General features: G+C 45.2%; 1 long non-coding RNA gene across 1 annotated transcript; it reads left to right on the plus strand.

Moving 5' to 3' along the window:
* The first annotated feature begins 26,224 nt into the window (after window positions 1-26,224).
* LOC132022779 (uncharacterized) lies at window positions 26,225-51,895 on the plus strand. Its single transcript, XR_009405706.1, has 3 exons — window positions 26,225-26,319; window positions 50,895-50,962; window positions 51,531-51,895. It is a non-coding gene; the product is annotated as an uncharacterized LOC132022779 (long non-coding RNA).
* The last annotated feature ends 20,194 nt before the right edge of the window (window positions 51,896-72,089 follow it).

Here is a 72,089-nt window from a genome sequence, read left to right on the forward strand (position 1 = left end):
GTAAGCACAAAAGTAGGGAGCGGCTCCTATTTTCTTTTCCTCTGATTTCCCATCCAGGAGTAGCCTCGGCTCCCATCCCCTTCTCTACCCCACACCATCTCTTGGTCTCCCGTCTCCACCCTTGCTCCCGCTCTGATGTCTTCTACCCAGCAATTCAGGGGATCTGAAAAATCCGCTCATGCCTGACCCTTACCTCACATTTTTTTTTTTTTTAATCGGTTTCCTATAACAACCAGAATAAAATCCAAACTCTTTTCCAGGGGCTTCAAGATCCTCCATGATCTTCCCCGGGCCTCTGATCGCATCTCATGCATTCTCTGCCTCCTTCGTTATTATACCCTGGCCAGTCTAGTCATAGACCCCTTCCCGTGCTTCTCAAATAAAGATTTCCTTCCAAAGGTATTTTGTGTGAGAGGCTTTCTCCAGGATCTTCACTTGGTCAGCTCCTTCTAATCCTCAGTTTAAAATGTTACCTTCTTGGGGCGCCTGGGAGGCTCAGTGGGTTAAAGCCTCTGCCTTCAGCTCAGGTCATGATCCCAGGATCCTGCGATCAAGCCCAGCATCCGGCTCCCTGCCTGCTTCCTCCTCTCTCTCTGCCTGCCTCTGCCTACCTGTGATCTCTGTCAAATAAATAAATGCAATCTTTAAAAAAAAATGATAAAAAAAAATGTTACCTCCTTCAGAGGCCTGCCCATTCTGAAATGGCCTCCCAGCAGGACACTTTCTTGGAAACATGGCTTCCTGTTCACCTTGCCACACATACCATGATCTGTCTCTACTAGTCCTCATTAGTCTCTGTCACCTGGATTCTGGGCTTAACCCCAGCTCTTGCCTTCCACTGAATCAATGAGCTCCTCCATAGCCTACGGACACATTCCTTCTTTGCACAATTTAGCCAAAGGTGGTTTTCACCCTTTGCAACAAAAAAATCCTAAGGGTGGTGTGCCTGGCTGGTTCAGTTGGTAAAGAGAGTTATTTCTGATCTTGGGGTTGTGAGTTCCAGCCCCATGTTGGGTGTAGAGAAAACTTAAGAAAAAAAAAAAAACAAAAAACTGGAAGAAAGGGAGGTAGGGAAGGAAGAAAGGAAAGAACGAACCTAAGGGTTAAAACCTCCATTATCAAGGAACCAAGAGAATTCGCTGAACTATATTTGAATAATGCTTTAGGTCAATAAAGTAACAATAATTGGAAAGAGAGCAACAATAACACTAAATTAATAACACTTACTAAGGGGGCGCCTGGGTGACTCAGTCTTTAAGCCCCGCCTTTGGCTCGGGTCATGATCCCAGGGTCTCGCGATGGAGCCCCGCCTTGGGCTACCTGTTCCGCCAGGAGCCTGCTTCTCCCTCTCCCCCAGCTGTGTTCCGTCTCCCATTGTGCCTGTCTCTGTCAAATAAATTTAAATCAAAAAATAAATAAAATAGCACTTATTGAGGCCTGTATTAGTATGCAGGGTCATAGAGAGCCGTACAAAGACCATAGAGCATAGTGGAGTTTCATTTCTTACTTAATTGTTCATATATAAAAGGGGCCAAGGGGGGCCCGACTTGTTGCTGAGTATCCTCCGCTTGTGGCCTCCACCTTAAGGGCCAAGACAGCGGCCTCTGCCCTGGGCTCTCAGGGGGATGCTCTCCCTCTCCTCCAAGGTCCCAATCCAGGAGGGCGCCGGCCCTATATGTACTCCCGTCCCATTGGCCAGAACCTTGTCACGTGGCCACGGTTGGCTGCCAGAAAAGCTGGCAAATGTCACCTTTAATTGGGCAGCCCTGGGCCACCTTGTAGGCACATCAGGCAAAGATAACACTCTCGATTGCCAGCCATGTAAGCATACATTTTACATTTATACACCTAGTCTGGCGTCAGAGGGTCCCTTGGGCTATTTTGTCACTCCCTTTCCCAGATTCTTTCGTGTCTCTGTGAACAACGAGCCATGCCTCCTACTGGCTTCCCCGGCCTGCGCGCATCCGGCATATTTAACGCACGCACCTCCCCCTGCGATGGGCGCCCATTGCCATCTCCGTCTCCACAATGGCCCATCTCAATCCACGTGACTCAGAGGAGCGTGACGTTACTCTCCCACTTCCGGGTTTGAGCATGTGACTGAGCACTGACCAATCAGCGCCGCACAGCGCCCAGTCCGGCAAGCGAAGGCACCGCGGAAGCTTGGCCAAATCAGAGCCAGCTCCGCGGAAAGAGGGCTAAATTGTGATGCTGGTGCATGTGTCCCTGGAACCAGCCGTGGCTGAAGCGGATGTGGGGCTCGTAGTGACATAAGCCAATAAATTCATTTTCTGTTTTTAAAATTTATTTATGAATTTTAATTTTTTAAAAAGTAGGCTCCACATCCAGTGTGGGGCTTGAACTTAGGACCCTGGGCTCAAGAGCCGTGCTCCATCAGCGGAGCCAGCCAAGAGCCCCTCACTCTCCCTCCTTTTTTTTTTTTTTTTTTTTTTAAGATTTATTTTTATTTATTTGACAGGGATCACAAGTAGGTAGAGAGGCAGGCAGAGAGAGAAGAAGGGAAGCAGGCTCCCTATTGAGCAGAGAGCCCGATGCGGGGCTTGATCCCAGGACCTTGAGATCATGACCTGAGCCAAAGGCAGAGGCTTCACCCGCTGAGCCACCCAGGTGCCCCGAGCCCCTCACTCTCTCTCTCTCTTTTAAGATTTTTATTGATTTATTTGACAGAGATCACAAGTAGAGAGGCAGGCAGAGAGAGAGCAGGGGAAGGAGGCTCCCCGCTGAGCAGAGAGCCCCACACAGGACTCGAACCCAGAACCCTGGGATCATGACCTGAGCGGAAGGCAGAGGATTAACCCACTGAGCCACCCAGGCACCCCACCCTCACTCTCTTTAGAGGCGGATTAAATGATTTGGGCTTAGGAAAGCCACAACGGAAAGAATTCAGACTTACTAACTGCCCTTGCCTCCTCCCTCCTGCTGCCAAGCACATAGTAAGTCACAGAACGAATGTTTGTTGAATGAATGAGTGAGTGCACGCGCGGGAATAAGTGAGACAAGAGACATGAGAAGTAGTCACCCGGTGATCAAAACTCCTACGATTTCTCCAGGAGTTCCGATGAAATAGTACTGGGAAGGCTCATAAATAAGAAGGTGGGCTTTAAAAATTCCTTTTGCTAAATTCAAATCCTGAGGCTAAGTAAGATATATGTAAGCTCCTTCCTTTCAGTTTATTTTTGTTTCTTTTGTTTTCAGACAATCACTTAGCCCTCATTAAACAAGGAAGGTAACTTAAAACCCTGCCATATTCCCCTTGGAGGGATAGAAATGAGACAAGCAGGAACAAGACTTTCTCTTCTGCAGCTTTCCAGGGATGTTTTCCTTTGTGTTTATTTTTTATGAAAAGTGTCTTACTGAGAAATCCTAAGAGTGAGCACATTAGCCCTGTCCATTTAAAAAAAAATTAGTTATTTATATTTAGTTTATTAATATTTAAGTAATCTCTACACCCAATGTGGGGCTCAAACTCATGATCCTGAGATCAAGAGTCTCATGCTTTCAGGTTCCTGGGTGGCTCAGTGGGTTAAGCCTCTGCCTTCAGCCTGGGTTGTGGTCTCAGGGTCCTGGGATCGAGCCCCACATTGGGCTCTCTGCTCAGCGGGGAACCTGCTCTCCACCCCCCCACCCCCGCCTGCCTCTCTGCCTACTTGTGATCTCTCTCTGTGTCAAATAAATAAAATCTTAAAAAAAAAAAAAAGAGTCTCATGCTTTTATGACTGAGTCAGCTTGGTACCCCTAGTGCCAGCCATTTGATAATGATTTGCTCTAAAAATAAAATTTGATTTTTCTTGGCTTTAGATTTTTTAATAGATTTTATTTTATTATTTTTATTTTTTTGAAGATTTTATTTATTTCTTAGAGCAAGAGAGAGCATGAGCAGGGTGAGGGGTAGAGGGAGAAGCAGACTCCCCACTGAGCAGGGTGACAAATGCAGGGCTGGATCCTGGGACTCTGGGATCATGACCTGAGCTGAAGGCAGATGCTTAAGCTGATTGATCCACCCAGGCTTCCCTAAGATTTTATTTTAATTTATTTTATTTTATTTAAAGATTTTATTTATTTGTCAGAGAGAGAGAGAGAGTGTGAGAGAGAACACACACAAGCAGGCAGAGTGGCAGGCAGAGGCAGAGAGAGAAGCAGGCTCCCTGAGCAGCAAGGAGCCTGATGCGGGACTCGATCCCAGAAATCTGGGATCATGACCTGAGCCAAAGGCAGCGGATTAACTGACTGAGCCATCCTGGAGTCCCTTATTTTTATTTTAAAGAATTAACTTATTTATTTTACGGAGAGAGAGAGACAGGAGAAAGCACAAGCAGGGAGAACAGTAGGCAGAGGAAGGGGGAGAAGCAGGCTCCTCACTGAGCAGGGAGCCCAGTGTGGGGCTCAATCCCAGGACCACAGGATCATGAGCCCAACCAAAGGCAGACGCTTAGCGACTGAGCCATCCAGGTGTCCCTGACTTTATTTTTAAGTACTCTCTACACCCAAAGTGGGGCTTGAACTTACAACCCCCAAATCAAGAGTCACATGTTATACTGACTGAGCCACCCAGGTGCCCCATGCCTTTGGATATTTTTATTCATAAGGAAATAGGGGCACCTGGGTGGCTCAGTGGTTAAAGCCTCTGCCTTCTGCTCAGGTCAAGATCCCAGCATCCTGGGATGGAGCCACGCATTGGGCTCTCTGCTCGGCAGGGAGCCTGCTTCCTCCTCTCTCTCTGCCTGCTTCTCTGCCTACTTGTGATCTCTGGCTGTCAAATAAATAAATAAGATCTTTAAAAAAAAAAAAGAAAAGAATATGTATATCTGGTTTTTTAAATACCTTTTTTTTTTTTTTTAAACTAAGTTATATGTGCAACTTTGGGCTTGAACTCAGGATCCCTGAAATCAGGAGTCACATGCTCTACCAGCTGAGCCACCCAGCCATCCCCACTGTACTTGATTCTTTAATTACAGAGATCAAACAGCCTGGAAAGGCAGTGTCCTTTTCTCCTCCAACCCATGCCCCTGTCACCTTCTCTAGGGACAGCCACATAACTAGTTTCTCTTGTCATTTCCTTTAGAGTCTCTAGCATTCGTAAACTCTATCAGCCACGACACTTGACTGCAAGCAGCAGAGACCTATGCGGGCCAACTTAAGTGCAGAGGGATCTATGGGAAGGTTACGCCACTGGGGAAGGGCAGGTGCTTCCAGAATCAGTAGGAAGGATAAAAACCATCGGGAATGGAGGGAGGCTAAGTGTGGAGACTCTGCCCAGGTGAGTGTTGCTGCCACCACTTCTATAGCTGGCTACTGTTCCTGCCTGGGGTATCACATGCGGGGTAAACCCAAATTGTTCGTACACTTCTCTTAGCATCACTGGCTGGAGAACTGAAACTCCTGGATGGGAACGTCTGATCACCCAGGTCATGTGCCTGTGTGGCCAAGTGGTGGAGAGAGAGTCTCCTTATTTGTAATTTTGAGAAACCTTGCTAAATTTCTTTCCAAAAGATTGTTTCAGTCTACACTTCCAACAGCAGTCCGGAAGAATTTCTGTTGCCCCAGAGGTACCAAAAGAGCATGAAGGATAAGATTCTGAGCTTGTCACGGAAGCTTCTATGTGCGCTCTGCCGCACTGCAGAAGAGATGAAAAGCACCTGACTGTTGTCAGTGGGCTGTCTGAGTCCCTACAGAATTCAGGGATCCCTTTATAGTCCTGGATAAGAAGAGAAAAAAGCCACTTGGGTAATACAGGTGTAATTGGCCCCCCATGGCCCTTGCGTGGTGCCTTTGAAAGATCAGCCTCTGTGATGCTGGGAAAGGAGGAACATCTGATTTGTTTTTATCTCTATTTTTAAGCTCCAAATTTCCAATTCATTAAAAAAGAAATCCTGGGGGCACCAACTCTCAAGGAGCCCATTAAGATTTGGCTTTGGGGAATTGGCTTTTGGATTGCCAAGCAAAATGAAATCACAAATAAAATTATGTCATTGTACCATTGTGTCTAAGTAGCATAAACGAATCACTTAGATGGAGGGGGGGCTATCAACAGAAGACAACTTGATGAAGAGTGGCTTACAGTTTCTCCCAAAACAAGGAACCTAGAAGTAGGTAGCTGCTGTTGCTGGGTGAACGGTACCAGAGCCGGGCACTCTGTGATCGTGTTGGCCTTGCCCTCATGGTGCAGCAATCTGGCTGCAGCCGCACCAGGCATCGCGTCAGTGTTCATGGTAGGAAAAGGTAGGGGAAGGCCTGGAGCCAGTTTCATCTGCCCCTTCTATCGGGAAAATGAACATATTCCTGGAAATCCAACCGCATAATTGGCAACCACAGCTGCGGAGGAGCTTTCCGGCTCCTAAAATAGGAGGAAGAAGAGTCAAAGGTTGCAAGCAGTTGCTGGCTCAGCCCATTGGTTAGATCGGCCGCAAGAAAAGTCAGAAAATCCACAGTGTTTGGAATATTGAAATCTCTTGTCCTTCCTTTGCTTCTTGCACCCGAATGGTGGACACTGAAATAATTTTTCATGTCTGTGTACATCCACGGGAGACTTAATAGTAATTCACTACGTGAGTTATTAAAGGCTATTAAAATGCAGTATTCATGAACTAAAATTAGCCAACTTATCCACACCGGTGTTCTGCCAAGACCATCTGGCTGCCACTCCGTGCTTGATGGCCTTGCCTTGGCATAAATAGCTGAGATTCCTACAATTTGAGGAAAAGACACTTTGTTATTGGTGTTATCTTGAATTAGTTATGGTTCTCCATAGCTGTTTCTATTTCCTGTGTACAAAAAGGTATTAGACCCTATTGTGGGTTGAACTGTGTGGTCCAAAAAGATAGGTTCAAGTCCTAATCCTCCTACTTGTAAACGTGACCTTATTTGGAAGTAGGGTAATTCAATTAAATGTAATTAAATTAAAATGAGGTCATACTGGATTAGGGTGGGTTCTAATCCAATGACTGGAATCTTTATACGGAGAGAAAACAGACCTTCACCTTCGCGCCCTGTTTATGGGAATGCAAAGTGGCGCCGCTGGCGTGGAAACCAGCTTGGCACTTCCTCAAAAAGTTAACCATAAAATTACCTCATGACCAATTCCACTCCTAGGGATATACCCGAGAGAAGTGAAAGCTGGTATTCAGACAAACACTTGGACAAACAAATGTTCATGGCGCTGCTATTCACAAAAGCCAGAAAAAGGAGAGATGACCCACAGGTAGGTCCATCAGCGGATGAACGGCTGAACAGCAGGTGTTCTGTGGGGACTGGAAGGTCACCCAGTCACAGGAAGGAATGAAGCACCCGTACATGCTACGGTGTTCCGGCCCCTTGAACACACTCTGAGGGAAAAAAGTCCCACACCTCATTGCCTTTCATGTGAAGTGCCCAGAATACGCAAATGCCCAGAGACGGAAAACAGATGAATGGTGATCAGGGGCTGGGAAGGAGAGGGGCATCCGAGGGGACACTAACAAGTATGGGGCTTCCTCTTAGGGTGATGGAAATATTCTAGACTTCTGTGATGCCCTAGGTGTTGGAGGTACAACGCTGTTATTGTGCTAAATACCACCGATGGTTACTTTTACGTCATGGAAAATTCCCCTTAATTTTCCACAGGGGAGGGGTGGGGAGGGGTGGGAAGAGGAGGGGCAGAGGCGGGGAGGGGCGGGGCAGGGGTGCGGGGAGGAAAGGAAAAGGAAGAACCGTAAGAGTTATTGCTATATCTTGTTTACAGCCTGTGGGTAGTAACTTTTAACTTCTTCTTTTTTTTTGAAAGTTTTATTTATTTATGTAAATAATCTTTGTACCTAATGTGGGTCTCGAACTCACAGCCCCTGGGATCAAGAGTCACATGCTCCACCGACTGAGCCGAATAGGCGCCCTGGTATCTTTTAACATTCTTTTTTTTTTTTTTGGTAAAGATTTTATTTATTTATCTGACAGAGAGAGATCACAAGTAGGCAGAGAGGCAGGGGGAAGCAGGCTCCCCACAAAGCAGAGAGCCCGACGCGGGGCTCGATCCCAGGACCCCGAGATCGTGACGCGAGCAGAAGGCAGAGGCTTAACCCACTGAGCAACCCAGGCGCCCTGGATTTTAACATTTCTATGAAATATGTTCCATTCTTAAGAACCAATGTAAGGATATACGTGAAAGAAGATTTAGGCAGTACTGCTCACAGTGGCAAAAATGGCAAACAAAGTGGGCACCTGGCTGGCTCAGTTGGTAGAACATGCAACTCTTCATCTCAGGGTCATGAGTTCAAGCCCCACATTGGGTATAGAGCTCACTTAAAAAAAAAAAAAAAAAAATTAAGGGGCACCTGGGTGGCTCAGACTTTAAGCGTCTGCCTTTGGCTCAGGTCATGATCCCAGGTCCTGGGTTGGAGCCCCGATGCCATCACTGAAATGCTCTCTGCCAGGTGACCTGGAGGAATTCTCATGTGGTACTGTTAAATGGGAAAAACGGGGTGCAGAAAAGTGAGAATAACCTGATCTTATTTATATGAATTCCTGTGTATCCAGTTTAAATATGTGTGTGTATATATGCACATTTGTATATCTATATGTATCCAAATATATCTGCGGACATGTCTTTGCATAAAATCACATGGAGAAAAAGATGGGAGTGTATGAACTAGAGGTGATGAGGGGAGAGAAAACGGAGAAAAGAGGAAGAAAACAGCCAGAAGAAGGAAGAGGAAAACCAGAATGATTTCATTAGAAAAGGAAAACCCCTCAATATATATGATATGGTCATGCTTATAATCCTACGTGTATAAATCCATACATGTATAAAAACTTTAAATCATAAACTTATTTTTAATGCATTATAATCAATTATACGAAACTAAATACAGAATTAGAATTACTGTTGCATTGGCTTCCTCATTACCAATTAATCCGTGATGGCTTCTTTGGGCAGAAGGTAAAGCTGCATATTTGCATGAACAGTGTTTCTGGTGTATAATTTCCCGCTTATCTGGCGTTATAATATGTATGTATTATGATTCAAGTATGAATTATTCAGAATTTTCCCCAAATTTATCCAGAATCTTCCATTTTAATTTATGGGATTAAATAATTAATATAAGTTGCTTACTGCATCCCCACCCCCACAGGAAAGAGTATTTCGTCTTCACCTGCTGGGTAGCTGAGGCCTACAAAGGAGATTGGCTTTGGCCATTGGCTTCTTCGGACTTTTATGATGCAGAGAATGAACTAGGAGACAAAGGGGGAGCTATGGTGCTGACGCCTATTTCCCCAGGTGAGCATACCTTAAGGGAAACTTCCCACCTTCATTGTCATTCCATTGGGTTCCTCTACAGCTACATCTGGGTTTAACTCCTGCTGTGAACATGGGGACAGGGTACTGACTCAGAGGACACTATTCATCCGGCCACTGTGACTGGTTCACGGCTGGACACGGAACCCGAGCTGGAGCCATCGGAGGATTCTCTCCCTCCGTTCCTTCCTTCCTTTTTGTTTAAGATCTATTTATTTATTTGACAGACAGAGGCACAGTGAGAATGGGAACACAAGCAGGGGGAGAGGGAGAAGCAGGTTTCCCACCAAGCAGGGAGCCTGACGTGGGGCTCGATCCTGGAACCCAGGATCATGACCTGAGCCAAAGGCAGATGCTTAACGACTGAGCCACCCAGGCACCCCTCTTTAAACATGTCTTCAATATTTGCCGTGTGTCAAGCCTTGTTTGAGGCTCTGAGGGTATGAATACAAATCAAACCAAACCGAACACAGCAAAGACAGCTGCTTGAACACTAATACCCTCTTTTCTCCTTCTTTTTTTAATAAAAGAACTCATGAGGGGCACCTGGGTGGCTCAGTGGGTTAAAGCCTCTGCCTTCAGCTCAGGTCATGATCCCAGGGTCCTGGGATTGAGCTGCGCATCCAGCTCTCTGCTCAGTGGGGTGCCTGCTTCCCTTCCTCTCTCTGCCTACTTGTAATCTCTGTCTGTCAAATAAATAAATAAAATCTTAAAAAAAAAAAAAAAAAAGAACTCCTGAGTTTTAGCTGGCACAGGATTGTCCAGTTGATGCCTACATTTCTGACCTTTTTTTGGGATCCAAGTGTTCATATAACCAAGTTCTGAGATGTTCATGGAGTTTATGAGATGTGAGCAGAAATGATGCAAGCTCGTTTCAGGTCATGACATTGAGAGGAATAGATGTGTTTTCTTTTAGCCATTTCTCCTGTCCTTTACCACTGGCTGGGATGCAGATGTGATGGCAGGAGCTAGTGTGGCTACCATGGACATGGAGATTGAAGTTGTGTGTTGAGTTGGTCAATGCTACCTTAGACCCACCTAAGTCTGGATTGGTAAGTGAGAGAAAAAGAAAGTTGATTTTTTTTTTTCTCTTTCTCTCTCTCTCTCTCTCTCTCTTTTTTAAAGATTTTATTTATTTGACCCAGAGAGAGAGAGATCACAAGTAGGTAGAGAGGCAGACAGAGAGAGAGGGGGAAGCAGGTTCCCTGCTGAGCAGAGAGCCTGATGTGGGGCTCGATCCCAGGACCCTGAGATCATGACCTGAGCCGAAGGCAGAGGCTTTAACCCACTGAGCCACCCACGTGCCCCCAAGAAACTTGACTTTGTTTGAGCCAATAACTAAGGTCTCTTTGTTATAGCAGCCAGAATATTGTACCCAAACTAATAAGTCTCTGACCTCTACCTCTGGTGGAGGCAGTTAAAAAATGTGTGTAGAAGAAGTGCTGAAAGAGGGATAATCTAGTGTTGTGGGGCTATAAATTAGGTTATGCCCCGCATAGGCTGGGATGCTGACTGATGAAAGGTTACTGAAGAGGATCCCCTACTCGATCCCCATGAGTAGGATTCTTTAGCTATAAGTAACAACATCAAAATCCAACAAAGACTTTTTATTCATGGATAATTCAATGGAGTCATCCATTTATTCAACAAACATTCACCTATCACCTACTATGTTCCTGGCTCTGTCTAGGTATTCGTGATAGGGCATGATTAAAACAGTCAAAAACCCAAATTCAAGTTAAAAACCCCAAGTCAAGTAAAAAACTGCTGTCATGGATCTTACAATCTAGTGGGGGAGAGACTTATTATCTCACAGAACAAGAAATCCAGAGATAGGTGGTCTTGTGCTGGTGGATACAGACAGAGGTTCAACACCGTTTTTAAGAACACATACTCTTTCCATCTCTTCATTCTGCTGTCCTCAGCGTGCATACTTTGTCCTCAGCCTTGTAACCTCATAGCTGCAGGGTGGCTGCCACAGCTCCAGGCATCACACTGCAGGCACATTAGCCTAGTAAAAGAACAGGGACTGTTTCCTCCCTTGCAGCTCTTCTATTTTTCCCTAGAAGGAAAACTTTCTCAGAAGTGCACAGATTTTAAGTTCCATTTTCTAGAATCGTACCATATTCCTGATAAAATCACTGGCAAAGTGTAGGAGACAACCAATGACTGGTGGAAGTCTGTGGTTTTCAAACTCTTAAATACTACAGTGTCCCAAAGAACTTTGGTTTATATTATACACACACACACACACACATTTGACAGATCACAGGTTGGCAGAGAGGCAGGCAGAGAGAGAGGGGGAAGCAGGCTCCCTGCTGAGCAGAGAGCCCGATGTAGGGCTCAATCCCAGGACTAAGGGATCATGACCTGAGCTGAAGGCAGACGCTTAACAAAGGAGCCTCTTTTTAAAAAATTAAAAAAAATAAAAATAGAAGGGAGTGGCTCTTGGGTAGGCAACCGATAGTGTTTGCCACAAATTGCTCTATAGTGGTGCAAACTCACTGCATCTCATAGGGAGAAAGACATTTAATGTACATTATACACACGCATACAACAGAAAGAAAAGTTTTATAAAATACTTAGCCTTACAACATGCAATGCCCTCTCATATTTTCTATTCCTTTTATTCCATTCTCTTTTATTAAAAAAAAAAAAAAAGTGCTGGCCATAACCCGTTCCATTCATTTCATGACTCACTGGTGGGTCATAATCCTCAGTGTGAAAAATATTGCTCTCCAGGGACTTGCTGATTGATTGCACAGAGGGGCTGGACTGATGTATCCAAGATGAATGGCATTAAATAAGAATTGCCTCGAAAGTTGACGAGGGAAATTCCTTGAGATGCCCATGTTGACCTTGCCTTGTTTTCTATTGCTTGTATTAATTCCTTTATGTTTAGCAAGGGGTAGTAGGTTCAACTCAAACAGCCTTAAGTAAAAAATAAATAAATAAATAAATAAAATAAAATAAAGAATTCATTGACTTATGGACTAGGAAAGCCCAGGAGTTTCACCAGCTTCAGGCACAGCTGGGACCAGGTGCTGGGGGGTTTATCTGTCAAGTCTCTACCTGTAAACTCTGATGCCCTCCATATTGGCATTTATCTGAGGCAACAGTGGCTCCCTTCAGCTTCCCGACTACAGAAAGGGCAGTGGAAAGGGGCACCTGGGTGGCTCAGTTAGGTGGGCATCTGACTCTTGGTTTTGGCTCAGGTCGTGATCTCAGGGTTGAGGGAGGGGGCCCCACGTTGGGCTCCTCTCCCAGCGTGGAGACTGGACGGGATTGTCTATTTCCCTCTGCCCCCTTCCCCCAACACTTGCTCTCTCTTTCTCAAAAAACAAAACAAACCAAAAACAACAGAGGAAAGAAAACTACATCTTCCTAATGATTCTACAAAAATGTCCTTGTGCTGGTGCTCACTGGCCAAGCCTGGGCTGTGTGTCTACCTTGGGAAGGGGTTGTTGAGGTCAGCTTCAGCTGAACGACAGGGGACGAGGGTGGACAGACTGTGCTTCCCCCGTGGAGAGCTGAGAACCTGTTGCTTGAAGAAGGGGAGAGGATTATAAGCAGGCGACACCAGATATTGACTGCACCAAGCTCCACGAGGAAACAGGAAAATGTTGGGTCTCGAGCACCATTTTATTCCCAGTGAAAGGCACAGACTAGGCTCAGGAAATACTTGTTGTATGAAGAGGCCTATTTTGTTTGTGTGATAGAGGCCCCTGGACCAATCTGCATGTTTCAAAAGGTAAGAGAAGGAAGGATAGACCAATGGAAGAGAATAGAGCACTCGGTATAGACTAACACATCCATGACCAACTGATTTTCAATCAGAGCATTAAGGTAATTCAGTGAGGGGTAAAAAATAGTTTTGTTGTGGGGCGCCTGGGTGGCTCAGTGGGTTAAAGCCTCTGCCTTCGGCTCAGGTCATGATCTTAGGGTCCTGGGATCAAGCCCCGCATCGGGCTCTCTGCTCTCCCTGCCTCTCTGCCTTCTTGTGATCTCTATCTCTCTCTCTGTCAAATAAATAAATGAAATATTAAAAAAAAAGTTTTGTTGTTCAGCCGATGTTGCTGGAACAATTGGATATTCGCACTGAAAAAGGTTAACTTAACTCCCACCTTGCACCATACGTGAAAAATACTCAAGAAAGATCATAGGCCTAAACAGAAAAATCAAAATTAGAAGCTCCTAGAAGAAAATACAGGGCCCTGGTGGGATGGGCAAAGATGTTTTATTTATTTTTTATTTGTAAAGATTTTATTTATTTATTTGACAGAGGGAGAGATCACAGGTAGGCAGAGAGGCAGGCAGAGAGAGGGGGCTGAGCAGAGAGCCTGCTGTGGGACTTGATCTCAGGACCCTGAGATCATGACATGAGCTGTTGGCAGAGGCTTAACCCACTGAGCCACCCAGGTACCCGGCAAAGATGTTTTAGACAGGACACCACATGCACTAATCACCAAAGGAAAGCATTTATTTATTTTATTATTGGGTGGGGGGGCAGCGCAGGGCGGGGTAGAGAGAGAATTTCAAGCAGACTCCCCGGTGGAGAGGCCAGGCTTGGTCTCACAACCCTGAGATCATGACCTGAGCCCAAACCAAGAGTGGGACACTTAACCCAGTGAGCCACCCAGGAACTCCACATGTTCCTTTACAAACTTGTCTCTTTTCATCCTAGCCCCAGACTGGAAACAGCCCAAATGTCCACCAGTTGCTGAGTGAATTAACAAATTATGATGTGTTAATATAGGGACTTCATTTTTTTTAATTTATTTTTTATTTTTTATTATTATTTTTTAAAGATTTTATTTATTTTTTGACAGACAGAGATCACAAGTAGGCAGAGAGGCAGGCAGAGAGAGAGGAGGAAGCAGGCTGAACAGAGAGCCTGACGCGGGGCTCGATCCCAGGACCCTGGGATCACGACCCGAGCCGAAGGCAGAGGCTTTAACCCACTGAGCCACCCAGGTACCCTAGGGACTTCATTTTGTCACTTCCTTCTCGCTGGGACCTAGAATTGTGCCGCCTGCCCAGCACATAGCAGGCAGCGAAGTAAGATGACATCGGGAAGGTTGTTGATTCTCAATTTTGATCACACAGCATCTGTAATAATAAGATCATGTAAATATTCCCCACTACAGAACAGCTGTTACTGGGCCCACAGAAAGGAAAGTAGAGCTTTGTCTATGGATCCATCTTCCACCAAGTGGCCCCGAGCCTGGGACTGCGATTCAGATCTTCTCCCGCGGTCCCCCAGTGTGGCAGCACCTTTCTACCAATGGCGTGCCGGAGCTGGCCTGTCCCAGCTCACAGAAAGGGATCCTACGTCTCTCTTTTCTTTTCCGTGCTCTGTGGCCTCACGCTGATAGCTTGAAATTGGCCATGGATGGAGTATTAACATCCCCCCAACTGGAACACACGACAAATCAGGGCTTCTTTCCAAGACACTGTTGACCCTTTACCGGCACGCCGCTGCCGACTGCTGTCCCTGATCCCTGGTTGCCTCCTCTGCTGGCTTCTCGGATTTTCCATAACGCGTAACCAATTCCCCACACCAAATTCCCACAGCCAGTATTTAAAATCCTCGTTGATAGAAGAGATGCATTTCTTTACCTTCTAGTTTTAAGACATCTAGGTCCTTTGTAATGTAATTTGGGTGGGAAAAAATGGACTTTCTTCTTTATGTTATTTTTCACCGAGCCTGTTGACTTCATGTTCTAATTTCTTGTTCTTCTGTCTGCCTGGGCCTGCTGCCCATATGTCATGCATTCTTAGGTTAATTCCATCGACTCTTGCATACCATGCCTTTTTGCTTGTTTTGGTTTCCATTTTCATTTTTCTGGCATACATCTTGAATTCATTTTTGTTAGAAGGGTGAGGCGTGTTTGATATGGAAATGGAGGTCTAAAGCACTTAAAAAGTTGTTTTTTTTTTTTCAAGTACCTTTTGCTGAAAAAGTTCAGCTCCATATTCTGAAGGATTTCCTTGCTCTGGGATTTCCACACATTAACTTGGTCTTTGGCCATGTTTCTACTATTTTTCAGCATATTCACGGGCATAATATTTTTTTCAATAACCATGTTTTTTTTTAAAGATTTTATTTATTTATTTGATAGACAGAGATCACAAGTAGACAGAGAGGCTGGCAGAGAGAGGAAGGGAAGCAGGCTTCCTGCTGAGCAGAGAGCTCCATGCAGAGCTGGATCCCAGGATCTTGGGATCATGCCCTGAGCCAAAGGCAGATGCTTTAATCCACTGAACCACCCAGGCGCCCTTATTTTTTCCTTTTCTAGGGTTTTATTTATTTATTTGAGAGAGAGTGAGAGAGAGAAGGGAGGGTCTGAGGGAGAAGCAGACTCTGATGTGGGGCTTAATCCCAGGATTCCGGGATCATGACCCGAGCCCAAGCAGACGCTTAATGACTGAGCCACCCAGGTACCCCAAGAAAAAAAAAATTTTTTGGCACAAACAACATTACAACAACAATAACCAAAATAATATCCAGCTTTCAGGCCTGTTGTGTTGGTGAGGCTGCAGGAAAAAGACACTGGCATATATCCCCCCAGCAACCTCTGTGGGGCAACTTATCAATACGTATCAAAAGTACTCTGCAGGGCACATGGCTGGCTCAACTGGTAGAGCATGTCTCCCTTGGCCTCAGGGTTGTAAGTTCAAGCCCCACCTTAGATGGAGAGGTAACTTAAAAAAAAAAAAAAAAAGGCGCCTGGGTGGCTCAGTGGATTGGGCGGCTGCCTTTGGCTCAGGTCATGATCTCAGGGTCCTGGGATGGAGTCCCGCATCGGGCTCCCTGCTCAGCGGGGAGCCTCCTTCCTCCTCTCTCTCTGCCTGCCTCTCTGCCTACTTGTGATCTCTCTCTCTGTCAAATAAATAATCTTTTTTTTTTTTTTAAAGATTACTTATTTATTTATTTGACAGAGAGAAATCACAAGTACACTGAGAGGCAGGCAGAGAGAGAAAGAGAGAAGGAAGCAGGCTCCCTGCTGAGCAGAGAGCCGGATGCGGGACTCAATCCCAGGACCCTGAGATCATGACCTGAGCCGAAGGCAGCGGCTTAACCCACCGAGCCACCCAGGCGCCCCAAATAAATAAACAATCTTTTTTTAAATAAAAAAAATTTTTTTATTTATTTGGTGAAAGAGATAAATTATTTTTATAAGATTTTATTTATTTATTTGACAGACAGAGATCACAAGTAGGCAGAGAGAGAGAGAGAGAGAGAGAGAGAGAGAGGAGGAAGCAGGCTCCCCGCTGAGCAGAGAGCCCGATGCGGGACTCGATCCTGGGACGCCGAGATCATGACCCGAGCCGAAGGCAGCGGCCTAACCCACTGAGCCACCCAGGTGCCCGAATTTCCCCCTTTGATTCAGAAATTCTGCTTTTGAATATTTGGGTCACAGATACACCTTTACACATACAAGAGAAAGTGAGGACAAATATTTTCATTGCAGGGCTCAGCAGGGAGCCTGCTTCCCTCTCTCTCTCTCTCTCTGCCTGCCTCTCCATCTGCTTGTGATATCTTTCTGTCAAATAAATAAATAAAATCTTTAAAAAAAAAAAAAAAAGATTTTCATTGCAGAATTACTGGTCGTTGCCAGAGGGGAAACCATCGAAGTTTCCATATGTAGGGAATGACGTAGCGACTCATGGATGGTGTACAGAGACAGAGAAAGAAGAGGAAGTTCTCTTTTACTGCTGCGGAATGGTCTCCAGGATAGATTGTTGAATGACAAAATTTAAAAATGCAGAAGAAGTATATACAGAAGGCCACCTTTTGTATAAGGGAGCTAAATATGTATATTTACTTAAAGAAATACAGGAAGTATTCCCAAGACTAACAAACCTGTTTACCAGTGGTGTAGGGGTGAGGGAGGAAATGGATGGACAGGGATGGGTGGAGGTCAGTTTGCTCAGTGGATTGCTTTTTTTTTTTTTTTTTTTTTTTTTTAAAGATTTTATTTATTTATTTGACAGACAGAGATCACAAGTAGGCAGAGAAGCAGGCAGAGAGAGATGAGGAAGCAGGCTACCCGCTGAGCAGAGAGCCCGATGCGGGGCTCGATCCCATGACCCTGGGATCATGACCTGAGCCGAAGGCAGAGGCTTTAACCCACTGAGCCACCCAGGCGCCCCTGGATTGCTTTTTATATCACTTTGCTTTTTTTTTTTTTTAAGGTTTTATTTTTAAGAAATCTCTACATCCAACATAGGGTTTGAACCCAGAACCCCGAGATCAAGAGTCACATGCTCTACCAACTGAGCCAGCCAGGTGCCCCTCACTTTGCTTTTTGAACCTTATGGATTTTTTTTTTTTAATTAAAAAATTAAATTCTTTAATTTAAAATATTATGCCCGTGAATATGTTGAGAGGAGCAGCTGGGTGGCTCAGTCAGTTAAGCAACTGCCTTCTTCTTCTTCTTTTTTTTTTTTTTTAATTTTTTTTAAGATTTTATTTATTTATTTGTGAGAGAGAGAGAGTGAGAGCGAGCACAGGCAGACAGAGTGGAAGGCAGAGTCAGAGGGAGAAGCAGGCTCCCTGCAGAGCAAGGAGCCTGATGTGGGACTCGATCCCAGGATGCTGGGATCATGACCTGAGCCGAAGGCAGCTGCTTAACCAACTGAGCCACCCAGGCGTCCCTTCTTCTTCTTTTTCTTTAAGATTTTATTTATTTATTTGACACAGAGAGAGAGCACAAGTAGGCAGACGTGTAGACAGAAGGAGAGGGAGAAGCAGGCTCCCCACTGAGCAGAGAGCACGATGTGGGACTTGATCCCCAAACCCTGGGATCATGACATGAGCTGAAGGCAGAGGCCTAACTGACTGAGCCACCCAGGTGCCCCAAGTGACTGTCTTTTGCTCAGGTCATGATCCCGGGGTCCTGGGATGGAACCCTGTGGGTCAGGCCCTCTGCTCAGCAGGGAGTCGGCTTCTCCATCCTCCTCCGCCCCTTCCTGTGGCTTGTGCTTTCTCTTTCTCTCAAATAAATGAATAAAATCTTTACAAAATTAAATGGAAAAAATTTGAAGCCAAAATCTATCGATTATTTATTATGTGCCAGGTTCTAGGATGGGGGCTTCTTACACATCTTACACATCATCGCCTCTAAACCTCAGGCCAAGAAGCAGAGTAAAAAATCCCATTTATAGAGGGAGAGACCGATGGTCAGAGAAGTTAATTTACACAGGTGAGTTGGGACTCTATGATTTGAACATGGGTATGTCTGAGCTGAGATCTTTGCTCTCATCCCTACTTGGGCCATGATGGTTATTAACCCTACATGGACCCCAGTGGTTAATGTTTAACAACATCCACATTTCACCTCCTTTTTGCATATTTTATTTTCATCTTCCTGTGTCCCCACCCAGTCCCTGCCCAAACGAACACATAATCCTGTGTCATTGTCACTGTAGGGAAGTTTCCATTTTCTACTTGTTAGATAATATTTCCAACCTTAGCCAAGACAGCAGAGGAGAGGGGTGCACTCTGTCTCAAAAGCTTGCCACTGGGACACCTGGGTGGCTCAGTTGTTAGGCGTCTGCCTTCAGCTGGGGTCATGATCCCAGGGTCCTGGGATCCAGCCCTGCACTGGGCTCCCTGCTCAGCAGGAAGCCTGCTTCTCCCTCTCCCACTCCTCCTACTCATATTCCCTCTCTTGCTGTCTCTCTCTCTGTGTCAAATAAATAAATAAAATCTTAAAAAAAAAAAAAAAAGATTCTTTCCCCTTCCTCTCCCCTTGCTCCTCCCCCTGCTCATACGAACCTGCTGCCTCTTTCTCTGTCTCTCTCTCTAATAAATAAATAAATAAAATCTTAAAAAAAAAAAAGCGTGCCACTTGATCAGAAAAGAGAGCTGCACCAGTGGTCGTTCATTAAGACAAGAGGCAGGCAGAAAAAAAAAATGTGACTAACCTTGCTCCAACATCAATATGAACCGAATCGATCTCTTTTAAACTTCTTAAAAAAGATTTTTCTTATTGATTTATTGAGAGAGAGAGTGAGTGGGGAGACAAACAGAGTCCACGCCGAGTGTGGAGCCTGATGCAAGGCTCGACTCCACCACCTGAGGCCATGACCGGAGCAGAAACCGAGAACCAGACACCCAGCTGAGCTACCCAGAAGCCTCCTGAATTGATATTTTCTTAAAAATGTGACCCAATTCATTGTTCCTTCTTTAGAAGTTGTAACAGGTGTGCATTGGTTTCTTGTGGATGGGGGAAGAAACACCCATCACAAACTTGGTGGCTTAAAATGACAGAAGTTTGTGCCCTCAGGTGTCTGGAGGTGAGAAGTCCCCAAGTAAGGTGTCCACAGGTGTGGCTCCTTTTGGAGGCTCTGAGGGAGCATGTACTCCTTCCCTGTCGCTTAGCTTCTGGTGGTTGCCAGGCAAAGGATTGTCACCAAGGATGGTATTCCTTGGCTTTGTGACCTTGGGGGCTCTGATCCCCTGCCTCTGTCTTCACACTCCTTCTCTGTGTCTGTCCTCTAATAAGGGTACCCGTCATTGGACTTGGGCCCGCTATGGCACTTTGAGAAGCACAGGGGCAGGAAGGACATCCTGCAGCAGGTCATACATAGACCCCCTGGTGAAAGGTGCCCTCCCTGTGCTGGGAGGAACGGGGCACTCTTATCTCAGAAGACGGAGGGAAGCCAGGAGAATCCGAACGGACGGGCTGTGCTACGTTGCCCCGTTTGCTACTCTTAGCTCACATCCCTTTCTGTCCTATCACATTTTCCCACCAACTTTCCCCTTATCATCAAAGCTAGTATAAAATACCCAAGCGTAACTGTTTCTTTGGGTCTTCATTTCCTTGTAAAAAACTGTTGTGTCCTGTAAGAATTATATTAAATGAATCTATACGTTTTCCTCTAGTTAATCTGTCTTTTGTTTTGTGGGGGCTCCAGCTGAAAACCTGAAGGGGAGGGAGGAAAAGGTATTGTTCTTTCCCTCCATTAACTGGATTATATCTGCAAAGGCCCTATTTCCAAATAAGGTCACACTCTGAGGTCCTGCATAGATGTTAACTTTGGGGGGACACTATTCAACCCAATCAGAGTGTGACGGTATTTTTTGTTTTAGATTTTGTTCATTTATTTATTACAGATTTTTAAAAAGATTTTATTTATTTATTTATTTTTAAAGATTTTATTTATTTATTTGTCAGAGAGAGAGTGAGTGAGAGCACAGGCAGACAGAGTGGAAGGAAGAGTCAGAGGGAGAAGCAGGCTCCCTGCGGAGCAAGGAGCCCGATGTGGGACTCGATCCCAGGACGCTGGGATCATGACCTGAGCCGAAGGCAGCTGCTTAACCAACTGAGCCACCCAGGTGTCCTGAGAAGATAGTATCTTAAGGAGGATGTTGGGCCTCGGTTTTCTCCTCTATAAAACAGCTTCTAGACTCTCTAGGACTTATTTCCAATGAGTTTATTGATTCTTCTTTCAATCGAATGAGTAGCTCTGCACTGATCTCATTGACAGTTTCGCTTTACAGCCATTTTTTGGTGACCAATAACAATAATTGAGAAGCCAGCTGGCAAGGAGCCAAATTTTTGTTCCTTTGGTCGGCCCAGTCTCTCTACTGTGCCCTTCCCTGGTCATGACAGCCCCAGTTTTCTGTTGGGGAGCCAGCGCTTCTGCGCGGTTAGTCCCTGTGGTTTGGGAAGACTCTTCTATCCCCAGGATCCAGGAGTGGGCGTGGGACATAAGCCTGATCAATGAAAGCATCATCTCTCAGGCCGAAGTGATTGGCTCGAGTGATTCGAGCCGAGCCAAGGAACCGGAAGCAGCATGTGGAGAAAGCCGCAGGAGGGTGAAACCAGCATGGAGAAAAATACCGAAGAGGAGAACAGAGTGGGTACTGACAACCGTGGGCCCCTGGCTTCAGTTGCCCCTCATAACTCCCCAACTTTCTGTTTAAGCTTGTTTGGGTCGGGCTTCTATTGCTTACGAATGGGACTCCTGACTAATAGAAACCTCGGGTCATTATGGCAAAACGCTCTAATTGCTTCTGAGATATGATCAGTTTACCTAGATCACCTCCATCATTATTTTGTTATTGCTTAGTGAGTGATAGCCTGGAGCCAGTCTTTGGAATCAGAGATAACTGAGTTCAAGTTACATCTCCCCTTCTTACAGGGCGCCTGGGTGGCTCAGTTGGTTGAGTGTCTGTCTTCCCCTGGGGTCATGATCTCAGGGTCCTGGGATCGAGCCCTACTTTGGGCTCTCCACTCAGTGGGGAGTCTGCTGCTATTTCTTATTCTCCCTCTGTTCTCTCTCTCTGTTGAATAAAATCTTAAAACAACAACAACAACTACAACACAAAAACTCCACTACTTACTCTATGGGTGAGCTTGGGGACGTGTGATCAAGCAAACACAGCTGTTATTTAGTATCTCCAGGCTCAGTGGGGAGTCACAAACAAGATAAAATATTGCCCTGCCTGCAGTCTAGCGGGGGAGTTAACTTTTTCTGAATCTCAGTTTGCTCAGCTGTCCAATGGGGACAAGCTTAGTACCTGATTTTCCCTATTGCTATATGAAATGCTGCTGTCTTGTTACTGCTACTTTTTGCTGTAGATGCAATCAAGAATCCTCATAGTTTTAAACTCTCTTTCTGTAAGCTGGACCTGGCTTCTTTTATTTATACACCGTATTTATTGGTCACCCTCTACGTGCCCGTCAACCCGGAGGAAAGGGGGTGTGTGTTCAAATCCCAGCCCTCCCACTGCTCAGTCTTGGCCAAATGGCTCAAGCCCCTGAGGCTTAATTTTAGGAAAGAGAGGTGATAAAACCTACATCCAAGTGAGAAAAAAAGGAGAGAGAAATAAGCAAAAGGGAAATTAAAAACATAAGGAGCAGGTTAAAAAGGGGAAGGACAAGCACATTACAAGCGTGTCATAAGTATTTCACGGCTGTTTGCCCCACTCGTCCTCTCGCTGGAACGCAGACCAGAACCATGCTTTGTGTTTGCGACGTTCTTCCTCTATTACTTGGCGGGGTTGAACTCATGCTGCTTCCTTTCTCCTTAAATATCCTTTCCTCTGGACAGGATGTTCCTGAAGGAGGCCACGAAGCAGAACATCTCTGCTAACTTTAGTTTGCTATTTCTAGCCTAAATTTGTTCCTGGACATATTCACTGTGGACAGAGAGAGTATCCTCTTCAGGTTGGACATTCCTTTTTTTTTTTTTTTTTTTAAGATGTTATTTATTTATTCGACAGAGATCACAAATAGGCAGAGAGGCAGGCAGAGAGAGAGGGGGAAGCAGGCTCCCCACTGAGCAGAGAGCCCGATGCGGGGCTCGATCCCAGGACCCGGAGATCATGACCTGAGCCGAAGGCAGAGGCTTAACCCACTGAGCCACCCTGGCGCCCCTCACCCAATATTTTGTTAAAAAAGAGCAGGTTGGACATTTCTTCCACGACACACCAGGGTTTTGTGGGACTTAAAAGCTTAGTTTCACTAACATCTGAGCCTTAAAACCTGGTATGCATCTGGGGAGAGTGCCTCATCTAGTCTAAAGAGCTCTAAACTGGAGAAGACAGGGCATGGTGAATGCATTTTCTGCATTCCTTTTTTGATGCACATGGGGGAAAAAACCACAATAACAAAAACCACACACACACACTCCTCAGAACTGTTCCCTCTAAAGGACTGAGAAGCTCCAGTATTTAGGTACTGACTCCTGTATCTCATCAGTGCCCCTGGTGGCATCAGATCCCTGGCACTTTTCGTGGGCTGCCCTGCAGCCTGTGCTGGGAGACCCGGGTATGTGGGGGGCGGGGAACGAGAGCCAGGACCGTCTGCCATGGTGGTAGCTGACCTTGGAGGTAGGTCAAGGGGATTTGGGATGGGGTGCCAGGAGCGCCAGCCACGAATGAATACATATATTGGCTTGTGGAACTGGGAACACAGGGGAAAGTCTGGTTTCAGGCAGTGCTGAGTCAAGGAGCTCAGATACGGCCAGCAGGACCCGGTTTCTCATCAGCCTTTAGTTCTTCTGACACAGTGTTGGCTTTATTCCCCACAGTGGCTCCTGGCAGACCCAGGCCTCATCCTCCCTCTCCAGGAACCCCAGTAGAACAGAATGTTTATTTTCTAATATTTGAGCTGAAGCTCATGGCCTGAGTCGAGGGACAAGCGCAGCCCCACTCACGGTCCAGGAGCCACGGTTCTCTGATGAGCCATACTTGAGACACGCACAGGGGTGTGCTGATAAATAAACCTAACAGCAGGCTTTTTGGGAAGCTTCGATTTGCGGGTTTTGCCTGTTTCTGCGTTGTGCGCCCTCCCACCACAGCCAATTCGAGTTACTGACGTGATGTCACCTGGCTCACCAAACTCCCCTCCGCTCACCAGCTCTCCGAGCCTGCTGGAGTGAGCTCAAGCTCACTGCCAAGGCTCGAGCCTACCCTGAGCCGCACCCCACGCTTTCCACATGGACGTGAGTCAGAAATCAGCGGTTCCTTAAAGACAAGTCGGAGAGATGTTGGGAGGGCAAGAGTGGAGAGATGCTTTACTGACAAAACCAGCAGGCGTCCAGCAGTCATACTAGGTCATGTCACATGAACAGCCTTAATGATCTCAACATCTTACAATAATAAGTGATCGGGGGCAGCTGGCGGGCTCAGTGGGTGAGACTGTGACTCCTGATCTTGAGCCCCAGCTTGGGTACGGAGGTCACTTAACAATCAAATCTGAAAGTGGTGCCTGAGTGGTTCAGTCGGTTAAGTGTCCGACTTGATTTCGGCTCAGGCTGTAATCCTGGCGTCATGGGATCGAGCCCCGGTCAGGCTCCTTGCTCAGTGTGGAGTCTGCCGGAGACTCTCTCTCCACCCCCATGGCCCCTCCCCATCCTCTGTCTTTAAAATAAAACAAATCTTTTATTTATTGATTTGACAGAGAAATAGAGAGCTCAGGCAGGGAGAGTGGCAAGCAGAAGAAGTAGGCTCTCCTCTGAGCAAGGAGCCTGATGTGGGGACTCAATCCCAGGAGTCTGGGATTGTGACTTGAGAAGAAGGCAGACGCTTAACCAACTGAAACAATCTGGTACTCCTTAAAAAAAAAGTCTTAAAAAAAATACCATTTATTCTCACATTCATGGGTCTGCAGGTCTCAGCTGGGCTCAGCGGGCCGACGCTGCTCCCGCCACAGGGGCGCTGGGCTGAGTCCGCTCTGTGTGTCCCCTATCTTCCTTTGTACCAGCGGCTTCTTGAGACATGTTCTTCTCAAGGAACCCACAGGAGTTCCAGAGGCCCAAAGCACATGAAAGTCCCTGTTCACAGGACATTTGCTAACATTCCACTGGCTGAAGCAAGTCACCTGGCCAAGCAACTGTGCCCCGGGGAAGTGCAGGGGGGGTGGGGGTGGGGCTTGCAAAGTTACTTGGCATTCACAGGTTTGTGAAAAGCTACAACGTATGTTATTTGTGTTATTCAAAATCTCTGGGTACTTAAAGCCCTTCAGACATTCATTCATCCAGGTAAGGAGGCAGAGTTCTAACGAGCTCATGTAATATTCGCATGAAATTACATACTATCAACGTACTGTAATTTATCAACCATCCTGCTAATGAACCAATGATGGATGTTTATGTCATATCAAGTATTTTGCCTTTTTTTTTTCTTTTTGTTTCAAACATTCTGCAGTAAACATCCTGGTACATGTATTTGTTCTTTTTATTTTTTTCTTTTCTTTTTTTAGATTATATTTATTTGTTTAACAGAGAGAGGGAGCACAAGCCAGGGGAGCAGCAGGCAGAGGGAGAGGGAAAAGCAGGCTCCCCGCTGAGCAGGGAGCCCGATGCAGGGCTCGATCCTAGGACCCTGGGATCATGACCTGAGCCAAAGGCAGACACTTAATAGCTGAGCCACCAGGTGCCCCAACTCTTGTGTTTTAGACCGTTCGGTGGCTTTCCAGTTCACTGAATTAAAAATCCAAAATGTTGACTGTGGCCTGCACGGCCCTCCCTGGCCTGGCCCTCAGCCGCTCTTCTTCTGCCCGTTCTCCTGCTGGGCTCCGTGCCTTCTTTCATTTCTTCAAAGTTGCACCGAGCCCACTGGGGTCTTAGCCTGGGTTAGTCTGAAACTTTCAGTTACCAGAGACAGAAAACCAATTCACACTGGTCTCTCTCTAAGGGAGCACATGGGCTCGTGCACCTGAAAAGTTCCAGAATGGAACAAGAAACGGATGGCCCTAGTCTCCAGTGGTTGCCTCTGGTCTCTGCTGTTTTTTTTTTTTTTTTTTTTTTTTTTAATGATTTTTACTTATTTATATGACATAGAGAGAGAGAGCGAGAGAGAGAGAGAGAGCAGCAGAGGGAGAGGGAGAAGCAGACTCCCTGCTGAACAGGGAGCCCAATGTGGGGCTTGATTCCAGGACTCCGGGATCATGACCCAAGACGGAGGCAGACCCTTCACTGACTGAGCCACGCAGGGACCCCAGTCCCTGCTGTCTTATCTCCATTCTCCATCTCTCCCAATGGGAAGGGACCTTGTCTCTAATCTTGTGCCCTAATTAGCCACTAGTGGAAAGAGTATTCTCACTTCCTCCGGACTGCTCTAGAAAAGGCCTGCGTGGGGGTGCCTGGGTGGCTCAGTGGGTTAAGCTGCTGCCTTCAGCTCAGGTCATGATCTCAAGGTCCTAGGATCGAGTCCCGCATCGGGCTCTCTGCTCAGCAGGGAGCCTGCTTCCTCCTCTCTCTCTCTGCCCGCCTCTCTGCCTACTTGTGATCTCTGTCTGTCAAATAAATAAATAAAATCTTAAAAAAAAAAAAAAAAAGGCCTGCGTGGATAACATTCCTTGAATCAGCTGAGGTCGGGTGACCATCCCCAAACCAATGACTGGGACCAGTCGCACTGATTAGGCAATCCTGGATCCCGTGGCTCCTATCTCCTCCCCTCCCCCCCAGCAAAGGGGCAGAATCCGCCCTACACGGAACTCAAGCAGGGCAGTCAGGGAGTTCCCCAGATGGAAACCAAGGTGCTGTTACCGGAAGAAGGAAAATGTCTTCTGGTAAGTGAAACAACAGCTGTCGGCCGGCCCATCATACCTGTTCCTGCTGCCTGCGACGCCCCTTCCCCATTTTTTACCGCAACAGTTCTGGTAGAAGAGACAAAAGACTGAAAATGGCGCACATGTCTATGAACGTAAGAGATTGGCAAGAATAGTGGTTTTCAAAATGTGTTTTTATTTTTATTTTATTGTTTAAAAATATTTTAAAATATTAAAAATCAAATATTAAAATATCAAAAATATTTTAAAATTATTTATTTATTTATTTTTAAAATTTTATTTATATATTTGACACAGAGAGAGATCACAAGTAGGCAGAGAGGCAGGCAGGGGAAAGAGTAAGCAGGATCCCTGCTGAGCAGAGAGCCCAATGCGGGACTCGATCCCATGAACCTGAGATCATGACCTGAGCCGAAGGCAGACGCTCAACCCACTGAGCCACCCAGGCGCCCCCTTAAAATTATTTTAAAAAAACATTTTAATTTATTTATTTGCCAGAGAGAGAGAGGGGGCACAAGCAGGGGATCGGCGGCAGGCAGAGCTCCTGGGGAGTCCGATACGGGACTCGATCCCAGGACCCCCGGATCATGATTTGAGCCAAATGCAGATGCTTAACCAACTGCGTCACCCACGCATTCCTGAAAATGTGTGTGTGTGTGTGTGTGTGTGTTTGAAGATTTTATTTATTTATTTGACAGAGAGTGAGACACAGCGAGAGAGGGGAACACAAGCAGGGGAAGTGGGAGAGGGAGAAGCAGGCTTCCCGCAAAGCAGGGAGCCCAGTGCAGGACTTGGTCCCAGGACCCTGGGATCATGATCTGAGCTGAAGGCAGAGGCTTAATGACTGAGCCACCCAGGCGCCCCTGAAAATGTGTTTTTAAGCTCAGTTGCAGCACCTGGGCATTTGTTGGAAATGCAAATTCTCGGGCCCCACCCTTGATCTCTCGGGTGTGCCCAGCATCTGTGTTTTCTCGAGGCTTCCAGGTGATGCTGCTGAACCGGTAAGCTTGAAGAGCCCCCGCTGAAGATACTAATATTCACACACAGTGGGAAGCTATTGGGCCCTCCCGGTTCCAGAAACCCTGTTTCTAGAGGCTTAGGCTTTGAAGAAGAACAAGGTGTGCATTAGTCACAAAAGCAGCGATCATTTTTCTGGTGACTAACTTAATCATTCAGATTGTTTCGTGCTATGGCTCCTGTGGCTTCCGTTCCGTTAGCACCTGTTCAACACTCTTTTCTCTTGCCTAGAGGCCAGAAGATGGCCGAAGATGGGATTTTCCAGCCCCTTTCCCTTTGAAGCCATGTCAGAGGGGGCCTTTGGAGGGGACACTGGAGAGAATTTGATTCCCTTTCCGAAACATAAACGGGGAGAAATGCAATGAGTGAGGCCTTTTTTCCTTCCCCGTTGTTCTCATCTGGAGCATGGATGTGATGCCGGCAGGCGCATAGCCATCTTGAAAGTAGGGGATGAAAATCGGTGTGCTCAAGACCCTGCGGCAGGAGGGGCGCCTGGGTGGCTCAGGCGTGTGAGCGTCGTGCTAAAAATGGTGCGGCGGGAAAGCAGAAATACTGCTGGACAGCCCCCGTGGCCCTGACTTCTTGTCTTGGGAGAAAAACAACTCTCTTTTGTTTAGTCCACTGTATGTTGGGCTGCCTATTACTTTCTACCAAATGCATTTGCTTTTTTTTTTTTTTTTTAAGATTTTATTTATTGATTTGACAGACACAGATCACAAGCAGGCAGAAAGGCAGGCAGAGAGAAAGAGGGGGAAAGCAGGCTCCCTGCTAAGCAGAGCGACCAATGGGGGTCTTGATCCCAGGACCCGGAGATCATGACCTGAGCCCAAGACAAAGGCTTAACCCACTGAGCCACCCAGGTGCCCCTCCTTTTTTTCCCCCCCAATTAAAAATTTTATTTATTTATTTGAGAGAGAGAGAGAGAGCACACAAGCTGGGGGCAGGAGCAGAAGGAGAGGGAGAAGCAGGGAGCCCAACTAGTGGCTTGACTCCAGGATCATGAACAGAGCTGAAGACAGACACTTAACCAAATGAGCCACCCAGGCACCCCAGCCAAATACATTCCTAATACACATACACAGTATGTGGAGTCTATCTACTTTTCAGATCCTAAGAATAAAAAAGACAAATATATTGACTCCAAAATACAAAAAGAAAAACATAAAATAAAAATTAATATGACTGTAAGATATAATATTAGAGTAGGATTATTAATTGTGAAATTCACTCTTCATGCAAATGCCTCTAAATATGGAAAGTAATGTTGGTTAAACTATCTCACTTTGCAAAAATGCAAAGTGGTGTACGTGCGGCGACTGCTTAGAAGGCTTGGCCCATAGCAAATTCAATGAATAGTAATCTAATAACTTGAATTACAAAACTAATGTTAAGATTTTCTATAACAAAAAATGGCATTAATGCAGGATATGAGTACATTAGAAAATGTTTTGTAAGACACGATGTGGGACTTCTTTCATTGTCAAACATTAAGTGTGCTTTTCAGGATCATTGTAGGGCATCGCTAGAGTCTGATAACATCTATTATATTTTAAGCCAATTAAATATCCAAGCGCCTAAGATGAGAAAACTGCCACAGTGAGCTTTAGGAGCAGTTAAATGGAACGATTACTTTTTTTGTTTGAACATTGACCCTCTAGGGTAGATACTGTGAATTGTTCAATAGCGGTTCACTTCTTCCTCTAGGTTATTATCTTTCCATTATTTTGCACTGTCTGTCTCTCATAGCCAAAATGAATCATGACTGATAGATAGCTTTGTTTGATTTTTAAATTATATGCATGTGAACAAAATATTTTATTGATGGTGGTGGTTACACACCTGGATACAACTGCCCACACTCATAGAATCGTGCACTTAAAATGGGATGAATTATATGGTGTATAAATTACATCTCGAAGAAAGCAGGGTAGAAAAGGAAAAAAAGAACATTTTTAAAAAATGTAAAGAAAAAATATCTATGTGTATTAGCATTCTCCAAAGAAACAGAATCAATAGGAGATGTGTGTGTGTATTACTATATTATAGTATATGTATGTAATCTCTTTATATAAGGAATTGGCTCACAGTACTGGAGGTTGGCAAACACAAAATGTACAGAGCCAATGTCCTCGTTCAAGTCCAAAGGCCAGCAGGCTGTAGTAGACCCAGGAGGAGTGATGTCCTAGCTCAGAGGCTATCAGGCTGGAGCGTTCTTATTCAGGAGCGAGTCAATCTTTTACTTTATCCATACCGTCAACTGATTAGACGCGGCCCACCACATGGTGGAGGCAATCTGCTTTACTCAATCTACTGATTTAAATGTTAATCATATCTAAAAACACGCTCACAGAAACACACAGGATAATACAAAAGGGAAACACAAAAGGAGGCTCTTTGTGTGATATGCCTGTAAGCTTATTTTTCTTTTGTCACTGGAAAAGTTATCTATATGTATGAAAAATATCCAAACTGTAACAAAATGTTGTATAATTAAAAATAAAATCCCTAAAATTAAAATGAAAAAGTCCTAAAATTAAAAAAGGGGGCTGACTGCCTCAATTGGTGGAGCATGTGGCTTTTAATCTCAGGGTTGTGAGTTTGAGCCCCACGTTGGATGTAGAGATCACAAAAAAGAAAATCTTTAAAAAAATGGATAGATGAAAAATATAAACAAATAAACAAATAAATAAAAAAAGTCCTAGACCCTCTGACCAGAGTCATTCATCATTCCTGATTTCTCGTTTTGGGAACATATTTTTGAAATATATTATGCTTGTACAAGCATAACTCTGTGTGTGTGTGTATGCTTGTGTGCTTTGGAGATATTAAGCCCATGTGTTAAAATAATTTGTTCTAGAACAAGACACTACATAGCCCATGATCCCAAGCCTAGCCTGAAGGACACAGACAAGAGAGGTCCTTGCAAAGCGTAGAAAGCCTTCTCCTTCCTTCTCTGATAATAGGGTCATGCATGAGGTTGGGAGCCCTTGTGGGAAAGGGAGACGTGATTTAGAACAGCAGGCTTCAAACCGGGGTGTTGGTGCCCCTCGGGAGCCTCTTAAAGAGAGTTTAAGAGAATCACTTTATAGCTCCTCTGCTTCTTTTTATATCTTTCTTGCCAGATTTTCTTTCCCACTGCCCTCTGCCCAGTACCCCATCTATCCATTTATGAGAGTCACACTTCTCCCCTTTGTTTTGTTTTTTAAAAAGATTTTGTTGGGGCGCCTGGGTGGCTCAGTGGGTTAAAGCCTCTGCCTTCGGCTCAGGTCATGATCCCAGGGTCCTGGAATCGAGCCCCACATCGGGCTCTCTGCTCTGCAAGGAGCCTGCTTCCTCCTCTCTCTCTCTCTGCCTGCCTCTCTGCCTACTTGTGATCTTTGTCTGTCAAATAAATAAAATCTTAAAAAAAAAATAAAAAGATTTTGTTTTTAGGGGTGCCTACCTGGCTCAGTCAGTAGAGCATGGGATTCTTGATCTAGGGGTTGAGTTTGAGCCCCACACTGGGTGTAGAGATTATGTAAATAAATTTTATTTTATTTTTTTAAAAGATTTTATTTATTTATTTATTTGATAGAGATCACAAGTAGGAAGAGAGGCAGGCAGAGAGAGAGGAAGAAACAGGCTCCCTGCTGAGGAGTGAGCCCGATGTGGGGCTCGATCCCAGGACCCTGGAATCATGACCTGAGCCGAAGGCAGAGGCTTTAACTCACTCTGCCACCCAGGTGCCCCATGTAAATAAACTTTAAAAGTGTGTATTTGAAGATTTTATTGGCAAAGAGGACCAGGTAAAACTTCTATTGTTCACGGCTTTTAAAAAATAGATGATGGTAGAAAACAAACTATTATGGTATTGATATTCTGTGGGGAACATTTCAGAGCGAAGAAACTGTTTTAAGATGTCAATATATATGATGTGCCAACATTACATCCTTTCAGCTACTTCAAAAATGTAATTTAGGAAAAAATGTGCAAGTATCTATACAGTATGTTGAAAGTGGCTTAGTCGGTTAGGGGTCTGCCTTCAGCTCGGGTCATGATCTCAGGGGCCTGGGATGGAGCCCCAGTCGGGCTCCCCCTGCTCAGGGGAGAGTCTGCTTCTCCTCTTCTCTTTCCCTCTACCCCTCCTCCTGGCTTGTGCTTGCACACGTGCGTGTGCATGCTCTCTCTTTCAAATAAGTAAATGAAATCTTTAAAAAAGAAAATACCTTGAGAAAACAAGTGACTGAAAAGCTTGAAGACAATTAAGAAGCAGAGAGAGGGAGCCTGGTGGCTCAGTTTTCTGGCTTAGCATATGGCAATGGGGGAAGAGAAAATCAGAGACTGAAGGCCCGGAGGGGGAAGAGAGTGCCACGGAGGGAACACTAGGGAGGAGGGCCTCAGCCCACACCTGATTCTGACCAAGGGAGGGAGGGGGGTGGGCTGTACGCGGGGCGCTGCTGATGAAAGACAGCACAGAGGCATGGGCAGGCAGAGGGCAGGCCCGGGGAGCACTCCCAGGACATTCCTGCATGCTACCTGCCATGGGGTAGATGATGGCTAGGCTTGAGGTGACCCTGTGCTGAGAGGTGTACGGGCAAGCCTTGGCTGGGCCTGGGTGGAGATTGTAGCAGAAACTTCCGGAAGTCTCCAGTGCTGGGCCAAGGTGGAACCCAGCCCACAGCATATACTTGGGCAGCAGATGCTGGGAGCAAGCCCTGGGATGGATGGGATCCAGCCAGGTACCCCCTTGGAGGATACCCACCCATCCCAAGCTGAAGACCAGCCTCCAAGCAGGGTCAACACGGTTATGCAGACGCTGCACTGCACAAATGCACCGGGCTGAAGAGGGCTAAAATTCAGTTTTTGCTCTGGTCCAGAAGGAAATTTTTTCTAATTTGCCTTTCAGAGGGAAACTTCTGCAAATTTACATAAAGACACCCCCCATCCCCTGCTGCCACAGGCTGGGGCAGATGGCCTACAAAAATGTGTATAAACTCAACATTCTTTAGTTTCTTTTCATAGTGGGAGCTCGCTCTGGGCTGTAGTCTATAAGCATGGTTCAGCCTGTAGACATACATGGTTTGGTCCATAGAAAAATGTTACATAAAAATCTACATTTCCTATTTCCCTTAAAAAAATAAAACCCAGAGGGCACCTGGGTGGCTCAGTGGGTTAAAGCCTCTGCCTTCGGCTCAGGTCATGATCTCAGGGTCCTGGGATCCAACCCCGCATTGGGAATCTCTGCTCAGCAGGGAGCCTGCTTCTTCCTCTCTCTCTGCTGGCCTCTCTGCCTACTTGTGATCTGTGTCAAATAAATAAATAAAATCTTAAAAAAAACCAAAAAAAGTAAAAAAAAAAAAGACCCAGAGAGGTGCCTGGGTGGCTCAGTCATTGAGCGTCTGCCTTTAGCTCAGGTCACAATCTCCCTCTCTCACTTCCCCTGCTTGTGTTCCCTCTCTTGCTATGTCTTTCTCTGTCAAATTAATAATAATAATAATAATAATAATAATAATAATACCACCCAGGAATAAATGATAGCTCTTCATTCCCACATGGCAACCAAATGCTGCTGCCAGTAGATAAGTACATGGTCTCCATTTTTCCCCAGCCCCCACCATTCCCTATTGTCTCCAGCTAGCTGGGTTCACTCATTTGCTTTACCTTCTTGACCCCTATATGAACCATTTGTGTTCACTACTATGTTTGTGCTCACTACTATGCTGTGCTATGCCTTGCTTTCCTCATTCAGTCATCTCTCTCAGATATGGTTCTCTATGTAGAGAGTTGCCTCATCTTTTAAATGGCTATGGTGACCGTTTGTACGTCCCTTTGTGTTCTTACTTAGAACCTTCCCTATTAATGATCATTTAGGTTGTGGCCAACTTCTTGCTGCTACAAATAATGCTGTAGGGAATATAGTGATATCCTTACTCCTGCTTTATTTAAAAAAATTTTTTTTAAAGACTTTTTATTTATTTCACAGAGAGAGACAGATCTCAAGTAGGCAGAGAGGCAGGCAGAGAGAGAGCAGAAAGCAGGCTCCCCACTGAGCAGAGAGCCCAATGTGGGGCATGATCCCAGGATCCTGGGATCATGACCTGGGCCGAAGGCAGAGGCTTAACCCACTGAGCCACCCAGGTGCCCTGTTGCTCCTGCTTCAGACATAGATGATAGTGTACCAGAATGGGCTTATATCTGCTCCAGAGAACCAATTGTTCAAAATTCAAGAATTTTTTTTTTAAGATTTTATTTTATTTTTTCCCAAAGATTTATTTATGTATTTTAGAGAGAGAGAGAGCCAGTGAGCATGAGTGTGCATGTGCATACACAAGTAGGGGGAGGGGCAGGAGGAGAGGGTGAGAAGCAGACTCCCTGCTGAGCACAGAGTGGGGCTCCGGGGCTCAATCCCAAGACCCCAAGACCGTGACCTGAGCGGAAACCAAGAGTCGGTCGCTCAGTGAACTGAGCTATGCAGGTGCCCCTAAAGGTTTTATTTTTAAGTAATCTCTATACTCAACATGAGGCTCAAACTTAATCTCAAAACCTGAGATCAAGAGTTGCGTGCTCCACGGACCGAGCCAGCGAGGGGCCCTCAAAATACAGGAATCTTGAAGAGCCAGTTGTTAAAATGTAGGTTGCTTAAAAGCAGCTATGGTAGAAATATTTCCACCACGGGAGCTGGCAAATGCTACAAATCAGGATGTTTTCCCTGTCCTGGAAAGCCCTTCACGGGCACATCACCGCCAAAGGGGAGGCTGAAGCGGTCCAAAGGTCAGGAGTCAGAGGGCAGGGCCAGTTCGCACCAAGAAGTCAGAACAGGCTTTGGCCAGAGAGGGGGAACTTGTAGGTCAGGGAAGGAATTGAGATCTGGACAGCTGATTGACTTTTTCCCAAAACTATGGGCCCTCTGAAGTAAAACCAGGGCTCTATGAGGGTGGGGATTTTTTTTATTTTTAAGATTTTATTTATTTATTTGACATAGAGAGATCACAAGTAGGCAGAGAGGCAGGCAGAGAGGGGGGCGGGAAGCAGGCTCCTTGCTGAACAGAGAGCCCGATGCGGGGCTTGATTCCAGGACCCTGGGATCATGACCTGAGCTGAAGGCAGAGGCTTTAACTCACTGAGCCACCCAGGTGCCCCTTTTTAAATTTGTTTTAAAGATTTTATTTATTTATTTATTTTACAGAGCGTGGGAGAGAGAGTGAGAGCACAAGCAGGGGGAGCAGCAGAGGCAGAGGACAAAGCAGACTCCCTGCTGAGCAGGGAGCCCAACGAGGGACTTGATCCTAGGACTCCGGGATCATGACCTGAGCCAAAGGCAGATGCTTAACCTACTGAGCCACCCAGGTTCCCTAAGTGTGGGGTTTCTTAGTCATATAAGGTGCTGGCCAATCTTGCTTTAATACCCAACACACTGGTTCCTAGGACAAGTGCTATTGCCTAGAGCTCAGCTCAGAGATTATGACACAAGCTCAAAGATTTTTCCCTTGATTGCAGTAGTGATCAAATCAGAAAATGAATGCAAATATTTGGGAAAGCGTAAAATAGCCTCCCAAAATATTAGGCGAGTGTTAGGAAATGCCCGAGTAGTGATTTCCGCTGCAATAATCACCACCCTCACAAGGGAAAATCAAACCCTGCTTGGTCCCGGGCCAGTAAAGTGGCAGCACGCAATGCTTCGTCCTGGCCCAGCCTTGTTGGCTGTCATTTCATGTCCCCAGGAAAGGAAAGACACAGGGTTAGGAAAAACAGAAGGTCTCCAGCATTATTGATGACCGTATTCGTGGAGATTAAAGAGGCAGTTTGTCCTCATAGGATTGTGAACTCGGTGATTTTCACAGCAGGACTCAGCCACTTTGGGGGGTAATGCACATTGGACATGAAAATGTCTAAGGCAGGTGTTTCTGATTCATGACTCTCTTTTCTCGTCAGATCTCGGTGACTTTCCATCCAGGTCCTGGCACTCTCCCCCCTTGGTCCTGCAGACATCTAGATAGGTCAAAGAATCTGCCCCCCCCATTTCTTCCCAGATTCCTTCCTCAAGGGTCCCCCAGCCCCTGCACTGGTCACTGCTAGGAGCTCGCCCATCCTTCCCTCTTCATTTCTTCCTTCCTTCCTTCCTTCCTTCCTATTTTCTTTATTTATTTGACAGAGAGACACAAGTGAGAGAGAGAGAACACAAGCAGGGAGAGTGGGAGAGGGAGAGGCAGGCTCCCCGCTGAGCAGGGAGCCTGATGTGGGGTTTGAGCCCAGGACCCCGGGATCATGACCTGAGCCGAAGGCAGATCCTTAATGACGGAGCCACCCAGGCGCCCCATCTAGCAGTTCTTTCTTTTTCTTTTTTTTTTTTTTTTAATTTTTTTTTAAAGATTTTATTTATTTATTTGTCAGAGAGAGAGCGAGCGAGAGCGAGCACAGGCAGACAGAGTGGAAGGCAGAGTCAGAGGGAGAAGCAGGATTCCTGCTGAGCAAGGAGCCCGATGCGGGACTCGATCCCAGGACGCTGGGATCATGACCTGAGCCGAAGGCAGCTGCTTAACCAACTGAGCCACTCAGGCGTCCCTAGCAGTTCTTTCTTGATGTGTGACTTGTTCCCATGCAGTAGGGACTTGACAGCAGGCCTGTGCTGGGGGAGAAAGCAGGCGTCAAGTTCAGCAGCTCCCACCCGAAATCAGGGCCGGAAAACCAGACTACAGCTTCTCTAACCACTCAGAGAGAGGCTGCTCCAGGGGTGCCGTCGGCTGGGGTTCCCAAGTGTGAGTTCACCGTGGCTCAAAACGTCCCCCCACATGATGAGACGGAGGCAGGGGCAGTGCCTGATGAAGGCGGCCCCTCGAGAGGGAATGAGCACTGTGTGCGGTTGCTGGGTGTCACAGGCGGAGCTTGGCTTCCTTCCTGTCAGCCACAGGGGCGCACATGGCGGAGAGAGCAGAGGCAGGAAGGGAGGGACACCCCGACTCCATGACCCTGCAGAAATCAGGTTAAAATGATGCTGCGGGGTGACGTGATTTCCGGACAGCCCCATCCCCTCTTTTCTTATCCTACATCCAACTTGGTGCTTGAACCCACAGCCCTGAGATCAAGGGTCACTTGCCCCACTGACTGAGCCAGCAGGCACCCTGAAACTGAATTGTTTTTTATTTATTTATTTATTTATTTTTTTAAAAAGATTTTATTTATTTACTTGAGAGAGAGACAGCGAGAGAGAGCATGAATGAGGAGAAGGTCAGAGAGAGAAGCAGACTCCCCATGGAGCTGGGAGCCCGATGTGGGACTCGATCCCGGGACTCCAGGATCATGACCTGAGCGGAAGGCAGTCGTCCAACCAACTGAGCCACCCAGGCGTCCCTGTTTTTTATTTTTTTATTTTATTTTTATTTTTATTATTTTTTAAAGATTTTATTTATTTATTTGACAGAGAGAGATCACAAGTAGGCAGAGAGAGAGAGAGGAGGAAGCAGGCTCCCTGCCGAGCAGAGAGCCCAATGCGGGACTCGATCCCAGGACCCTGAGATCATGACCTGAGCCGAAGGCAGCGGCTTAACCCACTGAGCCACCCAGGTGCCCCCTGAACTGTTTTTTAATGTCAAGAGGTATAGAGACCGGTGAACAGTGTAATACATTGTTAAGCAAGAAGCAACAGTCCTAGATCCCTTTTCCTTTTCAATGTAACAGCATGACGCGTCCAGCTCAGCTCTCCCCACTTTCAAATAACACCGTCATGGAGTTGGCATTCTCCTGTCGCAGTAACGGCGAACATTCTTCACATTCTTAACAGGGCATTTGGGGCCACTCGGGATTCTGATTGGAAAGCCGTGCCCTAAACTTGTTTCAATCTATCTTTGATTCAGAAATGCTCTGATTATTTCATAGCAGGTGCCGTAATTAATGACGGTGATCAGACTGAAAGAAAGAGGAAACTAATAAACCCTTCCCTGGCCACGTTCATAAAAGAGAAGAATGCTAAAAGGCACTAATGGCTTGATAAGGAGCTCTCACCTCCTTGGGGCTTTCAACCTGCAGTCACACCCCGAAACATCACCCCGACTGTCACGTATGCCCAGAGTTCCCGACTGAGTTCCTCCTAGAAAATAGAGCCTTCAAACTGCATGAGGTTGAACCCCAAGAAACATGGACTGGTTTTAAAAAACAAACAAACAAACAACCACTTTGCCCATAGACTTCCCAGTCGCATGGTCTTGTAATGGATTGTTGTGTTATGTTATTTTTTCATGCTGTTTTGTCATGTTTTACAGTGTATTTTATTTGTTTGTTATCTACCTTATAAGAATGAAAACTCCGAGGTCAGGGGTCTGGTATTGTTCCCAGCAAGTATTCATAATATGTTTTTGGAATGAATTAATGCGTGATCTCTTTAATATCAAAAAACCAAAGCATTTAAAGAAAGAAAAATCTGAATTAAAAAGTGGATTATTACAGTGAGAAATAGGAGACAACTGAAATATGCTTGAGTAGGGGAATGGTTCTGTACATTACGGTATATTCACGTTTTGGATTATGGGATCATTTAGAACATGTTAGGTTGAATGTAACAGAAAATCTAATACTGACTGGCTGAGGGAATTGCCGGAGACCATTGTTTCTCATCTTGCAAAAATCCTTGGCAACATGGGCTTTTGGTTGGGTTTGGTTCAGGGGCTTGATGTTTTTCCTGAAGGATAAGGTGTCTTTCTTTCTTTCTTTCTTTCTTTTTTTTTTTTTAGAGACTTTATTTATTCACTTGACAGAGAGAAACAGTGAGAGAGGGAACCCAAGTAGGGGGTGCTGGGAGAGGGAGAAGCAGGTTTCCCATGGAGCAGGGAGCCCAATGCGGGGCTCGATCCCAGAACCTTGGGATCACGACCTGAGCCAAAGGCAGGCGCCTAACAACTGAGTCACCCAGGTGCCCCAAGGACAAGGTTCCTTTCAATTTGTCTGGTCTTTCTCCTTCAACAGCAGCTAAACACAGAAGATCGCTTCCAATTCCATGAGCCCAAAGTGCCCGTCAAAGCTACAGCAGTTAGGATTTTATTTTATGATTTAGTTATATTCAAACAGGGAGGGAGAGAGTTCCTCTTCCAGATGTCCCAGAAAATCGAGCCTCTCACTAGCTTAACTCGAGCCCAGTGCCCATCCTTGACCTAAGAATGAGAGCCAGGAGAATGGCTCACACGGATTTACCTGGGTCTATGCCACAGGCCCGTTCCTAGAGCTGGGTGCCCACAGCTTTCCATAAGGTAGTACAGGGGAAGGGTGGTGTCTAGAATGACAATTCAAGCATTTTCCAAAGAAAATGGAACAAAGATACCATCTATTTTCCATGGTTAAATGATTACATTGATGTAAAAAAAATACAAAAAATGAAAAACATCACACACTATTTTCTACAGTTGCATATGTATCCATGTAAATACGTACAAAGAATTCTGGAAGGATCTACTGCAAACTTAGATGACCACAGTAGTGGTCATTTTGGGGGAGGGTCCCAAGATTAGGAATTTTAGTTAAAGGGCTGTTTTATTATTATTATTATTATTATTTTACTTATTATTATTTTTAAAAATAGGGCTATTTTAAATTTTACCTAGAAAAATGATCCTCAATCACGGGCAATTCTGCCCTCCCACACGAAGCAAAGTGTCCAGATATTTTTGGTTGTCACAAGGGGTGTGGGGGCAGTAATGCGGGGGAGGGGGAAGGGCTTCTGGCATCTGGTGGGTGGAGGCCAGAGATCCTGCTGAAAACACAGGGAGCACAGAGTCTTCTTCACAACCGAAGAGTTGTCTAGCCTGAACTGCCAGTAGTGCCGAGGACGTTGAGACACCCTGGTCTGTCTATCCAGAATGTTATACTTTTTTTTTTTTTTTTTAAGATTTTATTTATTTACTTGGCAGACAGAGATTACAAGTAGGCGGAGAGGCAGGCAGAAAGAGAGGAGGAAGCAGGCTCCCCTCTGAGCAGAGAGCCTGATGCAGGGCTGATCATAGGACCCTGAGATCCTGACCCGAGCTGAAGGCAGAAGCTTTAACCCACTGAGCCACCCAGGTGCCCCCAGAATGTTATACTTTTTATAAGGAGATGGGATTCAAGTTTTACTTGTATAGTGACAGTTGATTTTATTTGTTTTTTTTTTTTTTTTAAGATTTTATTTATTTATTTGACAGAGAGAAAGATCACAAGCAGGGAGAGAGGCAGGCAGAGAGAGAGCAGGAAGCAGGCTCCCCGCTGAGCAGAGAGCCGGATGTGGGGCCTGATTTCAGGACCCTGAGATCATGACCTGAGCTGAAGGCAGAGCCTTAACCCACTGAGCCACCCAGGTATCCTGATTTTTTTTTTTTTTTAAGATTTTATTTATTGGGGCACCTGGATGGCTCAGTTGATTTAGCGACTGCCTTCGGCTTGGGTCATGATCCTGAAGTCTCAGGATTGAATCCCACCTCTGGCTCCCTGCTCAGCAGAGCATCTGCTTCTCCCTCTGACCCTCCCCCTTCTCATGCTCTTTCTCTCTCAAATAAATAAAATCTTTAAAAAACATTTTATTTATTTGACACAGAGAGAGAGACGGACAGCGAGATAGGGAACACAAGCAGGGGGAGTGAGAGAGGGAGAAGGAGGGATCCCAGGACCCTGGGATCATGACCTGAGCCGAAGGCAGAGGCTTTAACCCACTGAGCCACCCAGGTGCCCCACAAGTTGATTTTTTATAAAAGGATGTCGTGGATGCCATGATGTGGCGTCCGTGTACCCCTGCAGGACCAGTCATTTATTCCCCCAGCGGAGGCCTGGAGTTGTGGCTGCTGATGACTCACAGTTCTAGTGAATTCTTCAGAAATTGCCCTTAGCTTAAAGGAAGCTGCTCTAAGATGACAAGTCCTCTTCAAGGGCAGCCTTTATCCTTGAGAGCCCTCAGCACTCTTGACAGGTGAGACAATACTTCTTTGTCCTGGGGACCAGCCTGGGGGCGGTGGGGTGCTCAGCAGCATCTCTGGCCTCTCCCCACTAAACACCCAGGAGCACCCCTCCTGCAGCAGCAACAACCAAACTGTCTGCAGACATGGCCGAGTGCTCTCTGGGGGCCAGATCGGCACTCTCCCTGCATTAAGGACCACTGCTGGGTCCAATGCCTGGTTGATACAAGGATACAAAGGCCAGGCCGCCAGCCTCCCTTCTGGAATTGTCTGAGGGCCATCGCCCCTTTATGGCCCCACAGCGGGTAGGCTGAGGCTTCCACTGCAATTGCCTCCTAATTTGATTTCTCCCTCGGCACCCCTACCTCCCCTCACCCCTTCACAGGTGTCGTTTGCAAGAACTCTTCCCAGTAAACCGTCTACCTGCAAACCTCCCTCCCAGAATCTGTTCCCTGGGACTGAACAGGTTCAGGACTGAGATCAAGGCAGCAGAGGGCTTGAGTGACTTCTGGAAGGAAGCACTGCCTGTAAGAAGTAGAGCTAAGACTGCAGCCTGCCTCCTTATTCCAGAAATGGTCTCAAGCATTCAGCTTCACAACCTTCATTTTCACATTCGGCTCCGCTGACCCCAGAGGGAGCCTGGCTTTCCCACCCCCACTCCTACCCCATGTGTGTTTCTGTAATTGAAGGAGTAGAAGAAAAATGCATAGAATGTGAAACCTGGTGGCATGACCTCAATTCCTTTTTCTTTGTTGCTCCTGAGCTACATACCTTACAGACAAGTTTGTCTGCAAACTTTCAGCCAGTTGACAGGCAGCAAGTCCAAACATGTAGACATTTCAACTGCAGGTAATTAACACAACTGCTTAAAGGCCTCTGTTCAGAAAATGTTTTCCTTTGGATAAAAATATGGATGTCAGATGAAAGACCCATAGAACCATCATGGTTGGGACGAGGTCATTGCTCAGTTGGGAGGGCTCATTGCTAACCATACCAGACAGTTAGGGATGTTAGAAGGCCTTGGTCTGTTGTGAGAGCTCTTACAATAACAAAATAATTATTAATAATGATGATATACCTTATTTTAATCATTATATGGTATATACTAATAATAAGCATTAATTAAGCCATTGCTCTATGCCAGGCCAACATGTTTTATATATACATATTAAAAAAAAATTTTTTTTTAAAGATTTTATTCATTTGGGACTCCTGGGTGGCTCAGTCAGTTAAACGTCTGCCTTCAGCTCTGGTCATGATCCTAGGGTCCTAGGATCGAGTCCCACATTGGGCTCCTTGCTCAGCAGGGAACCTGCTTCTCCCTCTGCCTGCTCTTCCCCCTGCTTGTGCTCTCTCTCTGTTAAATAAATAAATAAAATCTTAAAAAAATATTTTATTCATTTGGCAGAGAGAAATGAGCACAAGTAGGGGGAGCAGCAGGCAGAGGGAAAGGGAGAAGCAGGCTCCCCCCAAAGTGGGGAGCCCAGTGTGGAACTCAATCCCAGGACCCTAAGATCACGACCTGATCAGAAACCAAGAGTCATGGGGCACCTGGGTGGCCATCGGCTCAGGTCATGATCTCAGGGTCTTGGGATCAAACCCCACATCGGGTTCTCTGCTCAGCAGGGAGCCTGCTTCCCCCCTCTCTCTCTGCCTGCCTCTCTGCCTAGTTGTGATCTCTCTCTCTTTGTCAAATAAATAATCTTTAAAAAAAGAAAAAGAAAAAGAAAAAAAAACCAAGAGTCAGATGCTCAGCTGACTGCACCACCCAGGTGCCCTCCTGTTCATTATATCTTAAAAGGAAAACATAATTACAGATTAGTGATGCATTTTCAAGCACTGAAACTGGCAACTTTCCTGTAACACATAAGTATATTATTCAACTACGGATCCTTCAAGTGTCCCACTTCTTTTTCCAGCCGTGTGTTATACGCAAAGAAGCAGGGGCGTTGATCCTTTACTCAGTGTTTAACATTCTGCAGCACAGCCATCTCGAGGAGTGTTGCAAGAACTGGAACTGACTTTGTCACCGGTCTCTGTGCTCAGAAACCCTGACTTGGGTTTTGTATTGCTTTGTTTTTGCTTTACCACTGCCGGGCAGGATCTGATCAGGTTGAACTTCCTGTAGTATAATTCACAGAAAAGTTATTTATGGCTTCTTAATCTTCCTGATCTAAAGTAGCAACTTAGGGTAAAGGAAGAGTGTGCAGAGGAAGTGGAGCACAGAAAAGAAAAAAGAAAGAAAGAAAGAGAGGAGAAAGAGAAAAGAAATAAAAGCCCAGGGCAATCATCATTTATGGGATGCCCTTTATGGGAAGAAAGTGTTCAAAATCATAGGCTGCGTTAGTGTGTTGTATTTAATGTCACATTAAATAGATTGTATCGATTTATTAATGTTATATTGAAATTTTAATTAATGTAAAATAATTTAATTTATATAATTATTAAATTTATTATTGATTAATTTATCAATGTCGCATTAAATAGATTTAAAAATCTAACAGAAGAAGTTAAAAAGCAAAATAACACTTAGTTCAGAGATTGAAAACTTGCTCCCTCCCTTTTAGGTACATTCAAGAAGTTTAGTCGAGTGGCCTGGAGTCCCACTGCCTGGGTCTAAATCCTACTCCTACCATTTCCTAGTTTACTTGAATTAATACACGTAAATGGCTTAGAAAAGTGCTTGGCTCTTAGTAAACACTCATAAATGTCATATAATAATAATGTGATTATAATAATAAGTAATAATAATTTTAGCTATCATTGTTTTAGAGGGATACTTCTTTTCCTCGAATTTCAATTCAACTCAATCACACATAGGCTTAGTCCTTTCTAGGTGCCCAAAGTTGTGTTCCATTGGATAAAACTCAGTTGTGGATAACATCAGGCTACATTGTGTGCTTGGGGTTGAATCCCCTGGAGCCACCTTTTTTTTTTTTTTTTAATTAATTTATTTATCTGATAGAGAAAGCAGGAGAGCACAAGCAGTGGGAGTGGTAGAAGCAGGCTCACCGCTGAGCCGGGAGCCTGACGCAGAACTCGATTCCAGGACCCTGGGATCATGACCCGAGCCAAAGGCAGTCGCTTAGCCAACTGAGCCACCCAGGCACCCCTGGAGCCACCATTTTTATGTGTATGTTGGGCCAGTTGTATGTTGGGCCAGGAGAGCAAGCAGGCCCAAGAAGACTTTGAATGGGGCGCCTGGGTGGCTCAGTGGGTTAAGCTGCTGCCTTCGGCTCGGGTCGTGATCTCAGGGTCCTGGGATCGAGTCCCGCATCGGGCCCTCTGCTCAGCAGGGAGCCTGCTTCCTCCTCTCTCTCTCTCTGCCTGCCTCTCTGCCTACTTGTGAGCTCTCTCTGTCAAATAAATAAATAAATCTTTAAAAAAAAAAAAAAAGAAGAAGAAGAAGACTTTGAATGATCAAATGAGCGCGTGGTATCTAAACAGTGATGAGTGTGATTACCATGGTTCGTTTGCAGATAAAACAGGAACAGATTCCAAGTCTCCTATGTTAAAGGGTTGAATAGTGTCCCTCAAAAATTCATATCTACCTGCAACCTGAGATTGGGACTTATTTCCTATGGGAAATAAGGTGTTTGCAGATGTTAGCAAGTTAAAACAAGGGGATACTGAATGAGGTTGTGCCCTCAATACAAAATGACTAGTATGTTGGTATGTTGGTAAGAAGAGAGAAATTTGGACAGAGAGGCCCAGACAGACAGTGGAGAAGGCCACGTGAAGATGGAGACACAGATTGGAGGGATGCGTCTACAAGCCACGGAACAACAAGGATTCCCAGCACCAACCAGAAGCTAATGGTGGCTGAGAAAGATTCACCCTTGCATTCTTTGAAGGGAGCACAGCCTGCTGACACTGTGATTTCTGTCTTTTGGCTTCCAGAACTGTGAAAGAAGAAATTTCTGTTGTCTGAAACCACCAAGTTTATGGTCATTTGTCACTGCCGTCCTAGGCAACTCACACTCATCATAAGAGAAATGAAAATTAACATTATACCGACAGGCCATTTCTAACCTTCCAATTTTTATAAAAGGTTTTATTTATTTATTTGTCAGAGAGAGGGATCACAAGTAGGCAGAGAGGCAGGCAGAGAGAAGGGGAAGCAGGCTCCCCACTGAGCAGAGAGCCTGACATGGGGCTCAATCCCAGGACCCTGAGATCATGACCTCAGCTGAAGGCAGAGGCTTAACCCACTGAGCCACCCAGGTGCCCCTAACCTGCCATTTTGATAAAGATCAAAAAGTCTGATAAATATGGGTTGGGGACTTTTTTTTTTCTTTTGTACTTTTTGAATACTGCAAACTGAATTAAAATTTAAATTTAAAAAATGAACATATTGGGGTGCCTGGCTGGCTTAGTCAGTGAAGCACACAACTCTTGATCTTGGGGTTGTGAGTTCAAGGCCCACACTGGATGTAGAGCTTACTTTATAAGAAGATATATTAAACAAATAAATAATATTTTAAAAATTAAAAAATTGAGGCACCTGGGTGGTTCAGTCATTTAAGTGTCTGGCTGTTGATTTTGGCTCAGGTCTTGATCTGAGTTCCAGTCATGAGTTCAAATCCCATATTGGGTTCCATGCCCAGCATGGAGCCTACTTGAAAACAAATAATTAAGGGGCGCCTGGGTGGCTCAGTGGGTTGAAGCCTCTGCCTTCGGCTCAGGTCATGATCCCGGGGTCCTGGGATCGAGCCCCGATCAGCAGGGAGCCTGCTTCCTCCTCTCTCTCTGCCTTGCCTCTCTGCCTACTTGTGATCTCCGTCTGTCAAATAAATAAATAAAATCTTTAAAAACAAACAAACAAAAAACCCCCCAAATAATTAAATAAAAAGAAAGGAAGGAAGGAAGAGAGAAGTGGACAAATTCCTTTCACTAACACATATTTTTTTGCACAGCCAGTGAGCTAAGGTTGGGCTTTAATTTTTATGTTTTTATTTTTTTTAAATTTTATTTATTTATTTATTTATTTATTTATTTATTTATAAGATTTTATTTGTTTATTTGACAGACAGAGATCACAAGTAGGCAGAGAGGCAGGCAGAGAGAGAGGGAAGCAGGCTCCCTGCTGAGCAGAAAGCCTGATGCGGGACTCGATTCCAGGACCCTGAGACCATGACCTGAGCCGAAGGCAGCGGCTTAACCGCTGAGCCTCCCAGGTGCCCCGGGCTTTAATTTTTAAATGGTTGGGAAAAAAAAAAAATCTAAAGAATAACTTTTTTGACACATGAAAATTACATAAAACTCAAGTTTCAGTGTCCGCCAATAATGTGAATTGAAAGTCAGCCACGCTCATTCATTTGTGTTTTGGGCCTACAGTTGCAGAGCTGAGACACAGAGGAAGAGGCGCCACAAAGCCTAAAATATTTATTTGGCCCTTTATGTAAAGTTTTTAGATTCCTGTTCTAATGATGATGATGATAATGATGACGATTTTTAAGATTTTATTTATTGGGGCACCTGGTTGTCTCAGTCGGTCTGCCTTAAGCTCAGGTCATGATCCTGGGGTCTCTATCAAATAAATAGATAAGATATTTTAAAAAATGTTTATTTATTTATGAGAGGGAGGGAGAGAGGGAGAGGCACAAAGAGAGAGAGTGAACATGAGAACAGGGAGCAGCAGGCAGAGGGAGAAGCAGGCTCCCCGCTGAGCAGAAAGCCTAATGCGGGGCTCGATCCCAGGACTCCGGGATCATGACCTGAGCCGAAGGCAGAGGCTTACCCCACTGAGCCACCCAGGTGCCACCTAGAAGAGGCTATTTAATATTAAATGGGTATCCTGGGCGCCTGGGTGGCTCAGTGGGTTAAGCTGCTGCCTTTGGCTCAGGTCATGATCTCAGGGTCCTGGGATCGAGTCCCACATCGGGATCTCTGCTCAGCAGGGAGCCTGCTTCCCTCTCTCTCTGCCTGCCTCTCCATCTACTTGTGATTTCTCTCTGTCAAATAAATAAATAAAATCTTTAAAAAAAAAAATATTAAATGGGTATCCTGTCAGAACTTTTTTTTTTTTTTCTTTTTTAAGTAAACCCTACACCCAATGTAGGGCTTGAACTCATGATCTGGAGGTCAAGGGTCACATGCTCTACTGACGGAACCAGTCAGACAACCCCCCAAGAGGATTTTTCTCTTTTTAGGACTTTTAAAAATTAAACAGCTCATGAAAAACTCCAAAGTAAACTAGGAATGTTCTTGCTTTTTCCTAAAGAACATTAGAAAAGCCAGGGCTTCTGTAAACTTAAATTTAAGACCTTTGCCCCACCTGTCTGGGTCTTCCTGTTCTTGAAGCTGGCGAGGCTGTCGGAATGAGAATGGATTCCAAGCCCCTTTCCCTTACCTTATTGAAAATTTTAAGTATTTGATGTTAACAAAACACCAAAATGACCTAGAATGACACTTAGGTTTTACTAAAACTGAATCAAAGCTTCCTGTTTTTGTTGTTTTGATAGTGGGCAGAGCAGTTTATCACCAAAAGAACAAGTTTAAAGGGATACCTGATCCCTTGAAAGTTCAGTGCTTGGTTTATGAGAGAAAACAGGCCCATGTAAAAAGTTAGGTTATAATAGGACGATCAGTAGCTGTATTTTTCCATACTTTTGGACAATGATCCACAGTAAAATAGAAATTTTATACTATGACCCAGCATACATGTGTTTACACACATACTGAAATAAACTCATTGTTTTTGATATATGTCATTTATTTTTTTATTTTTATTTTTATTTTTTTAAAGATTTTATTTATTTATTTGACAGAGAGAGTAGGCGGAGAGTCAGGCAGAGAGACAGAGAGAGAAGCAGGCTCCCGCTGAGCAGAGAGCCCGATTCGGGGCTCGATCCCAGGACACGGAGACCATGACCTGAGCTGAAGGCAGCGGCTTAATCCACTGAGCCACCCAGGCGCCCCGACATATGTCATTTAGTGCATTCTGGTACTTTCTATGTTGTTCCATCATTTAAAAAAATATGTTGTATTTATTTATTTATTTAAAGATTTTATTTCTTTAAGTAATCTCTATACCCATCCTGGGGCTCAAACTCACAACCCTGAGCTCCGGAGTCACACACTCACTCCACTGACTGAGCCAGCCAGGCGTCCCCCCGCTCCCTTTTATTTTCTATTCCATTTTGGTTTAGTCTAGTCTGCTTATAAATAAAATATTACTCATAACCCAGAAATTAATTTTATAACCTACTAATGGGTTGAAGCCTGAGGTGTGAAAAAACACTGGTCTATATTCTTGAGGATCATGGTCAAGCAGAATGGCCCCAGGAAATTGTTTACTTTTTATTTGGTTTTACTTTAAAGATTTTATTTATTTATTTGACAGAGAGAGATACAGGAGAGAGGCAACACAAGCAGGGGGAGAGGGAGAGGTGGGCTCCCCAGTGAGCAGGGGGGTCCAATGCAGGGCCTGATCCCAGGACCCCAGGATCATGACCTGAGCTGAAGGCAGTCACTTAAATGACTGAGCCATGCAGGCGCCCACTTTAATGGTGTTTAAAAAAACAGGTTGTAACTAGCACAGCATTGGGCAGGAACTAGAGCTGCCGGTGACAACTCTCTCTCTCTCATGTGTGCGCGCGCGCACACACACACACACACACGCCCCTATCCCACTTTTTTTTTTTTTAAGATTTTATTTTTAGGGCACCTGGGTGGCTCAGTGGGTTAAGCTTCTGCCTTCGACTCAGGTCATGATCTCAGGGTCCTGGGATCCAGCCCCGTATTTAAGCAGCCCCAGGGAGCCTGCTTCCCCCTCCCCCTCTGCCTGCCTTTCAGCCTACTTATGATCTTTCCCTTTATGTCAAGTAAATAAAATATTTTAAAAATATTTTATTTTTTAAAATATTTTATTTATTTATTTGACACAGAGAGAGATCACAAGTAGGCAGAAAGGCAGGCAGAGGGGGAGGGGGAAGCAGGCTCCCTGCTGAGCAGAGATCCTGATGCGGGGCTCAATCCCAGGACTGTGAGATCATGACCCAAGCCAAAGGCAGAGGCCCAACCCACTGAGCCACCCAGGTGCCCCCAAAGATTTTATTTATTTATTTCTAAAGATTTTATGTATTTATTTGACTGACAGAGATCACAAGTAGGCAGAGAGGCAGGCAGAGAGAGAGAGAGGAGGAAGCAGGCTCCCCACTGAGCAGAGAGCCCGATGCGGGGCTTGATCCTAGGACCCTGGAATCATGACCTGAGCTGAAGGCAGAGGCTTTAACCCACTGAGCCATGCAGGCACCTCCAAAGATTTTATTTTTAAGTAATTTCCACACCTAAGGTGGAGCTTGAACTCACAACCCGGAGACCAGGAGTCTCACATTCCACCGACTGAGCCAGTGAGGAGGTAATTGGCCATGCTTGAGCCACAATTCCCTCTCCTAGAGTTGGTCTATAAGGACTGAAGGTGGATGAAAGACAGTTTACACAGGAAAAATATGGGTAATATTATCCAGAGAAGAGGAGGGCTACCTAAGCACAGTAGAGGGGCACGTGGCTGGCTCAGTGTGTAGAGCATGGGGCTCTTGATCTCAGGATTGTGAGTTTAAGCCCCATAGTGGGTGCAGAGTTTACTTAATAAACAAAATAAAATAAAATGAAATAACACATATAGTAGAGATGTGCACAGTGTGATGTCTGAGATGATCTAAATGATCTAACTGGTGTTTAAGATGACTGAGGCAAAAAGATCAGGAGGGATAAGTACGCAGGGTTTTGTTAACAGTAGATCTCTAAAAGGCAGGATTGCCAGAAAAGCGTTCACATTTTACTTTATCCCCTTCTGTGTCATTTGCACTCATTACCACAAATGTCGTGCTTTTAGAACCAAAATATTTTAAAAAGCAATAAAACAATTCTTATCTTAAGAAAAGAAGTCAGAATATCTAGAAAAGGCAAATCCACAAAGACAGAAAGTAGCTTAGTGGTTGCCTGGGGCTGGGGGTAGAAATAGGGAGCAGGTGAGCGGTTCCTGGGTGACTTTGCTGGTTAAGCATCTGCTTTCAGCTTGAGTCGTTGTCCCAGGATCTTGGGATGGAGCCCTGCGTCAGGCTTCCTGCTCATCAGGGAATCTCCTTTCTCTTCTTGGGCTCTAGGATGCAGGGTTTTTTGTTTTTTGAATATTTAATTTATTTATTTATTTGACAGAGAAAGAGATCACAAGTAGGCAGAGAGGCAGAAACAGGCACCCCGCTGAGCAGAGCCAGAAGCGGGGCTCGATCCCAGGACCCTGAGATCATGACCTGAGTCGAAGGCAGAGGCTTTACCCCACTGAGCCACTCAGGCGCCCCATGATGCAGTTTCTAAAAACAGTATAACTTCGCCTGGCTCCAATCTTCCAGCCATCCCCAGTCTCCGTGGTTTCTGACAGCATGTTCTTGATCACATCCGCAAATTCTCTCAGTCCTTGGGAATGTAATTCATCAGGTTTTAAAACTTTGTGACAAGGTGAGTAAGGTAAGGAAGCCCCCAGAGCTGAACGTTTTTCCCAGGGCCTTCGAACCTCTCCCCTTCGTGTGTGATTCTCCCCTGAGTACTTCTCCTTTCGTCTGTGTTTACATTTTGTGATTTCTTAAAAGCGAGTTCCTAGGCAACAGAGAGAGCTGGGGTGGTTGTGGTGCCCCGGGAGCTAGGACTTGGGGACCGCACTGCTGGTGCAGTACCCCCCCACCCCAACTATGCCGCTCCTAGCAGCAGATGTTCACACTTTAGTCTATCGAGCAACCTCTCCTCTTTCTGGAAATTGTGCCCCAGGTTTCCAGGGGGGATTTCCCCTCCCCCATTCAGTCTCTCTGGTTCCAGAGGGCTGACCCCCACCCTCGGGCTCTAAGAATAAGCAAGTGACTCAGCTCTGCCCGGACACCAGTCTGGCTCATCTCAGGCCCTGGGGATCGGCTCACAGATGGGCATGTGACCCAAGGCCGTCCAGTGAGAGTCGGTTCTGGGATGTTTACTAGAAATAATGGAAAACTATGATGTGACCAGATGTAGGGGTTGTATCTGCTAAGGGCCACTGTATGGGAAAGGCCTATCAAAGAATGAAACTCTACAGCATTGGTGATAGAGTGGGGAGGTTAACTGTCTTCCAAGAATGAAGCCAACACACAGGAAACAGACCAAGAGATGAAGGACAAGAGAGTCCTGACTCACTGTCTGGATCCATTCATACCTGAACTTGGTGCTACCTGTGACCTTTGCAGTCAGGTGAGCCTGTGAGGTCTCACAATCGGATTTGGGTTTCTTTCTTTCTTTCTTTCTTTCTTTTTTTTTTTTTTTTTTTAAGATTTTCTTTATCTGAGAGTGCAGGTGCATGAAGTTGGGGGGAGGGGGCGGGCAGAGGGAGAAGAGAAGCAGAATCCCCGCTAAGCAGGAAGCCTGATGACGATGACGGTGGGGGGGCGGGGGCTCTATCCCAATCACTAGCGGTTGAGAATCCTGATTAATACAGTGTCCTTGGCTGAGCTGGTTCATCTGTTATCTCTGTTTCCTCACCAGGAAGAAAAGTGGGGGGACTAATGAGGACATGTGCTGGGAATCAAATGAAACAATTTATTGAAAACCAACAGGGAAGGGTATAAAGATAATACTGATTTATACTATTGCTAACAGTGTTGAGAGTACCTACTCACTTTCCAACATCTTTTTTCGTATTAACAGAACTCCAGTTTCTATTCTAAGAGACGGCCACTTGGAGTAAAAGTTAAATTTCCCAGCTTCCCTTGCAAGTAGGTATAGTCACATGACCGAGCTCCAGCCAATGAGATGTGAGTGGAAGTGGGGGGGGCGGTTCCAGAAACGAAAGGGTGTGCTCTCCTCTCTGTCGGCCTGCTTTCTGCTGCCTGGGTTGCAGGCGGGACAGATGGCGCTCCAGCCAGTACTGCGAGTCATGTGACTGTAAAAATGGCGACCTAGAGAAAGTCAGCCGACAGACAGAAACCAGGTCCCTGAACAAAATGGATGCACCATACCGGCTCCCATGAGCTGACCTACAGACTTCTTCTACATCCTGAGAAACATCAACTCCAACTCACTTAAGTCCCTAGTTGCTCACGTGTCTCATACTTACATCCAGACCTGAGTCTAATCGACCACCATTTTCCCTACACCGTGAGCAACACAGTGCGTTATAATTATGCTTTCCTTTTGGAAGTCTGATAGATAAAAAATGATGCAACTTTATCACTTCGAATTCATTTCTCCTAAGAGTAGATCTTATTTTTATATGGTTATGAGTCATTTGTTCCCCTTTTTTTGTCTGCGAGTTGTCTATTCTCATTTATTTCTTGACTCCAGGCTCAGGCTGCCTCTTCTCTGTGGTTGTAAGATGGCTGCCAGCTGCTCCTGGCTTCTATGTCATGTCAGCGGCCTCAGCAGAGAGAGCACCACTTTCCTGGATGATCCAGCACGAGGTTGGGGTTGTCAGAGGAACAAGAAGACAAGCCACAGCCTGGAGGAGCCCATTTGCAAAAGCATACAGTAGTCACCCCTCATCCACAAGGGATACGTTCCAAGACTGCCAGTGAATGCCTAAAGCCACGAGTAGTACCAAACCCTATATTTACCATGTTTTTTCCTATACCTCCATGTGATAAACTTTAATTTATAAATTAGACACAGTCAGGGATGATCAAAAATAACAATAATAAAGGGTGATTATAGCAACACACCATAATCGAGGTTATGTGAATATGGTCTCTCTCAAAATATCATATTCTACTCATACTTCTTCCTAGGGAGATGTGAGATGACAGAATGTTTACCTGATGAGATGAAGTGAGGTGAATGACGCAGCCCTTGTGATGTAGTGTAAGGCTACTGTTGACTTTTTTTTGTTTATTTATTTGACAGAAAGCACAAGTAGGCAGAGAGGCAGGCAGAGGGCTAGGGAGAAGCAGGCTCCCTGCTGAATAAGGAGCCTGATATGGGGCTTGATCCCAGGACTCTGGGATCATGACCTGAGCCGAAGGCAGTTGCTCAACCAACTGAACCATCCAGATGCCCTTACTACTGACTTTTTTTTTTTTTAAGGATTTTATTTATTCATTTGACAGACAGAGATCACAAGTAGGCAGAGAGACAGGCAGAGAGAGAGGAGGAAGCAGGCTCCCTGTTGACCAAAGAGCCTGGTGCAGGGCTTGATCCCAGGACCCTGGGATGATGACCTGAGCCGAAGGCAGAGGCTTTAATCCACTGAGCCACCCATATGCCCCTAGATCACATTTTTTTAGAGCAGTTTTGGATTCAGAGTAAAATTGAGAGGAAAGTACAGAGTTCCTGGATTAACCTTCCTCCCCTACCACACATACTTCCCTTGCTATCAACATCCCTCACCAGAATGGTACATTTGATGATCAGTGAACCCTCATCGATACATCGTTATCAACCGAAGTCCATAGTTAAAATTAGAGTTCACGCTCGGTGTTGCAGAGTCTATAGGTTTGGACAAATATATAATGACATGAATCCACCATTATAGTATCATACAGAATTGCTTCACTGCCCTGAAAATCCCTGGTACTCCTCCTGTTCCTCCCTCTTTTCCCCAGCCTCTGGCAACCACTGATCTTTTTTTACTGTCTCCAGAATGTTTTAGCTTTTCCAGAATGTCATATCGGTGGAATCATGCAGCAAACAATCTTTTCAGATTGGCTTCTTTCACTTAGTAATATGCTTTTAAGATTCCTCCAGGTCTTTTCCTGGCTTGAGATGTCATTTCATCTTAGCTCTGAATGGATATACCATATTCACGTACTGAAAGAAACCTTCCAAGTCTGGGCAATTAGGAATAAATCTGCTATAAATACTCATGTGCAGGGCTTTGTGTAGAGGTAAATTTTCAACTGATTTGGGCTTAACCAAGGAATACATTGTTGGATTGTATGGTAAGAGCATGCTTAGTTTTTTTTTAGTTTGTTTGGGTTTTTTAAGATTTTGTTTCAGAGAGAGAGAGTATGTGTTCAGTAAAGGGAGAGGCAAAGTGGGATGGAGAAGAAGAGAATCCCGAGCCAATTCTGCTGAGCATAAAAGCCCCATATGGGAACAACCCTGAGACCATGACCTGAGTTAAAACCAAGAGTCAGACACTTAACCAACTGAGCCACCCAGTCTCCCCAAGAGTTGTTCTTAGTTTTGTGAGACATTGCCAAGTGTCTTCCGAAGTGGTTTTACCCATTTTGCATTCCTGCCAGCGATGAATGAGAGTTCCTGTTGCTCTGCTTCCTTGACAGCATTTGGTGTTGTCAGTGTTTTCGATTTTAGCCATTCTAGTAGCTGTTTAGTGGTATTTACTTATGGATTTACTTTGTATTTCCCTGATGACATATGATGTAAGGCATCTTTTTGTATGTTTATTTGCCATCTGCATATCTTCTTTGGGGAAGTGTCTGTTCCAGTCCTCTGTCTTTCTGTTTTTTTTGTTTTTGTTTTAAATCTGGTTGTTAGTTTTCTTACTGTTGAGTTTTTAAGAATTCTTTGTACGTTTTGGATTATAGTCTTTTACTAGATTCAGTACCCCCCGCTTTATCTGCAGTTCAACTTTCCCCAGTTTCAGTTACTTAAGGTAACCTCGGTCCCAGAGCAGATGACCCCCCACTTCTGATATATCCTTAGAAAATCAGTAGTACGGGGTGCCTGCATGGCTCAGTGGGTTCAAGCCTCTGCCTTGAGGGTCTCTACACAGGGTCCTGGGATTGAGCCCCGCATCGGGCTCTCCACTCAGCAGGAAGCCTGCTTCTCTTTCTCTCTCTCTCTGCCTGCCTCTCTGCCTACTTGTGATCTCTGGCTGTCAAATAAATAAATAAAATCTTTAAAAAAAAATGTGATCTATTTTAAAATAAATAAATAAACAAAGGGATCGGCCCTGATTGGATCAGATTGGGTCACATGTCTATCTGACCAACCAAGCATGTTGATGTTAGACACAGGCACATGTCCCTCTCTGGAGCCTGGAGTGAAATCAGCCCTCCAAAGGCACATGGAATGGGGGTGGGGATGGAGAGAATTTTAGAAAGAAAATAAGAAATAAGTGTTTCTTTCCTGAGAAGAGGAAAATGGCTATTGGGAAGATAAAGCAATAGACAGTGACTGGCTCAGGCAAAGAAGAAAATAAAGTCCTATCATCAGGCTGAGCTGCAAGTCAAGAGGCCATGAGGTGGCAACGGAGATGGAGCTTGTGGGCAGACTTAGGGACGCGTTCTCTTTTAGGTGTCTAATTAACTCACGTTCAAGTCACAACTTGATTAATTCATTGGGCACCAAATATGGGCCAGATCCTATGCCTGGAGCTAAAGAGACTTTTGTGAATAATAATTCAGTGGACAAGTCCATTAATTTTCAAAGGCTTACTTAATGTTTATTCAATGAACATTTAGAAGACCGGGTGAATTTCACCACTCCAAAATTAAATTACATAAGGCCTAAGTAGAATATCCATAATCCTTCCCAATCACTGCATTTTCAGAGAATTCAAGGATTCCTAGGAAGCCAGAGCAGTCACATGACTCACCATTACTTCCCCACCCACCCCCCCAGGACTCCCAGGACACATGGCTAACTTTTGACCTTGACTAATTATAGTGACCACTTAAAGAGAAGAAAGTGCCCACCGAGAGTTCCCCATGGTTATTCTTTTTTTTTTTTTTTTAATATTTTATTTATTTATTTGTCAGAGAGAGAGGGAGAGCGAGCACAGGCGGACAGAATGGCAGACAGAGGCAGAGGGAGAAGCAGGCTCCCTGCCAAGCAAGGAGCCCGATGTGGGACTCGATCCCAGGACGCTGGGATCATGACCTGAGCCGAAGGCAGCGGCTTAACCCACTGAGCCACCCAGGCGTCCCCCCCCGTGGTTATTCTTGAATAGCTGGACCCCAAATCATGTGCGTCAATTTGGAGATTTTGTAATTGTTCAAAAGAGCGGGACAAGAACCATAAATTAATTAATTTTTACATGGCCTTAAAAAAAAGTTTTTTACAACAAAACCAATGCTCTCTCTCTTTTTTCCCCCAACTCTTTACTATAATATATGCATGAAACAAAATACAAACTTCTTTTATTCTGAGTTTTATTTTTTGACTTATTATTATTTTTAAAGATTTTATTTATTTGACAGAGAAAGTGAGAGGGAACACAAGAGTGGGGAGAGGCAGTGGGAGAGGGAGAAGCAGGCTCCCCACTGAGCAAGGAGCCTAATATGGGGCTCGATTCCAGGACCCTGAGATCATGACCTGAGGCAAAGGCAGATGCTTAACAACTGAACCACCCAGGAGCCCTTATTCTGAATTTTAGTCTCTGGACACTATGAAGTGGTTTTGTTAATTTTTTAGATTTTTCTGCAGTGATTCTGAATTGCTCCATTGCTGTTTCTTTTTATCAAAAGAAGGTAACATTGTTCCCGGCAGCCCTCATTGTTCCTGTTTCGATATTAAAGAGATGTTTACCTGATTCAGATAAAGATGTGCCACCTCATTAACTTGGTTAATCTACAGTTACTTAACACTTAGTATGTACTTGGGACCACGGAAAACATTGAAGAAATGGACACTATAGGCTGTGCATTAAGGAATCGAGATTCAGTCTGTGTGATTTTAAGCTAGTTACTTAACATCTCTGAGCTTCTGCTTCCATTTGTTCAACAAATATAGTTCGGGTTTCTGCTCCATGCTCCACACTCCTCCAGGAAGTAGGGACACAGAGCCGTGCTAAAAACTGTAGAGGGTTTTGGTGGGGATGGAACCTGGGCCATACACAGGAAGCATTTGTATGTGACCATTTGTGGTATAATTACCTAAAACAAGCTCAGAAGAAAAGAACATGCATCTTTCTTAGGGCTAGTGTATTAGGTTGTCTATTGCTATGTAACAAATTGCTTGAAAAGTTAGCAGCTTAGGGGGCGCCGGAGTGGCTCAGTGGGTTAAGCCTCTGCCTTTGGCTCAGATGGGGATCAAGCCCCACATCAGGCTCTCTGCTCAGCAGTTTGGCTCAGATGGGGATCAAGCCCCACATCAGGCTCTCTGCTCAGCAGGGAGTCTGCTTCCTGCCCCGCCTTCCTCTCTGCCTACTTGTGATCTCTGTCAAATAAGTAAATAAAATCTTAAAAAAAAAAAAAAAAGTTAGCAGCTTGAAACAAACTTTTATCTCACAGTTTCTGTGGGTTAGGGATCCAGGAGGGTTTGGGCAGGTGGTTCCCATCACGGTCTGTCATCGGGAGGCCAGGCTGTCACTGCGGCTGTAGTCACCTGAAGGCTCGCTTAGGGCTGGCGGATTTTTCTCAGCTTACTCATGTGGTTGTGGCAGGAAGTTTCCAACTCTTGCCACATGGGCCTCTCCATTGGCTCTTTATGACATGGCTTTGCTCACACACCCCCCACCCCACCCCACCACCAACAAGTGATTTAAAACAGAAAGAGCAGCTAAGACAGAAGGTTCAGTGTCTTTATAACCTGATCTCAGAAGGCAGCATGTATTATCGCTTCTGGGGAATTCTCCTGTTAGGCAGACTGCCCTCGGGCAAGGAAGGGCTGGAGGCCACACAAGGGTGTGATGGCCAGGAGGCAAAGATTCGTTGGGGCCCATTTTGGAGTCTGGCTACTGAAGCGCCCACAATTTTTTGTGATTCCTTTTCTCATTTAATAATTTTTTTAGGGGGCCTGGGTGGCTCAGTCTGTTGAGCATCTGCCTTCGGCTCAGGTCACGATCCAGGCGTCCTGGGATCGAGTCCCACATTGAGATCCCTGCTCACTGGGGAGTTGGCTTCTCCCTCTGCCCCTTCCTCCCCCTTGTGCACACTTTCTCTCACATAAAAATAAGTAAATAAAAAAAATACTTTTTAAAAAATTAATTTTTAAAAAAGTAGGCTCTGGGGTGCCTGGGTGGCTCAGTGGGTTAAAGCCTCTGCCTTCAGCTCAGGTCATGATCTCAGGGTCCTGGGATCGAGCCCCGCATCGGGCTCTCTGCTCAGCAGGGAGCCTGCTTCCCCTTCTCTCTGCCTGACTCTCTGCCTACTTGTGATCTCTGTCTGTCAAGTAAATAAATAAAAAATCTTAAAAAAAAAAACACCTTTAAAAAAATAAATAAATAATAAAAAGTAGGTTCCATGCCTAACATGGGGCTTAAACTCACGACCCTGAGATGGAGTTGCATGCTTTACCGACCGAGCTATCTAGGCGCCTCTGTTTTCTTGTTTTATTTTATTTCTTTAAGATTTTATTTTTGTGTAATCTCTACACCCAACACGGGGCTCGAACTCACAACTAAGAGCCCAAGAGTTGCATGCTCTACCAACTGAGCCAGCCAGAGCCCCTCTTTTTGCATTCATTCATTCATTCATTCATTCATTTGACAGAGAGGGAGAGACCCAGGACCCTGGGATCATGACCTGAGCAGAAGGAAGATGCTTCCCTGACTGAGCCACCCAGGCGCCTCCTTTTTTCATATTTTAAATCATTACTCACATTTATATTTAACTTTGTATTCACAATTATGTTTTTTATTTTTTAAAGAAGCACCCACCTCCACCCCAGCGCTAATTATATAAACTTCAGGTCCCAGTAAACCTGGGTCCATCTCTGGTCGTACAAGTCTGCTTTTCATGACACAAGGAAGTGTTAGAGGTTTTGCTTGCAGGGTCAGAATCAGGACCCAGTCCCAGGAAATTGTTTGCTCAGGACCAACCCTGTGGGCGGGAGGTGTAGATTTCAGCTCCTCCCCGGTCCTTTCCCTCAACATTCCTCTGGAAGCTTAAGCCACTGGAATGAAACCAGAAGTTTTGATGAGTGGCAAAGAGATAGTCTTGTTTGCACATTGTAATGGTGTGTTTAAACATTTTGACAATGATCAGGTGAGCTCCTTCTCCAGCATTGACTCTACTCTTCTGTAAGCGGTCCTCCCCGGGCAGGAGGGCCCCTAGGTCACGTGACTGGGGCACACACAAGTTAAGGGACTTGCTTGGTTTCTTTTTGATTAAGCCACACAAGTGAAGAAATGCAGGGTTTTTTGTTGTTGTTGTTGCTGTTCTTTGTTTTCTTAGTGCACTAAGAAGAACAAAGCCAACTTTTAAACCCTATTTCATCTCCTAACTTTTTGAGGCTCAAGCTGTGAATTAACAAAAGCAAATAAAACAAACAAACAAACAAACAAACCAAAAAACCCCACCAACAACAGCAACAACAACGGAAAACAAACAGAAAAACCCCCAAACCCCAACCCCCTCAAAAAACAAAACCCAATTCTTTTGGTCCTTGCTTGAATCTCCCAGAGCTGAGATAAATCAAACCCCGCCCCCGCCACCCCACCCCACACCTAATGACAGTGTTGGGATTTGCTTAATAAAAGAAATAGCCACCATTTCTCGAATGCCTATTTTGTGTCATCGTATCTGCATATATTATTTCATTTAACAGGCATGATGGTCCTCGTTTTGCAGATGAGGCTCAGAGAGGCCATATGATTTGCCTAAGGTCACACAGCATATAAATGATCAAATTGGGCTGAAATGGAGGTCTGCCTGGGGGTGTCTGGAGGGCTCAGTCTGAGGAGAGTGACCCTTGATCTCTTGATCTCAGGGTTGTGAGCTTGAGCCCCACATTGAGTGTAGAGATTACTTACTTACTTAATTATAAAAAAGAAACCAGGGCCTCTGATGGCTCTCTCAATAAGCCTTCGGCTCAGGTCATGATCCCTGAGCCCTGCATTGGGCTCCCTGCTCAGTGGCAAACCTGCTTCTCCCTCTCCTACTCCCCCTGTCTGTACTCCCTCTCTTGGTGTACCTCCGTCAAATAAAGAAATAAAATCTTAAAATAAATAAATAAATAAATAAATAAATAAATAGATAGATAGATAAATAAAATGGAGGTCTGCCTGGTTTAGTTGCTCATGTTCTTTTCACTGTCTTGTCCTCCCCACCCCTCAGATAAGGTCAGATTTTTCCAATATATGATTTTATAGTATCCAGTAGTTTTCTGCATAGTACTTTCAAAATTTCATTATTTTAATAGTTACCGATTGTTGTGTAACAAAGGACACCAAAACATGGTTGCTTAAACCTGTCATTTATTGAACATGGCTGGTTCAGTTGGGGGAGCATGTGACTCTTGATTTCGGGGTTGTAAATTCAAGCCCCACATCAGTTGTAGAGATTACTTAAAAATAAAATCTCACACACACACACACACACACACACACACACACACACACTTCAATCATTTATTACGAGCCTTTTTTTTCCCTTTAAGTGAACTTTACCCGTAGTGTGGGGCTTGAACTCACCACCCTGAGATCAAGTGTTGCATGCTCTACTGGCTAAGCCATTTGGAACCCCTTTTTCTTGTAAGTCATTGGGTTGGTGTGGGGTCCTTCTGTGAGTTACACCTGGGTTTTCTCTCTCAGCTGGATTCAGCTGCAGGGTCAGCTGAGACAACCAGATGGCTGGGTCTCCTTCCTTCTGTGGTCTTTCTTTTTGGGCTTCTGGCTCGTAGACTCAAGTCAGAGTCCCAGGGCAGTGAAAGTGAAAGCTGCAAGGTCTTTCAAGGTCTAGGCTCTAGAACTTGCGCAGTCTCTTCTACCCTGTGATATTAGTCAAAGCAAGTTCGAAGCTAATGGTTAGGCTTTGTATATGTTTAAACCATGTTGACCTTTTCACAGCTATGTCCGTGGTGCCCAGAACAGAGCCTGGTACTATTAGCTGATATAAATGAGATTATCACAGTGTATTTCTCTCCTAGCACAGTGTTTTTCTTTCTTTCTTCCTTTCTTTCTTCCTTTCTTTCTTTCTTTCTTTTTTTTTTAAAGATTTTTATTTATTTATTTGAGAGAGAGACAGAGATAGGGCGAGAGAGCATGAAAGGGGGGAGGAGAGGAGGAAGCAGGCTCCCCGCTCAGCAGGGAGCCGGATGCGGGGTTCAATCCCAGGACCCTGGGATCATGACCTGAGCCAAAGGCACTTAACCGACTGAGCCACCCAGGTGCTTCTAGCACAGTGTCTCATACGTCGAAATTCCCAAGTGAGGGTTATTTATAGGTGAATTGTTTCTTTCTTTCTTTTTTTTTTTTTTTTAAGTTTTTAAAAAGTTTTTAAAATTTACTTAATTTTTTTAGTACTCTCTGCACCTAAGAAGGACTTGAACTCATCACCCTGAGATTAAAAGTCACATGCTCTTCTGACTGAGCCAGCCAGACACGCCCCCCACTTTTTTTTTTCTTTTTAACGCAAACTCTATCCCCAGTGTGAAGCTCAAACGTACCACCCCAAGATAAAAAATTGCGTGCTTTTCTGTCTGAGCCAGTCAGGTGTCCCTAGACGATCTGTTATTTCTAGGGAAACCTCAGATTTCCACAGAATGATCATCGTTGGGGCGCCTGGGTGGCTCAGTGGGTTAAGCCTCTGCCTTCGGCTCAGGTCGTGATCTCAGAGTCCTGGGATGGAGCCCCTCATCAGGCTCTCTGCTCAGAGGGGAGCCTGCTTCCCCCCATCTCTCTGCCTGCTTCTCTGCCTACTTGTGGTCTCTCTCTGTCAAATAAATAAAGAAGAATCTTTAAAAAATTTTAAAAAATGCTTTACTTATAAAAAAAGAATGATCATTGTTCCCTCCATCCTATCTCCAATTCTCTGTTCTCTGATAACAAGTAAATTGCCAGAGATGCATAAATTAATGGAGAGACAGTAGCAGACAAGAACAAAACAGCTGGGGGCGCCTGGGTGGCTCAGTGGGTTAGAGCCTCTGCCCTCGAATCAAGTCATGATCCCAGGATCCAGGTCCTGGGATGGAGCACCCCCCCCCCCCCCTTGGGCTCTCCGTTCAGCAGGGAGCCTGCTCCCCTCCCCACACCTCTCTGCCTACTTGTAATCTCTGTCAAATAAATAAATAAAATCTTAAAAAAAAAAAAATGAGTGAAACAGCTGGTAATGGAGTTCAAGTCCTGATCCAGCCTCTCATTAGCTATGAGACCTTGGACAAGTCATTTAAACCCTGTGCTCTTGTTTCCTCTTTTATAAGACAGGTATAATAATAGCACTTATTTCTTGAGACTGATGAAAGAATTAAATGGGTTAATACTTGTGCAAGGTATTAACAAGAGGAGTTGGCATGCAGTTACTGCTACATAAAACTTTATTATTATGATTAACTTATAGGGCCTGACTTCAGTTTCCAATGAGTCACTTTCTTAAGACACAACGTAGACATTTGAGAGCTGTTCGGTTTCACCTAACAGTCTTCAGAGAATCAGAAAGCCATTGAGATGAGCCCTGAGCAAGAGAGAAAGCAATCTTTCCCCGTTCGTGGTAGAGTAGCTTTAATTTACCAATTTCTAATTTCATCGACAGCATTTAGATTTTTAACTGTGGTTTTCTATTGGTATGAACAAGGATGCCTTTGATGGGGAAGTCAGCTCTACAGGCTTAAACAGAAAAATTATATTATAGCATGGAGCTTTCCTTTATTGCATTATTGTTATTTTATTAGGGAAAACTTCTAACATATTCAAAAGTAGAGAAAAGAGTATGATCAACCCCCATAACCATCATCTTGTGGTTTGAGAAAGCCTCGTCAACTATATTGTGGTCTGCCTAGAAAATGGCATACTGCAAACTTTAGAAAGAAAAAGGTATATTGTTCTGGAAAAAGATGTCCAAAAATATGAAGTGAAAAAAATAAGTTAAAAAAAAAAGATCTACCCATTTTGTTTCCATTTGGTATAAAAACAATGTATTTTACCAGCACATATTTGTAACATTATTGTTTCTTCTTACAGAGCCTGGAAGAGCAGGAAGGAACAGCCGCTTCCCAGAAGGCCCACAAGCTTAATTGCCACCAAGCAAATACACAACCAGCGAAGGGGGCAAACTGGGTTTTCCTCACTGATTTATTTTGCAGCCCCTACCAGGTCTGCAGGGGTTGGGATCGCAAAGGCTCCTCTCTGTCTCCAGTACAGGCTGGGAGGGACCTTGCCTTTTTGGGGTTCCCCGTTTGTGGTTTGAACTCAACAGTTTCCTCTCTCTCTCTCTCTCTCTCTGTCTTATTTATTTATTTATTTTTTAAAGTTCTTATTTATTTATTTGACAGAGAGAGATAGGGAGAGCAAGACCACAAGCAGGGGTCGTGGGAGAGGGAGAAGCAGGCTTCTCACCAGGCAGGGAACCCAATGCAGGGACTCCATCCAAGGACCCTGGGATCATGACGCGAGCCGAAGGCAGACGCTTAATGACTGAGCCCCCCAGGTGCCCCCGAACTCACAATTCTCTGACTGCACTTCGAACTGTCTTAGCAGGAGGCTTCAGTCTTCTGACGTTCTCAGAGTGGAATGTTTTTGAGACACACACGTCTTTCTCTTGCTAATATGAGTGCCTCCCTGGGCCACCCGGCTTTCATGCTTTGTCATTTGGGTGGGGAGGGATACAAGTGTGACAAGCACAATGAAATCCCTTTTTGCCTCTTGTGGGCTTGGAGACACACTGGACGCTATCATCTCTAACATCTCTCAAATGCTCACCTTGAGCCAGACGCTCCACTGACTGCTTCATATTTAACAATAATGACGACACAGTAACTCCTTTGGTGTTTGCAACCACCTTGGGGATGGGTCCTGTGCCAGTGCCCTACTTTTAGGGATTCAGAAGATGTGGAGAGTCAGAGATGTGGCCGAGTTCACACAGCTAAGGGTGGGATGCTTTGAACTTCAATCCCTTAACCATTATAAACCAGCTGCCTCAACACAAAGAGTGTTCTAGAAAGACAGCAGAAAAAGCTCATAATAATTACCTCTGGAGATTGAGCCTGGGCTGGGTGGAAGGGTCAGGGAAAGGGGTGTGAGGAGGGTTTGATTTCCCACTTAACAGGGGGCCGGCTAGGTGACAGAGCTAAGCTGTGCCCAAATTCAGAGCACAGACTCAGGAGCCAAAAGTGTTTGCCTAGCTCTGGGATTCAGGATTCTCCCCGCTCCAGAGCAGACGGGGGATCAGAATGCCGACTTCACAGGGTTGCTGTAAGAATTCAGTGAGTTCGAAAGTCCTTACCATGCTTCAAATGGTGCTTTGTCACATGGAAAATGCCATACAAAATTTAACCATTATTATCCTGAGTATCACGGGCATTTTTTTCATGAATATGTATTACTTTTATTTTTTTCTTAAAGATTTTATTTATGTATTTGACAGAGAGACAGAGATATCACAAGTAGGCAGAGAGGCAGGCAGACAGAGAGGGGGAAACAGGCTCCCCACTGAGCAGAGAGCCTAATGTCAGACTTGATCCCAGGACCCTGAGATCAGTACCTGAGCTGAAGGCAGAAGCTTAACCCACGGAGCCACCCAGGTGTCCCTGTATTTTTTTTTTTTTAAAGATTTTGTGTATTTATTTGACAGAGATCACAAGTAGGCAGAGAGGCAAACAGAGAGAGAGAGGAAGGGAAGCAGGCTCCCCATTGAGCAGAGAGCCCGATGCGGGGCTTGATCCCAGGACCCTGAGATCATGACCTGAGCCAAAGGCAGAGGCTTTAACCCACTGAGCAACCCAGGCGCCCCAACCCCTGTATTACTTTCAAAAATAATGAAAACAATTAATTAGTTCTTTTAAAAGACCAACTATAGTGTCTAGTAAAGTTAGACCTATGCCTACCCTATGACCCAGTAAGTCCACACTTGCGTTAAGAGAAATGAGGGCACACGGCCACAAAAAGGCTTGTTCAAGAATGTTCGTAACAGCTTTTTCTTCCGTAATAGTGCACACGAAACAAGCAAGTATTCATTGACAAGAGGACAATGCAAAAAAGTGGATGGCATAGGCAAAAAGGGAAGTGCTCGGTGCTGAAAACAAATGAACTGCCACAACCAGAATGACTGAATGTGAAAATTGGTGTTTGAGTGAAAGAAACCAGATACAGCACAGTTCATTCTGGGGACTCCGGGGTGGCTCATTGGGTTAAGCGTCTTCGTTTGGCTCAGGCATTTAATCCCAGGGTCCTGGGATCGAGTCCCACTTTGGACTCCCTGCTCAGCGGGGAATGTGCTTCTTCCTCTTCCTCTGCCTGCTTTTCCCCTCTGCTTGTGCTCTCTCTCGCGCATCAAATAAATAGATAAAAATCTAAAAAAAAAGAAAAAAAAAGAAAAGTTCATTCCATATGGTTCCATTTATGTAAAGGCTAAGGCTAGGCAAAACTGAGGGGGACAGAGGTCAGAACAGTGCTTCACTGGGGTTTGGGAAGGGACAAAGGGAACCTTCTGGAGGATGGAAATATGTTGCCTCCAGCGGACAGCGCCAATGTCTGGACACATTTCTGGTGGGCATCACTGGTGCAAAGAGTGACAGCGCCTGGCATCTCATGGGTGGAGGCCGGAGATGCTGCTAAAAACCCCACAGTCCCCAGGACAGCCCCTCCCCCACCCCCGCAAGCGGTGGGCTCAGACTGAGAAGGGCTGGTATATGGTTTAAGTTGCTTAGCCACGATCAAGGAATTTCCGCACCCTTGTGGAAACTTGTCATTATTAGAAGCAAAGTGCGAGTGGCAGAGATGGCTAGTTACCCTGAGGGTAGAACTGTCACTGCAAAGCAGCTGCCCAACGAGGGACATTTCTCAGCCCCCTTCACATCTCAGTCCAGCCACAGGATTTGTTCTTGCGACTAGACAGTGAGCAACAACAATATGCGTCAGCTCAGGGCCAGGCCGTTGGGAGACGCGGGCTTTGTCTGCTCCCTTCTCTCTGCCCGCGCTGGAGGCCGACAGCGATGGAGACCTGTCGGTCCACGGGCGATGAGGTGCGGGAGGGCAGTGGGAACAGGCGATGAACTTCTGTTAGGCAACCCTGAAATGTTGGGGTTTATTTGTTACAGTGGCTGGTGTTACTGTAATGGAGTAGTCCATAAACAGTGTAGTCTCTGTAGGGCAGATCTTCCAAGTTGATCTGTTAAGGAGTAGTTAATCTCACTTGTAAATTCTCTGAGAGCAGGGATCATATGCTACAGATTTTCTTAAACCCCCATGATGCTAAGCACCATCTTTCTTTCTCCCTTCCTTCTTTCCTTTCTCTCTCTTTCCCCCAAAATCATATGGCTTCATGGATTGGAAAAGAACTTGTGTCTTTCTGTAATCTTTCCAAGGCACTACTTATTGGACGACACAACATCAATTCCTATACTATCATCTCGTGTGTTTTGGAGCAGGATATACCTTACCTAATGCTCTGGAGGTGGGTTCTGATTGGCTTAAGTCAACTGATATATTTTCTTTTCCCTAGCATCAGTGTTTTGGTTCACAGATGGGCACATAACCAAGTCAAAGGCAATGAGATGTATTAACTGAGGCTCCTGAAAGGAAAACACTTTCTTCTGTTCGTGTGTGTGTGTGTGTGTGTGTTTAAAGTAAGGGCTACACTGAGAGCCTACTTAATGCAGGGCTTGAACTCACAACCCTAAGGTCAAGATCTGAGCTGAAAGCAACAGTTGGACGCTTAACAGACTGAGCCACCCTGGCGCCCTAGGGCCCAAGTTCTTTTTGCATTTCTTCTATGCAGTTTTCAGCACTTGTGGTGGCAAAATAATGCCCACAATTCCAGACATTCAGGTCACAACGTCATGTATCTCTGTTAAGGAGAAAAACCTTTCCCAGAAGCACTCAGTAGATTTTTCCTCTTGTCTTTTTGCTCCAGAAGATACCACATAACCGTGCCCAAACCGATTGCTGGAAAAGGTCTGGGTAAGCATGACTGGACTGTTTTCATCTTGATTCTGTCCCTCAGGCTGAGGCTGAGACCAGGACCCATCTCCCTGGAAGTACATGGCCCCTGGGAGGAAGGGAGAAATCCTAATCACAGCCAGAATTCTAACTTAAAAAGGGAGAATTGTTTTGAGTAGGCCAATAATACTGTCTGCAGTATATCCTACCACTCATCATAGATATTCATATATATGTTATATCAGTTTATTGCAAGAAATAGAAAGCTGGGGGGGGGGGAGAAAAGGCAGGGAGAAATTTATCAGCGTGCACATCTCAGAAGACCAGGGACATTTAACTTCAGACTTGGCTGATTTTTGAGTGCTGACTTTATTCTCAGGCAGAAGCTTAGCAAATGATGACCACAGAAGCTAGAGTTTTATTCCTTAATTAGCAATAAGTATTTCTTAGGCAACTGTTCCCCAAAGTTTTAAGAATTGAGCCTGGGGGCCGCCTGGGTGGCTCAGGCATTGGGCGTCTGCCTTCAGTTCAGGTCATGATCTCAGGATCCTGGAAATTAGCCCTGTATTGGGTTCCCTGCTCAGCAGGAAGCCTGCTTCTCCCTCTCCCGCTCTCCTTGCTTGTGTTCCCTCTCTTGCTGACTTTCTCTCTGTCAAATAAATAACTAAAATCTTAAAAAAAAAAAAATTAAGCCTGGGTGGCTCAGTTGGTTAAGCATCTGCTTTTGGCTCAAGTGATGGTCTAGTGTCCTGGGATTGGGTCTCGCATCGGGCTCCTTGCTAGGTGGGGAGCCTGCTTCTCCCTCTGCCTGCCTCTCCCCCTGTTTGTGCTCTCTCTCTCTCTCTCTGACAACAAAATAAATAAAATCCTTAAAAAAAAATTTATGAATTGAGCCTCAGTAACTTAGCTTGGATCAAACCCTATCCTTGAACCAATCACTACATCCAGGAGGAATAGGAAATTCTCGTTGGCCAATCATAAATCTTGTTTCCACCTCTGCACCAGAAAATGAGGTCATCACCCTATCCAACTAGAATAAGAATGTGGGAAAAGGGGCACCTGGCTGACTCCATTGGTAGACTGTGCGACTCTTAATCTTGGGGTTATGAGTTCGAGCCCCATGTTGGGTGCAGAGCTGACTTAGAAACAAACAAACAAATACACAAATAAATGTGGGAAAAGAAATCAGAATGCTATCAAATTATATTCGGAGAGACTGGATGACCCTGAGGTTATCTCCCAGTCCCAGCCTGCTTTGCCAGGGGGCCCCGGAATTCTAAAATTCCTCAGACTTTCTTTGGTTCCTTCATTGATTCTTCCCGGTGCTTCAGACTTGTTCTCTGTACTTTGTCCCTTAGGCCAGGGCTTCTCAGAGACTAATGTGTCTATGAGTCATCTGGGGGGATTTTTTCAAAATGCAGAGTCTGATTAAGCAGCTGTGAGTGGGGCCTGGGGGGTCTATGTTACCGGGGCCACATTGAATAGCGTGGAGTCAAGGGCCTCCTGTGTATTATGTCAGCTTTCCAGAGGAAACCACAATTGAGTTAAGGAAGAAAAGCAGATCATATAAACTTTCCCTTTTAAAGAAATTTAAATTAAAAGGCAAGTCAATTTAAATAAAAAATATTAAGTAAATAATAATGAGGTGGTTTGTGGCTGTGGCAAAAATCCCACAGGCCTTCTGTGAGTGAGTGACTAAACTTTGGGGAACTCTGGTAGAGCCAGGATCTCTTCTAGAACTTTTTTGGCTGAACCAAGCTGAACTAAAATTCCTTGCACAAGAACTAGTGCTAGAGAAATCTTTTGAAGGACAGACAGCTGTTACTACCTCCGTATGGAGCTTCAAAATCCGAAAGCCTTTATTCAAGCCCTCTTTATTTATTATTTTTCCTCTTTATTTTTAAAATTTGTTTTATTTTATTTTTAAAGATTTTATTTATTTATTTGACAGACAGAGATTGCAAGTAGGCAGAGAAGCAGGCAGAGAGAGAGGAGGAAGCAGGCTTCCTGCTGAGCAGAGAGCCCGATGTGGGCCTCGATCCCAGGACCCTGGAATCATGACCTGAGCTGAAGGCAGAGGTTTTAACGCACTGAGCCACCCAGGTGCCCCAAATTTATTTTATTTTATTTTTTTTATATTTTAAATATTTTATTTACTCATTTGAAAAAGAGAGATAGAGTGAGCAGGGGGAGAGGGAGAAGCAGACTCCCCGCTGACCAGGGAGCCCGATGTGGGACTCGATCCCAGGACTGCAAATCAAGACCCAAGCCAAAGGCAGATGCTTAACTGACTCAGCCATCAGGGAGCCCCCAGTGCCTCTTTAAATCTGGGGGGGGGGCTGTTTTTTTCAAAACAAGACCCTCGGGGGTGCCTGGGTGGCTCAGTGGGTTAAGCCTCTGCCTTCAGCTCAGGTCGTGGTCCCAGGGTCCTGGGATTGAGCCCCGCGTGGGTCTCTTGGCTCAGCAGGGAGCCTGCTTCCTCCGTCTCTCTCTCTCTCTCTCTGCCTGCCGCTCTGCCTACTTGTGATCTCTTATTTTCTTTAAATAAATAAAATCTCGAAAAAAACAAAAAAAAAACAAAAAGCAAAAAACCCCCAAGACCTTCATTTTTGGGAGAGGAAGCATTGTGTACACAAATTGGCACTTGCAAGAACCAAGAGGCCGGGCGTCTTGCTTTTGAAGTCTTGCGAAACATACTTATAAAAGTTGGCAACGCCCGCAAGACCCTGGAGTGGCATCCAGAATCCGAGGCCTTAAAAGATCCCAGTGTGTTTATTTACAGAAAGTTTGCCTTTGCTGACCAGGCTGATGGAAACCCGGCTCGGGGATGGAAAGATCCCATGCGTGTGTGTACGTGTGTGTGTGTGTACGCGCGCGTGTCCCTGCTCCTCCAGTTCTGAACACCTAATTCCAAGGAACTGAGGCTCGTGTCACCTTGAACTTACTTTTCATTTACCCTTGGCACATCAAATGCTCATTTCAGACGGAGCTGACAAGGCAGAGAGAGCGCAGACTAACCCCAGAGGGGAAGTCCAAACTGGTTTTTTGCCACCCTTACCTGCACCAGCAGCCTTCCAAAATTCATGTCTCACTTGCATGAATTCCGTGAAAAGTGAAAACTGATAAAACAAGATTGCATGTTTTGATCCATTAAAAAATCTTTATTCCACAACATGGTTGCTGGATCTGGTTAACAGTGACGTAATCACTAAGGCTGAATAATGGGGTCATTTTCTTTTCTTTAAGAAAACAGCATTGCCTTATCTTCTGTGTCTGGAGATGAAGGATGCATGAATCCATACTAATTCTTTGGCTTGCCTCTGACCAAATAAAATCTTTGGTAGGCTGGCTCTCTCTCTATCCATCCCCCTTTCTTTCTAAACTTTATTGCTTATTTCCTATGATCCTGCTGTCTGTTCGGGTTATAATAAAAAGTTAAACCGGAGTGCTTGGCTGGCTCAGTTAGTACAGAAGGCAACTCTTGATCTCACGGTCATCAGTGCAAGTCCCATGATGGGGCTTGAGCTTACTTCAAAAACAAAAACAGGGGCGCCTGGGTGGCTCAGTGGGTTGAGCCGCTGCCTTCAGCTCAGGTCATGATCTCAGGGCCCTGGGATCGAGTCCCGCATCGGGCTCTCTGCTCAGCAGGGAGCCTGCTTCCTCCTTCTCTCTGCCTGCTTCTCTGCCTACTTGTGATCTCTCTCTGTCAAATAAATAAATAAAATCTTTAAAACAAAAACAAAAACAAATCCAAAACAACAGAACTATCTCAGCTCAGATGGCGTTCAGTTTCTGGGCAGGAGCGACAAACTCAAACGCACACCAGGGATGCAAGGAATAGAACTGGGCTGCGGAAGACAATAGGTGATAACTTTCACTCAGCCTCAGAGCCTGGGAGGAGCCCCTGCCCTTCTCCAGGTTCTCATACTGACCATGGAGGAAAGGGGACCCTGTTTTTCCATACCCTCATGCTCACATTTTGAAAGAAGCCAGGAAAGGACAGAATTTCAGATCCTTAGTTAAAATCTACCAATAACTAACTATGGGGCGCCTGGGTGGCTCAGTCATTAAGCATCTGCCTTCAGCTCAGGTCATGATCCCAGGGTACTGGGACTGAGCCCTGCATCGGGCTCTCTGCTCAGCGGGAAGCCTGCTTCTCCCTCTCCCACTCCCCCTGCCTGTGTTCCCTTTCTCACTGTGTCTTCCTCTGTCAAATAAATAAATAAAATCTTTAAAAAATAAAATAAAATCTACCAATAATCAAAGATTGGCAACTGATTTAAAAAAAAACAAAACAAAGCAAAGCAAAACATTGCATGGGTCCAATGAACATATCCATGTTCTAGATTCGACCAGTCTAAAATATTTATTTTATTTATTTGTTTATTTATTTGCTTTCAAATATTTTTTATCTTGATTCACAGTCAGAGATACATTTTCTGTCATGATGGTGCAAGCACTCACACACACTCCTGGAATGTAAGTCTCCAGGACACTTCCCTTTGGTCTCCGGGATGCAGTATTTTCTTCTCGTTTCTATTCTAGTCTAGCTTATCCTAACCTACCCTTTGACAAAAAAAGACTGGATCAGAGACATTAAATTGATTTCAAGACACATTCATGGATCAGTGTATGAAGTACGAAAAACCAAGTCACGACACCAGTCTCAGTGGTGCTCCATACTGGCTACACATGAAATCAGCTAGTTGGGGAATTTTGAAAAAAAAACAAAAAACAAAAACAAAAAACAACAACAACAAAAAAACTAATGCCCGAGTCCTACCCGAGCCAATTAAATCATCTGTCTGGGGACAGGTGGGGGGGGCGGGGGCGGGGTGTCTGGGCATTGGAAGTTTTCCAGTGCAGGGCCACTGCTGAGAACCCCTGCTCTTATTCATGATCAGAAACTCCTCTAGACCTAACTTGGAATCCGGACGTGGTGTTTTCTAGATGTGTGTCCTGAGGCCATTTGCTTCATCAGAAGCTCCCTTTGCCCCGCTGCAAACTGGGGGTGATAACTAGTGCTTAGCTTGTGGAGTTGTTCCAGGATTAAATGAGATAAGATAGGTAGAGAGTTTTGCATTGGGGTCTCTGTATTATAAATGTCACAGGTGATCCATTAAATGGGGTCACTGTTATGTGTGGGAAGGACAAATCTAAACAAATGAGTTATTCAGAGTCCCAGTCAGACCTTTTGTTGAAAGACAGCAGCTTCTGTTCCCTGTTTTTTTTTTTTTTTAAATTTATTTTTATTTATTTGTCAGAGACAGAGAGAGAGAGAGAGTGAGCACAGAGAGAGAGAGTGGCAGGCAGAGGCAGAGGCAGAGGGAGAAGCAGGCTCCCCGCTGAGCATGGAGCCTCCTGTGGGACTCGATGCCGGGACACCAGGATCATGACCTGAGCTGAAGGCAGCCGCTTAACCAACTGAGCCACCCAGGCGTCCCTGTTCCCTGGTTTTTACCTGCTGCCTCTGATTGCATGCGGAAGTGGTCGGGATTTACTGCTCTTCTTGGAGTTAGTGGGAAAGATGTTGGCAGAGCTGAATTCATTTGCACGTTGCAGATGTGTGTTTCTTGTTAAAATAATAACACTAGTAATAACAGCAACACATATATATCGGGTGATCAATGATCCTAGCTTCCTGGGTCTGACGGGTTTTCCAGAAAGTGAAAATAGGTGTCCAGCTCATCCTGGTTTGCTCAAGACTTTCTGAATGTTAACACTGCGATCCACAGGCCAAGTCCAGCCCACTTTATTGTTGTGTGGGGGTTTTTTTTCACTGAAAATTTTGTTGTGTTCATTGTAGATTCACATGTGATTGGAAGAAATAATACAGTGAGAGGTGCCTGACTGGCTCAATCAGAAGAGCACGTGACTCTTGGTCTTGGGTTTGTAAGTTCGAGCCCACGAGGGGTATAGAGATTATGTAAAAATGAAAATCTTTTTTTTTTTTTAAGATTTTTAATTTATTTGACAGAGATCACAAGTAGGTAGAGAAGCAGGCAGAGAGAGAGAGAGAGAGGAAGGGAAGCAGGCTCCTCGCTGAGCAGAGAGCCCGACGCGGGACTCAATCCCAGGACCCTGAGATCATAACCCGAGCTGAAGGCAGAGGCCTTAACCCACTGAGCCACCCAGGTGCCCCGTAAAAATGAAAATCTTAAAAGAAAAGGAAGAAAGAAAGGGGGGAGAGA

This window comes from Mustela nigripes, chromosome 7 (assembly GCF_022355385.1).
Source record: "Mustela nigripes isolate SB6536 chromosome 7, MUSNIG.SB6536, whole genome shotgun sequence".
NCBI lineage: Eukaryota > Metazoa > Chordata > Mammalia > Carnivora > Mustelidae > Mustela > Mustela nigripes.